The following is a 72,089-nucleotide window of genomic DNA, read 5'->3' on the forward strand; positions in this document are numbered from 1 at the left end:
GGACTGGAGAAGGGAAGGGATTGTTTTCCTTGCTCTGAGAACAAAAAAAGTCAGGGTTTTTTGGAGGCCCTCTAGCTGGTGTCCTGGACAATGAATATGCAACACTCTCTGCTCTGTGCCAATGGCATACTGATGAAAGGTCCGACCCTCTGGGAGGTGAATAACTCAAATTCATGATGATCACAGCTACAGGAACTATATTGCTTGGGGATTATTTGAAAACAGGAATAAACAAATTAAACATTCAAAGGAAAACAAATGGCTTGTCTGCAAACACTGGCTCTTTTTAAACTGACCCCATGCTTAAGGGAGCAGTTTATGATATGAAATATTTCTCCAGGAAAAGCATAACTTGCAGATCTCCAGTTATGACTTAAGAGGAAGGAAATAAAGTACTTTTTCAGGTGTTTTGCAACTTTGCCACAGGCAGAGCTTTACTAGGTCAAGAAGAACATTTATGGGATGTGAAAAGTAAGCAATCAGACACAGCAAAGACTACAGTGGATCCAAAGATGAACACTGAAATGAAAGACAGACAAGGACATTAAACAACTACTTTGAATTTCTGTTGAGTGTCCCATTTGAGAAAACCCTTTATTTCTAAGGAACCTGAAATTATTATCATACATCTCTGTGTAACAGATTGAGAAACAGAATTACAGTTGATATAACAGATAATAATAAAAGTTGCCTCTAAGCCTCAAAATCCAACTTGAGATACCAGGACTGAGCTGCTTTAGAGGTGCTGAGGCCCCACAAGTTGTACTGGAGCCAAAGGGAAGCTCGAGACCTCTGTATCTTGTTATCAGGCTGTAATGGTCCAAATTACCTTTCAAAAATGACAGCACCAGAGGCTCCAGGCCATTTCTGACAGTTTATCTCTCAGTGAATTGCTTGCATCACTTGCACTGCATGGAAAATTAAACAATCACCTGGAATCATTCAAACAGTGTCTATACATTGGCAGATAAACAAGAACCAATTTACTTACTTTTAATAAAGTTCCCAAAAGCCTAACAAAAACTTGCACAAGGGACTTCTGAAGAAGCTGCAGGGCACATTGTGAAGTTTTTCATGGATCAGAAAACAGGCAAGAGAGGCTAGAAAGCAAAGACCAGGACAATTTTCATTGTGGCAAATGTTTAACAGTGAGTATTCTCACTGCTCCATACCACCAGATTTTCTCAATACACTCAATAACCTGGAGAGCTAACAGATCTAAGAGTAGCAGTGCTTACTGTATGTAAGAAGTGTGAAAAATCTACTGAGGCAATGAGAAACTGCTTTACAGGAAAGAAAATGCTCTGTGCATCCAGCTGTGTGGACAAAGAACTTGCTTCATCTGATAATACTTCACTTGCTAATCCACTGAATTTTTCTACAATCACATGGTAAAATCATTGCATGCATGCCAGAATCACTGTATGAGTGCAGCACCAGTCTGCTCCCAAATAGTTGCCTCAGAGTTCTGATCCATCAGCCAACTGGCAGAGGTGTTCCAGCCCTGGAGACAGGAGGTGAATCCAGATCTCACCACCTAAGGGGCTCCCTTAAGAAGAAATACTGTACAAATGTTTTGATTTTTCCTGTCTCCATCTGACAGCTGGAGTGGATAAAAACCAGAGTATTAAAAAGTGTACCAAACCACAACCTGGGCTAGTTTGCAGCTTGGTGACTGTGATTTTTCCAAAATAAAAGGATTTGATGTTGTGGCTAAGTGGAATTTCTTCAGTACCTTTCTGTAACTACCATCAGTCACAAAACAATCCGATGCAGCCACAGCCTTTTCACAACTCTGTTTGGTATGAAGGGTTGTATAAAGGAAGGATTTTGTGGTGCATAAGCCTCCTTTTGTTCATCCTATAAAATGAACAATTTGATGCACCTTTCAACACCCTGTGCTGACACCTTCAGCATTTATGCTTAAGATGTTGGCTAAACTTCATGTGTAGTGGTGCTCTCACTTCAATGGTCTCAAATATCCCCCGAGTTATAAAATCCATTACTTTATTTAGATTACCTTGACATTGTCTTTGTCTTCATGAGGAGGTGCAGAATCGTCCCCATTTTAAAATGGGGCTCTCTTAAATAACTATGTTCTCAAAGTTTGCTTTGTGCATAGCTAGGGTTGAAACCATATCTCCAGTTAAGACTTGGATTTTGAAAATTGTGTAATATATAATAAGGGGGACATAAAAAGTGTTGTATAACTTTACTCTCTTTGGGTGAGACAACTGCACATGTGAATTGAGCTATGCTCCTGCAGATAAAGCACAGCATTGGATGAACAGGAGCCCTCAGCACTGGAAACATAATCTGACTGATTCTAAATACTGAGACAAAAGCTGTAAATAGGTCAGGGAACTTAAAACTAGTTAATTACACTTAGCATCCTGAACAGAAAATCTTCCTTGCAGAAACAAGTCTTCCTCTAAGTTTCACAACATTTCATCTCCCTTTTTGACTCTGATTTTGTTCTTACATTTCTCCAGAACCACATCTGTCAAACACCCTTCTTGGATGTTGTTTTCATTTTTTAAAATTCCCCCACTCTGAACATTTTCAAGAAAATTTTCAAACTGTGAGAAGAGTCAAAGCATACAAGTCTGTATGGTGGTAGATCTGTGAGCCTGAAGTCATTCAACATGCCAAGTCATAGACATCTTTTACCCAGCCACACAGACCTGAATTCATTAAAGGAATTTTCCAATAACTGACACTTTAGGCCCTACATATCCAAGATTTAGATGCTAAAAACATTCATTTTGCTCCTACCATATCTTATGGAACCAAATGTTTTTGCCAGCAAAAATGGTAAAACAGCAAAACTTATTGGCACTTGCAGAATTTGACAGCATCTAAGCTTCATGAGATTCACAAGTTGAGCTTTTGCCTGATGTGGAGATTGATCTAAGTGTTCCTGGAGACTGCCAAGTAAGCCAGCTTTTGATATTGTCACATGTTGATGTTTCAACACAGGCAGTGATTTGACACACACATTTCACCCTACTGCCCCTTGAATAGCACCAGACAGGAAACATGGCCTCAAACCCTAATTCTGCCTGAGAAAGAGTAGGGCTCATTTCTTTCACCTCCCAGGAAAGAACCTCAGTTGCAAACTTCAGGTGTTTGGGGAGGGTTGCCTATAATTTTTCAAAGACTACCTTAGATTATCAGCTGAGTTCTGCTTTGCTCACTGTCTGAATTATAATTGACATCTCATAACATGACTGATGAAATAACCTGTTCCAGATGGCTCAGGCCAGAAGCTCAAAAGCACAGTGCTACACATATTTTCCTTTCCTAGCCAAACATAACACAAGCTAGAATTAACAGTGAAAATTAACATAGTATGCAATTGTAAAGATATCAGTAGTGCTAATTAAAATGTACTGGGAATGTAGGATCCCTGAGATGTGATGAGCTGATCTGCAGCTCGCAGTACAACTTTTAGGAAGGAGAAAATGTAACAGTTCCTGTTGTGCTGCCATCTCTTGGGGCTCAGCTGCCTCAACACTTCCCACCTGCATGAGATATCCATGCAAAACAGAGCCAATACAGCACCCCTCCTTTCTCCTGTGCAGGGATGTCACCTGTCTGTCTGAGGCACATGTTCCTTTGGGCACAGCACGCTGCTAATATCATTGCTTCCAAAGAGCAGCGGGCTGAGCCCCCTGCAGTGTTGTACCAGGTGGTCTCACGGTGCCCAAGCACTGGAATAAACCCTTAAAATCCTTGGTTTACTCTAACTCTGCATCTTTGTCCTGGCTTCAGCAGGGGTTAAACCACACCACTCCAAAGCTGTACTCTCTTTACAGGTCTGTGGTCATGCTGATACCAGTTTCTAACAGCCAGCTTCTTTCAGGATAGAAATCACCAGTGGAAAGCCCAGGCATCACTGTACCCATTCTGAAATGCAGCTACTCTAAACATGGACTAATATCTGACTCCACTTTACTGCTTTGAAAACATTACTTGTCCCTTTGGATAAGGAGGAACATATATCAGGTACAGGTTTTGATAGCAGGTACATATCAAAACCCAAACAGTTTAAAACAGTCCAGTGAACTGCATCTACTGTAAGACAGAGCCATTTCAGGAATATTCCCTTTAATGAGATCAGGTTTGTTGTTCATGACCATCTGTTTAGCTGTAGTACTTTCTAGGACAGTCTAAGAAGATGCCTGAGGCAAAAAAGAGTAATATTCTTGGAAGAATTCTTCAATATTGTTCAGGGTTTTTTAACCCAATAAAAGTAAGGTAAGCAAGCAAACTAAATTATTACTGTACCTTTCCCAGGAAAAAAATCAGAGCCTTTCACAGCATTTTTGGTGTATGTGACAACTCTCAGCAGAGAGTAATAATTATTCATGGCAGTAGTCTGCAACAGCCTGCAACATTCTTCTTGAGTTTTCAATCCTTACATAACTGACATTTGTACTTGTAAAATAATTTCATGTAAAAAGTATATGGAACATCATCCTCTACCTAAAGACAAAAGATGCACTTGAGAACTCCCATCTCCCCCTTAGTTGCTCTGAGTATCCAAGAACAAGGTGCCCCAGCCCACTGTTCATATTTTACTTTTTCTGTTGAATCTCAGGATAGCTCTGGTAACTGCAGTTCACATTTTGCCTGAAACTAGACAGATATTTTAATTTGTTTTTGTTTATTTTATAAGATTGACATGTAGTACATAAACTGGGCTGTAGCCTTCTCTGCATTTTTGTCAAATGGTCTAGACAATGTGGTTGAAAACAATGCTCTTTAATCTTGTGACAAAATGCTTACCAGCTCCTTTTAACAGCAAGCATAAATTCTTTATGGCCCGTTTCAGCTAATAATGACCTTCCATAAATAAAGACCTAAAACTCTTAATACTTCTGGACCAAGACTAAAGTCTGTTTCACTGTTGCAGCAAGCCAACATTCAGTCTTCGCAAGTGCCTGGGATACATAAACCATTGGGCTCCAATTATGACCAGACAGTTACAAGTATGTACTAAAACCCTCCTTAGAAATATTCAGGACTGATTTATTTTATGCTAAAATGCCTCAGGACTGCTGAGTCTTTTGCAGTTTCCAAGCCCTTTACTAACACAAGCAGCACACTGGGCACATCTGGCAGGATCAGGGGCACCTTAGAGCAGCTGACTGGAGACAGTGCTTCACCTTTACAGGTTAACCTGGCAGCTTTTCCTGGCTGCTGGACATCAGTGCCCGTGAAACATCAGCTTCCTCTGGGCTTCCTCAGCTCCCAGGTACTTTATTCCACCACCTGGAACTTATATTTTAAGTGGGTTTTGTGTTCAGGGTTGGTTTTTTTAAAATCAGATTTAGTTGGGCATCCTTTCTCCTTTTCATTCTGCTTTGGCAATTCACTTTGTTTTGATCCAGAGCAAAAGATCAGCCACAGTAGCATTGAGCATATTCTGTGTTTTCCATTAAAACACTTCAGGTTCTGAATAAACCCAAACAAGTCTGTGGAAATGGCATCTCTCAACAGGGGTGTTTGAATGTTCACAAGTATGTGCACTATTTTTGTAAGGGCACCTGCCAGAACCCTGGTGATGGAGCCAGAGTAGAAAATATTTGACATCAACCCTTTCTTCCAGAGCTTCTCTTCTTCCAAGTGGTGGAAAACATTCCCTTTTTAAACCTGCTTCACTCTCATAGGTGAATGAATACAATATAAGACTCCTGGCTTCTTTTCCCAATAAGACACTTGGCACATTTTTGGGTCTTTTACTTATCTTAAGATCTTTGAGGTTATATGTTAGTCAAACACAGGAGTAACAGAAAGTTTCCCTATAAGGAGAGAAATAATTTTGACTGTTTTATACTTTCTCAACTGCTTTCCTAACCCCAGAATACATTTATAAACTTTTCTTTAAGAACTCCTATATTTAATTTACTTATTCCCACAGCAGGCATGACACCATTTCACAAATTACCTGTTTACTTTTGTGACCTAACCATGCCATTCATAAGAATTGGCTGGGAAACTGGGTGGTAAACATGATGTGTGTTGCCTGTTTTTTTTCAGACTTATTATTCACTGCTCTGCAGCAACAAGCGCTGCTGTAAGGCAACAATTTGACATGCTGAATGCAGAAATCCCACTGAACAGGGAGGTACTCACATTTTCATAGTTGTGCTGTATGTGCTACAGAGCTTACAAAGTCTTGAAACGGGATGCAGTTTCTAACACAGTCTTTTGTTTTTTGTTTTTGGTTTTTCTTTTTTTTAATCTGCTGGCTTTTGCCCTCAGTTGCACTGGTTGGCCCAGCAGAAGGAGATGAGCAGCACCAGGAGTTCCCCGTTCAGAAGCAGCCTGGCCATGCCCAGGGCTCCCATCCATTCAGGAATTGTGGGGTACCAGAACCTCAAGCAGCCATGTGAAGTCAGTGGAACTAGACCCATCTTCCAACAGAGGCACTTGCACTGCAAATGGAGTCCATCGCCAGAGCCTGATAAATCAATCAGTCCCCATTTTGTCTACAGTTCCATAACAAAACTCAAGAAGTGGAATTGTGCCAGATAAAGAAAATAAAAAAAACCAAAAACTCTGACAGGTTAAATGTGAAAAACAGAAAGTCAGGCCAAGAAGGTTTGAGAAACAAATCATAAGAAGCATAAAAGCTAATAATAAATTCTTTTTCAGACACACCAAGAGCAGGAAAACTGCCAAACAGTCTGCAAAGCCTGATGAACAAGGTATAAAAATAGTGCTTAGAAAAGATAAAATCACTGTAGAAAATGAAATGTTTCTTCTTTATCTGCAATTGCTAGAGAAACTTCAAGAGATTACCATAGTGGAATAAAAGGAAAAAAAAAAGGAAAAATGGAAAAAAAGAAAAATAAGTAAAAACAAATCCAGTTTGGGAGGATATGTCTGAATTAAAATGCCAGGAGGAGAGGTTGTAGAACAAATCAAGAAAATGAAGAAAAACCATTCATCAGAACTCACCTGACATTTAGAAATTAAGTATCTTTGACTGAACTAAATATGACCATTTGCAACAGCTGAATTGTTTATCTGAATTGCAATCTCACAAAAGTGCCTTGGTGCTAGAAGAAGTGAAAGTATCAAATACAATCCTGTATTTCATTGGTTTATGTATAATGGTAAATAAAATAGAGAACATTAAGCCCAAAATATCTGGAGATCAGTAGCACAGCACAGGAGACAGTGAAATTCAGGAAGAATTTCATCATGGAAAAGGTTATTAAGCATTGGAATGGCCTGCCCAGGGAGATGGTAGAGTCACCATCCCTGGAGGTGTTTAAGAAATGACTGGATGTGTCATTAGTGCTATGGTCTAGTTGATGTGGTGATGATCCATCAAAGGTTGGACTCGATGGTCTTAAGGGTCTTTTCCAACCTTAATGATTTGGTGATTTTTTAGGCATAGATTTTCTTGGAGAAAATCCTTAAGAACTACCTATCTCAGAAACAGCTCTGCTCCATATAGAGGTGTAGAGATTTATTTTTGCATTTACTCTAGCTCCATGCATTTGAAATGAGTTGGCTTTAGCCAACTCCATTTGAGTTTCCAGTGAAAATCTTTCCTTTTATGAACTAGATTGCCTAGCCCCATTTGGCCAGGGCAGTGAAGGCTTCAGGTTGCCAGCAAAGCATCAGGCTATTTAAGTATCTGTACAAGGCAGTTGGAACCACTGATTCAGTTCAGGGGAGAACATCAGAGTGCAGCAGGCTCCTGGAATCTCCAGCCCTGCCTACTTGGCAGGTTCTGGGAAGCACACTCTGTTCAGAGTCAGAAAGGACAGAGGTACCACCTGCATCCCTTCTTCCTGCAGTGGCACTCTGCAGGTCCTTCATCCAGAGCACTCTGCAGACAATGTGCTATTCAGTCTGCAGCTGGGTCCAGACAGATCTGGCAATCCTAGTTATGACTCATTCATTTTCTTTAGAATCCTGTACTCCTCAATTTTTTGTAGTTTTATAATAAGCCTTCTCTAAGTTAGCTGAAAACTGCTACATCTGTTACTGCTCCTATTGTCAAAAATAAGGCAGTGTTCTGTTTGCCTTCATTTTTATTGGCACCCACTACTTAAGAGTAGAGCGAAGTGCAGTCTAAATATTTTCCAAATCTATTTCCAGAAAAAGTTTCAGTTTTAATTACTATTTTTCAATGCTCCAGTCTACCATTCAAACCACTTTCCTTACTATAGTTTTACTCCTGCTACAATTTAGCATTGTATCCATGCTATGGCATGTAAACCAAAACACATAGGTGAACCAGAATCAACTCAGTAATTTGCTTGCAATTCTGAAAAATACCCTTTTTATTACAAGCAAAAGCATGACTTAAATACTGTAACATCTTATAAAAATAAGGAGAAGTACTGCAGGAGATAAGGAAACAAGTTTTACATAAAGGTTAATTTTACAATCTGTGGTTGGCTTTCTCCATGACTAGTTGAAACCTGAATCCTTTATTTCCCTTTCTCTATGCAGCTTCTGGACACCTGCCCCCAAACAGTGTCTGGAACCACTCTCATGATCTCAATTCTCCTTATCACTCTCTACAATTACCTGAAAGGAGGATGTAGCCAGCTGGGAGTTGGCATCTCTTCTTCCAGGCAACCAGATGTGAGGACAGCAGCCTCAAGCTGCCCCAGGGAAGGTTCAGGATGGACATCAGGAGGAATTTCTTCACAGAAAGGGCAGTCCAGCAATGACACTGTGCCATGGTCTAGCTGACAAGATGTGTTTGGTCAAAGCTTGGACTCAATGATCTCAGAAGTCTTTTTCAACCTAATGGATTCTGTGAAATAATGTTTGCAGCTTGCATCTCTCATACTTGTTCTCATTTAGGAACTAATATTCTTATCCCTGATTTTACTCAAACTGCTACTACCTCTAACTGTTGCTCTATTTACATCCAGTTGCCCCTTTGTGGCTTAGGCTAAATATATTTTTTTGGTCATACTACACTACCTGTTCAGGAAACTCATGGATTCAGGCTACCTAAGTAGCCTGAGTAATCCTGAGGGTAGCTTTATTTTGTTCTAAAAATCCAGCTGCCTCCAACAAACTTAATGTGGGCTTCTGTCTTTCTCTGCAGCCTTGAAAGGTCAAAATAATTTTCAAAACTTTAAAACAGCCTTAGCTCCCTACCCCCTAATTTACAAAAAGTTAGATTTGAAGTGTTATAACTCTTGGGCATTCTGTTCTCAGAGGGTTGTTTAACAGTGCTTCCATTCTAGGGAGTCAGGAGATGCCACTGGTCAGTTTTTACTACCTAAAAATCAACCATCTGACTTTGCTCACCTTGTAGGAGAGCCTCAGCAGAAAGCTGCCAAATGACAAAATATGCACCACTTGGAGGACATTAAACACTTCTTTTTCCTAACCCCTTGGACTATTCCAACAAAAATTAGATACTAAGTGGCGTTACTATAGTGCTGGCTGATAGCTACTATTTCATAAGTGACATGAAATAAATAATTCCTAGCTGCCTCAAATCTGTAAAACCTCCTTGGTCTGTACTCCCATATGTGATCATGCTGCAATTCAATCCACCTTGCATGACCATCTGGAAATTCACTGGGGGGAAATGCAGGCAGCATCTGATGTCAAAAATGAAAACCTTGGGGTAAACCACACGGTACTGCCAAGATTCCCTTTACCTTTGTGGTAATATTCAAATGTGGCTGATATTCAAACAGTATCCAGGCAGCTCTCTGAAGAGCTTTACACTAAGGGAGAGAGAACATTCCAGTTTGCTGGTACAAGGGTCAGCTCACTCATTTTGTTAACAAACACAAAACATGGGTATAAATTGTTTCCCTGATACCATTGGTCTGTGGCCCGTCAGTGCTTGTTGAAATGCCACATCACACGGCTTCTAAGCTCTCTTCTATCAATAACTGGCAAAAACTTCTAATAATAGTTGACTATAATTCAAATATAATATTTTTTCACTTTTCCCACAGATTGTAGATTGAAAGAGGGTAGTGTTTGATTATATACTAAAAATAAACTCTTCCATGTGCAGGTGCTGAGACATTGGAACAGGTTATTCAGAGAAACTGTGGATCCCCTCACTGAAGTGCTCAAGACCAGGCTGGATGGGGCTTTGAAAAACCTGGTCTAGTGAAAGGGGACAGGGGAGTTGGAACTGGATGATCTTGAAGGTCCCTCCCAAACCAGGCCATTTCATGATTCTATGAAAATACCAAAAACCCAGCAGTATATCAACACAATAAGACCTTAAGGAACTAAAAAATCTTCATGAGATATGTAATAATGTGAAATACTTACAAGGCAGGCATCTTCCATTCTGTCTCTTCTGCTTTAGCCATCAGTCACTCGAACATGTAGTCCAGAGTGACTGCCTTATTGGTAACTACTTATGCAAATGAGTCAAGAATGACAAAAAGAAACAATAATAAAATGCAGGGGACTGGCACTTGGTAAAAAACCCAGTTATTTCTACATTGGTCCTTACAATGTGTGAATTTATATTGCCGTGACTAGCTGGTGTAATGCAGGAAAGTTTAAAAACCCCCAAACCCCACACTGTGCATGCCTTTACAGTGGCAACTAGAAAGACCAAGCAGTTACTTCCTTCTCTGTGCATGGAATGCAGGATAAGCAAAGAACAGCAAAAAAATCAGTAAGTCTAAGGAGAAGAACAGAAAACCCTAGCCTTCATTTCCCCCCCTTACATCAAGCTTGCAAAATGAATCTGTTACTAGAATTCTGTAACCTTACAACTAAAGATAACTGACAGCTTGTTAGACCAAAACTAGGAGAATCTAACACCTTTCTCCTTGCAAAAGCCATAGAAAACAATTATGTTAAATGAAAGAATGAAAAATTTCAGCTGCTGCACCTTGTTCACAAATTCCAAAGATTTTTTAGCTCATGCTGCTGTGTGAAAAACCCACACAATCAACAGGACAGACTACATGAGTCACATATGTTCATGTGGGAAACTGGTAAGGCAACTATATATGGAACAGTTATCAAGAACAATGTAAACACAGAAGAAAAATTAGAGGAAAAAATATATCTACTAATCATTCAATGAAAACAAAGCTTGAATGTTTGTAATGGTCTGTGAAACATTCAAAGAAGGAAGAAAGAAACAAAGTAATGAAGTTGTTCTATACTTTTCTGCACAAAAGTACTGCCTGGAACACAGAGCCCAGTTGATTTCTTACACAGCATCAAATCTCACCAATGTACCTGTGGAATAAGCCCTAGAAAAGAAACCTCCAAGTCTTGTTCAACAGAGCTCACCTTCTAGGACTTGAGGACTGAAGCACTTTGTATCTCTGCTGTAGAAGATTTTTGTCTCCATCAAGGAGCTTAATGAGGAACTCTGAAGTTCTTCAGTACCTCTGCTTGGTATTAGATTTCCCTCTTCAAACTCATAGCTTAGTGTATAAACAGAACTGATTTACAGCATGCAGAAATAATTGGTCTTATTATGTTTTCTTTATTGCAATTTAGAAAGCTCCCTGAAAGAGAAATGTGTACAGATGAAGTTCTCTGCGGTTAAAGAAGAAAATAATGCATTAAAAAAGTTAAGAACTGCACAGTTAGTATCTTCAGAGAATTGTGAGCAGCATGACTCCATTTGTAATTTGCAACACGTAAGTCACATAATTTTTAAAAACTAACCATTTCCTTCTGCTTTGGCTCACCAAAAGGCAATTTTATTGTGAAGCAGCTATATATCATTAAACAGACATGACTACAAGACCAAGAGAGATTGCACAGAAGCCATCTGATTTCACTTTTCTTTATAATCACTATATAGAAAAAAAGTAGCTGTTCCAGTCCAGTTTAAATGAAGATGAACATTTGAAGTATCTAACTGCAATATTCTCAGCTGAGGTAATTTGACATTCTCATTACATTTACTCCATAACACAAAATTTACTTTGGTAAATATGTGGCTGCTGTCTTTTCAGAAATCAAACTGTGAAACTGTCCATAATTGGGTAAAAAATTTAAAATCAAAATCCAATATGGTAGGTCAATCCAGTTACAAATTTGCTAAGTTCTCCATTAAATGCTACTGTACTGGAGAAAAGGGATTCAAACAGCTCTTAAAGTACAGCAAATAAAAAACCTTTGCTAGGTTTCAAGGCAATAAACCAAATTCTCTATATGACCTCTATATAAATAAATGCAAAGAATTCTTGCATTATTTTGGTTGATTCTGTACAAGTTCACTAATTAGTTTTATTTAAATATAACTCTTACAACAATTTTATCCAGAACCTTAATGAAAATGAAGAAGTTCTAATATAGAACTTGCACAACAGTTATCTTAACACTGACTTAACAAGGAGAGGCATATAAAAAGACATAGAAATGACACATTTTAAACTGAAGATGTTTTATCTCAGATTCACTATGAGGATGACTCTTATTCTTTAGTATGCAACTTCATTCTTTACCTGTTAAACAAAGTGTACAAGTTATCACAGCAAAATTTACAGAATAATTGACTTTGGCCTTGGTTGTACAAAGACCTATTTACACATTTGAGATAAGCAAGCACCTTCCTCCCTTTTAATTCTATACATGTGTTCAAGCTTTAAGTCTATATTTGGATCTACAAAATCTTGCAAGATAAAAATTCTCTCATATATACACCTTGGACCATTAGAGCACAGTGTCTTTATAGATATGTGAATGTATCATCTGCTAAATTACCCATTCTTCACATGGATGTGAAGCCTCACTTCCACAGTTAACTTCTTGGTGCTGATGGGGTTGACTGCTGAAAACAGCTCTTAGTCTGGGGGGGACAAACCAAATCATTGTGCAAAGAGACTAATGTGCCTCAAATTGCCCCCAAATGCAATCAAACTTGTAAATAAGAAATACATGTCCAAAAGTACATTAAATAAACACCATTAATTGGTTGTTTAATTTATTTTTTTAGTCTGGTTCTTGAACATAGATGGCAGATCATTTTAATGGAAAAACAAATTTCAACACCAAAGAGTTAATACTGTCCATGCATATCTGAACTAACGAAGTATACCTAAGGTTTAAAAATCCTTTAATTTGTCTTGTGACAATCTAGCAACAAGATAGATTTTTTTCTCAGTTAAATATTTAACCCACACCCAAAATGAATGCCTGCTATACAGAAGGCAATTATTCATTCCACTATTAGAATTTCTGAAGCACTGATAAGTTTGTAAATACAAGAAAAGCAAGGTACAATTGCAATCAAATACATGACTTTTTACAGAAGGCCTCATTGTGGTAAATTATATACAACATAGTGTTCTCACTTTCCTTAAAGTGCTATCATCGTACTGATACAAGGTCATCTATTGTTTTAGGAGGTCTTTTAAAACAGCACCAGCACTGGCATCAGGGGACACTGGCAGTGGTGTAAAAGTAGGCAATGCATCAGAAATAGGTTTCATAAGCAGATGTCCAGAACTACTAGCTGGTGTTATGAGAGGCACTGCTGCAGATCGAGGTGCTAAAAATGGATTTGCATCTGGTCTTCTACCCATTCCTGAGACTGGAGAATCTGGAATACAGAAAAACCCAAACCAACAATGAAAACACTGTTTAAAAGCATTCCTAAATCTATCCAATTTTTCAGCATTTGTTCAGAGACACGTTCTAAAACTGTCTATTACTTCTGCAACATGTAAGTCCTTGAAAATCTCCTAGCCATGGACTGTAGACATCTTCAAAGACTCTTATTGTCTCTGGCTACTCTCATAGAACCATAGAATCCTTTAGGTTGGAGAAGACTCTTAAAATCAAGTCTAACTGTTAATCCAGCAATGCCAAGTCCACCACCAAAACTCTTTAACAGCTCAAGCTACCCAGGAAAATGTGTACATCTGACAGCAACATGAACACCCTTTGCATTTCACTTCACCTTTGCAGTGGCAGACATGAAGTATCTGTCACACTAACTCCAGCACTGTGCAGAGGTATAAGGGCACATGCACTACAATGCAGAGCACAGGAAGGTTTCGAACACATGGCACAGATTCCCCAGGGTCAGCCCCATGAAAACCCCCATAAATAAACAGCACTTTGTAACAATCAACTACTTTAGTTGAATTGAAAGAGGGTTTTTTAGCATCTCTTGCTATCTCTGTACATACATATAATATCTAGGGGTTTGGTGTTCTGGGATTTTTGTTTTAATTTTCTTTTGAGTTTACAGCTAAGTTTCAAACAAAGCAAGCTTCTGCAAACCAGCAGGCCTATATTAAGGTGAAGTCCTAAACATTTGTAAAAAGTTAGGTCCAAACTGGACTAGCTAAATTGAAGATTTGAATTTTAAATTATTTAAGACAAAAGTTCATTAATTTAACATGTATAATATAAGCTGAACTGTTCTCTGTCTTAGAAAAAGTCAACACTTCTGCACAGCTTACAGAGATTTCATACCAGGCCATGCACTTAACTGATTTTGTTTTGGTTCTCTCTGAGCAACCAGGTTCTACACACACCAGAGAGACGCTGCAAAGTTGTATTACTTGCATTCTTCACTCACTTCAACACAAGCTGATCAACAGGGATGCTGAAAATCAAGACTGGGTTCACTGCTACACTGTATGAAGTTGTCTACACAGCAACTGTTTGACTCTAACAGGTGCTGTTAAATCCTTCCTGTATCAAAGAGAATTTGGTTCCTCTAATCTTCTGTATTGAGAGTTCAGAAAGTGAGGTACAGATGCAATGGGAAGGAGAGACAGGAGAAGAAAAAAAAAAAAAGACAAAAGTAGGACATGGTTGGGGAGAAGAAATCAAGTTCTTAATTTACAAGTGATGAAGCACAGAAGCATTAAAATCCTCTTGAAAATTCTACCCTTAGTTATGTTCTGTGTAAAGATTAGAATGTTACCTTGCATTTGACTGTTGGGTGGAGTACTGCTAGTTTTACCAGTTCCTGCTGCTCCTAAAGGTTTCATGTGATGAACAGAGAGCTTGGGTGGGGGAAGGCTTGGGGAAGATTCAGTTTCAAGGAATTTCACGAACAGTTCTGAAAAAGACTATAAGAAGCTACTAGTTATTGTATTTCACTGATGCTCTGGTGAAAAGCACTAAGTCAAAAATACATATATACATAAAATAAAAAGCTGTCAAGTGTCCTGCAATCAATTTTTTACTTAGTACTTAGTACTAAGCAGTCCTCAGTGAGAGACAAATTTATTTTCAAAATACACTCTTTGTTGTTGTCTCACTAAGAGGCATTTATATAAAATTGATAAACTCTAAAGATAACAAACATACTTCTACCATGGTTCCATTATTGATTTAAGCCAGTTATTTCAAGAATTCTATGCTATTACTGACATTACAGTACTTCCTTAGTCTTTACTCAACCAATCTCTCTCCCTCAGAAACACATAAAACCCAATCTTTTCTCTTCAAGGCCCTGCATGCTTTATTTCATAAAGAATCTCAAATAAATGAAGCATAGAATGATTAAGATGTTGGTAGTATGACAAGATAAAATTTGGCTTAGTAAAGTCTGTCCTATTCACACAGAAGCATTAATTTTTCTCTTTTACTTCTACAGTTAATCAGACCACAGTCCTTTAGTGGCCTATGTGCCTGCACTATTTTAGGGAGAAAAAACCAATCCCTACAGTTCAAGATTATTTACAGAGATCCATTCTCAATATTTTTAGCTCAACAGATCAAAAAACCAGTCAATCCAAAAACTCCAATCCCTCAGTGCTTGGTCCTTGAGTATATTATTTACTGGCCTGCAAAATGGAAAGTTCCATAGATAAACTGCTCCTGTGGATCATACTATGAGATCTGTTATTTTAAACTATCTGAAAACTTAAAATATAAGTTTTATATGCTGTACATAAGAGGCACTAACTGCAGCAGCTGAAAAGGCTTCTCAATTTAAATTTAAAGGACATATGGGAACACAATCATCAAAATACAATGTCATCATATTCTATACTGTTGAGAATTGTGTAATTCCACACTCTCACATACATTTAACTTCCAGCATTCATAGTTTGCAAGATGAAGTCCATACTGTAAGAGAGTGATGCCAGGAACCAGTGGAACAGTAATTGTCTTCTGTATTAGAAGACAAGATTTATCACTGTGTAATTTTCAATGTCTAATTATTTCTTTAGTGCAGGAAAAAACCTTTTGCCAAAGCAGTTGCACAAAACAATTAAGGCAAGATACAGTAGCACCAGTAAATGTAGCTCAATATGCTGATGAGCCAAACATGGCATTAATATGCAACTTCCCCATTTTTCCACTCAAACCAAGAGAATGAATGACTAATTCTTACACTATTAAAAATGTTCTGATGAGTTGGTCTCAAAGGTGTACTAGGAACACTCTTTGACCCAGCTCCTCCACCAAGCCAGCCAGTCACCCATCTTGTAACTCCTCTTTGCTCTTCAGATAGTAACTAGAGAAGTATTTAAGGAAAACAAAGTTAGGAAACAACAAAAATAAAGCAGCACATAAAAGAAAGTGAATAAATACAAGCTGCAATTCCACATAACATGTCACTCTTAGAGATAAATACAAATTTTTATTGTTGTCAAAACCATATTCTCCACCTCCCAAAGAGATGGCAGTCTAAAAACTTGCCTCTTTATTTAAAAACATAAGCCTCACATTTTCCACAATAACTACTGGTACATATATAACAGGCTTACTTTTCTGTAACTGATATATTACAGCTACTCTACACAACAGCACAAAATGCTTTCCTTTCTGCATCAGCATTCCTCAGCAAAATGAAATCTACCCTATTAAAACAACATTATCAAAAGATGAAGGTCATCATATAAAAAACATTAAAAAGTCCCATATAAAAAAAGGTGAGACAAAAGAAGAAAAAATGCTTTCCCTACAAAATGTGCAGTGACATTTACCTCAGCAGCAAGTCATTCTACTTTCAGACAAGGATACAGGAAAAAAAAAAAAGAAAATAAAAAAAGGAAAAAGAGAAAAGAAAAAAGGAAAAGAAAAAAAAAAGTGCCTCGTTTTCTGCAAAGTATTACCTGATCAAGTTCCTCCTTTTTCAGTCCCAAAATACTTCCCATTAACCTTAACACTTCAAGACGTTTATTTTTTGGAGTATGAAAATGTCCAATGAAGAGATTTCTCATCAACAGTCTGCAGAATAAAAGAAGGTATTTATACAAGCTGCTATTGTGTAACAGCTGACACTATAATATTGGTGCATTTATTCCTCATACTCTTCCCTAATTTACAGTAATATAAATAAACACAACAAATACAAATAACTAAAGGGTACCTCTCCAATTTCCTCTAAGTTATTTCTTACACAGTGTGGATTTGGACAGTATTAGCAATATTGTATGCAGTGAGGTGAAACTGAATGGTAATATGAGCTATTGGGAGGTACACACTACAGTGAGGGAGAATGTTTGTTCTAAGATCTTGATTCAGCAGAGCATTTAAAAAGAAAGCTCTGTGTAGTCCCAAACCAAGACAAAATGAAGGGGCAGGGGAGCCCATCTGCCTATCCCTGTTCCTGTTCTGCTGGGTAGAAAAGAAAAAAAAAGCACCAAGGAAGAGATTTACATGACATCCAGGTGATGCAGACACATGAAAAGACTTGCTGTTCACACCCTGAACATTATAAAATATGCTCATTAAGAACTCTTATCTCCATTTGCAGAGCTGATGCTACAGAAGTGCACTTCTGCATAAGGAACAAATCAGTGAGCCTAAGCCACATATCTATTGGTTTTACTAATCAAAATGACTATTTACAACCACCAAGCAATTGAAAAATGTCAAAATAATAGAAGTGTAATTACAAGACAACATACAGAAGTACAATCTTCTACTATACCTGCAACTGCGAGTGCCACATCTGTACATTGAGAGGAATAAACCCAAAAACTTAGACCAAATCTTTCATTAAAGACTTACTTGTCCACTTTTCCTTCTGTGCTGTTCATAAGGTTCATTAATTTATTTTGCATATCTTCTAACATTTCTCTTCTGACCTCACCTATAAACATAATGTCACAACAAAAGAAACAAAAACTTTGAAACGCTGTTGCAAAATCGATCAGTAATATATACCTTCATAAATATTGCTACGGTGCTTTTAAATAAAAAACAAAACCAAAAAATCGATGTGATTTTTTAAAAGAAGGTGTCAACTTACATGTCATTGCTATTTGAAACCACAAGCTGAAATCTCAGGAATGATACTCAAAGTTAAAGTACAGGACCACACATTAAATAAATACATTGCAGAAGGTTGATGAACTGCTCTTTTCTATCTAAATAATACAGAACTAGAAAGAAACCCTTCAGCAAGGTCTGTAGTCCTGTGGTGGCAATCTTCTTCAGAATGACCAAATTCCATGGTGGCATCAGATCTTTTTGATCTCTGCCCATAACCTCCAATATTATCCAAGCCCAGGTATTCTGTGTACCCTGCCATTAAGTTGCTCCTTTGAAGCACCAAGGAGTTCTTCAGTTTCCTAGATGCATTATTTGCTAGCAGAGCAACATCAGGAGCTTGTTGAGGGTCTGTTCTGTTTGGACCCTTCCCACTCCTGTGACTGATGCAAGCCCTGGGAACAGCATGCTGGGACACACTAATGCACCATACAAACGGTGTCGTGCTTCAAAACTCAGTATACTTGCAAGAGAAGCAGACGTGCAAGATTACCCCTACTTTTGGGAACAAAAACATGAATGGAAGAGATGAAATGCCACAGCTACCATGAACCAAAAACAAGACTGAGAGAAAAATGGCAAACACTTCAGTCAGGCATCATGGCCTGCAAGCTGAATTATAAGTCAATGAATGTGAGGTGGCCTAAGACCAGAAAAACAGCAAAAGTGTCATTTCTCACCAGACTGGGGTTCTGCAACATACTACCTCTGAAGCCTAATAAAAGTACAATTGAGCCTTATTCAAACACAAAAACCTTACAAATATACTGTAAAATGGACTGTCTGTGTGAAGACCAACTCTAATTACAGATATAAGCAGATGAGATGAACTTTCTCTCCTCTCTCCCTATGAGGTGTAATGCTTACCTCCAAATCCTTTGGAAAAACTGCTGGTCAAATTAGTTTTTAACAGTTTTTGGGCTCATGTTAGTTAAAAATTCTTCATTAAAAAGGCACAAAATATACACTTTTGTTTCATCTATCTTATAGTTAATTTCTAAAAAGCCTCAACATCTTTGTAAGAAAAATGACTTCTATGAATTTTTGCAACCTTCAAATAATCTGTGGTGCATGGAAAGGGATTCCACTCATTTCCACAACTTTCAATCTTTAAAAAGTACACGGCACAACTATGTTGACAAAACATGGTTCTCAATTAACACTAATTAATTAACTCCATGAGAATTCACACAGATTTCATACATATACACATCAAAGAGCCAGTCTGTGAAATGGATGCAACCTACTATGCCCTGTTTTCCTGTACTCCACATCTTTATGCAAACATTTTACTTCACAAATATGAATTTTAAGGAGTACAGAATAGAACAACCTAATGTCATGCTGGGAAAGCTCTTATTCAAGAGTAAACTCTTCATTCAAAGCAAGTTAAAACTAAAGGAAAACCTGTTTTATACAACAATCTATCTTGCAACAACTACACCCATATGCATTAAATTCCATTCCAATAATGTGACTGCTCTTCACCACTTCTCTCTCAACACACCAGGGTGAAGCACAGGAGAATTAATCCATGGTTTCAAAGTTTACATTTACTTAAAATTATGCTATTTTGTAAATATGGTTAAAAAGGACACCAATACTTAAAGGAAAACACAGGCAACATGATTATAGAATGATACAGCTGCAGGAGCACACATAGGTGAGTTGTTATTTGCATGTCCACAGAACAGAAAGGAATAGAGAGTCATACTACCAATGCCACAAAAACAAACAAGCAGCATTTGAAAACAAATTTCAATTAAATTTTACACTGTTGCTATTTCTCTACAAAGCAAGACAATTTTGAGTTGCTTTCTCGATTTTTATTAATTTCATGTATTCCTTTATGATGGATCTTAAAACAAAAGTATTAATAATTAAAAAAATTAAAAGCATTAATAATTTAAATGAAAATTGATATCAAAGAGGATCAACTTTTCAGGACCACTACACAGTGATTATGCAAATTTATCTTAAACATATTTTTTAAATGGAACATTTCCCTCTAAAATAGAATCCTACAGCTGAAAAGGACTTGAACATGTACTTGGGGTGTATGAAAAGACTAAGTAACAAAAACGTCCTGAGCCAAAACTCAGCATGGACTGCTGTAAACCAGACATTTACAGAGTCCAATAATTTGTTAACCATTTATGGCAATCCAGAAAACCGCATCTGGTACATCTTATACTTTTCCATTAAAATCACTTCTTCTGCCAAAAAATCCATGAAGAAATCCTTCAAAAGATTTGGCTAACAAAACTGTGTCTGGGAATGTATTTGGCCAATTTGCAATAAGACATTTTATGTTTTCTTGTATAAATAGAGAATACGAAGTGTTATTTTTTCTTTCTATAAAAGTCATTATTTACCCTACAACAACATTAAAGTGCCGTTTCCTTTATGCAGCAATTCCATTTCAATTTTTTTATCAAGTACATTGCTTGCCAATACAACACTGCTTGATACTCAGTTTTCTCTGTGAGTTTAAATCCCGCCTGCTTTCTTAAGCAAGGTTTTAACAACAAAATAAACAGTAATGAAGAACTTCCCATTTAAGAGCAGTATTTGCCTATGCCAAAGTTAATTTCAAAGCAGGATTTGTGAACTTTTGCTGTGAATGTCTGTAGTGAGACATAGGTATACAGATCAGTCAATTCAAAAACAGATTGGTAGTTGTACATTATGTAGCAGTTTGAAATTTAATTGAGCTTATAAAATTCATACGTGAACTCAGGAAGCACATCTATGATGCCCACTTGGATGCCAAATTGCACTTGGAGAGAAGTAAATTTAAGTAAGTACACATTCAAATAGGTAGCAGAAAAGCAATAGACTGTTTTTTGTAGAGCTCTTGCTGGAATCTTGAAGATTTTCAAATGAGATCTCACACCACCTATCTGTCATAAGCAAGAATGCTTCAAGAAAACATCACTTATTACAAGAGTAAGACTTCTGATCGTTCAAAAAGGTATAGCAATAATTAGTTGCATATGTCCAAAGCACGAGTTACCACTGCAGCCAGCAGAGATGGCAGTCACATCTGTGCAAGAGCTGCTGCCTCTATGTCTTGTAGCCACTGCACACCTTTACCTCACTGTGCTCTGTATCTATGTCAAATATGGTAGCTACTTTGGAAAATCTGACAACATTTGGCATTTCACCAACTTTTAAAACAGACACAGAGCTAATTCAAGTGTCTTGGTATTTACAGGGAAAAACCCCCAAAATCCAAAAAAACTTCTACAGGGCTTTCTTTTGAGAAAGATGTCTAACAGAAGGTAAATATACTTTTTCATACTTGCTTTATAAACAAGGAAGTCATCAAAATGTAGCACAGAATTAGTCCGTCATAGGATATGAATTTTGGTAAGCTTCTAGGAATATTACATTATCTCCTCAGCTGTTGAAATATTTTAAGCAAAAATAAAAATGTAGTTACCTTCTTTCTTAAGTTCTTCAATCTGCTCCTCTTTGATGTCAAGCTGCTCAGTAAGCCTGGATGCTGCATCCAGAGCAGCATTTGCCTCTTCTAAACTCTCCTAAATAGAGGGTAGGAAAGGGAAAAAAATAAAGAGAAGCAGGGAGATCAATATCACATTACCGTAATACCACACACATCATGCACAACAGATGAAGAGACTGCAATTACTTGTTCTTTCAAATAACTGGATTGTAAACACCCTCAGAAAATAGAGTGTCAGCAGAAAAATGCTATTTTGCTTGCTCAGTGAAGAATTACAATTCAGTTTCACAATGCTCAATTTCATTATTCAGCCCACCTGCAGTGATACAACTTTTTCTTCTAGGTTTTCTGCTTTCTTCTTCCATTCTGCACTCTGTTTTTGGTGTCTCTCCAGCTCTGTTGAATACATAGCTTTTTCTTCTAAAGAATTAAAAATAAGAGACAAAACAAAACTATCTTAATTTACAACATGTAACTCTTCTTGGGATATGCAATTACAAAGCCTCAGCATTTTCATATCTGGTCTTCATGAGATAGAGGTGGAATTCAAATTCCATAAATGTGATATTGATCAACAGTTTGCACAGAATAGTTTTTTTCAAGTTTTTAATAGAGAACAGATTTTGAAATTCAGGCTATCAATAAAGGAAACGAGGTAATTAGTACTTCAAAAGCACCAAAATATGCTAACTATCCAGCTGCAAAATACTTGTTGCAATCTTTGCTACTTTTGGACAAACCTTACCCTGTTGGAACTGCTCTAGTACCATCTGCAGGTTGGCCAGAGACAGTGCATACTGCTTCACTTGGTCCTGGGAGATGGTCAGCTGCAGCATGGTTTCATCCCTCTGCTTGGACACTAGGTTTAACTGCTCTTGCAAAGATTCAACCTGCAGACTAGCCTGATGGCTTAATGAAAACAAGATAAATTACTTAAATAACAGAACTTACCACAGTGAAAATTAAATCCCACCAAAAAAATTCTTACCAAAATTTTTGAGCTCAATTTACAAAAATTATGGTATTTTCTCCCCAATTCCTCTTTAAAAACAAACAAACAAAACCAACTAAAAAGAGATTTAACAGAAGTCTGCCAACAAAATTTTGACAATCAAAGAAAAAACCACCAATTAACATCTTTTGGTTGAAATGTATTAGAAAAAATCCTATTTTTTGTTCATTATTACAACAGCATCTTTATAAAAAAAAATCTGTATCTTCCTAGTTGTCTGCTTCAATTACTATGAATGAATAGGTCTTTCTACCAGGTTTTACTTTTAACCCCAGTCTCCAAGAACTCAGTACATCTTCCTACTTACTAATGACTGAATGCTCCACTTTATTTCCCATTGTGCTAAAATATTCTAGCCTCCCAGATTCTGCTACTCATGAGAAATTCAGCGCATCTTGCTCTATATGTTTACACTATGAAGAAGGAACTTCTCAGCAGTGTATACTTTCCATGGTATCAGGGACAAAGTACTAATGTGTAAGTGTCTCTAAAACAATTCACAAGTCATGACAGTCACAGACAATGCACGCTTGTGTACTGGAGAATATAAAATAAGACTCTTTCAAACTTTAACACACAGCTAAATTGATGGGTTAAGGATTTTTGTCTAGTTCTAAGCACTGTTGATGATGTAAGGTTTCAATACTTGTGGCTGAAAGGAGAAAGACATTAAATTCTTGACTGTAGTCAAGTATATTTCAAATCACCCTCATGATTCTGAGTAACAAATGTTCCTATCTTTTTGTTTTTTCAAGTGCCTAGTATGCTACAGGATAGCAGCTCAGTATAACAGAGGCATGAGCATCAGTTTAGTTAACTGTGATATTTAAGACTACCTGGCATTCTCCACTGCAGTAGATGAGGATGCAAGTTTTTCTTCCAAAATCAAAACCTTTTTTCTTAGCTTGACCTCTCTGTCTTCTGCAGCTAAAGCCTCTCTGGTGTAGGAGTCTTCCATTTCCAAAAGGTGATTCCTCAACCTCTCCAGTTCCTGATTTAGGCGCTGCTCCTTCTCATGCAAATGCTGCACCTGTGTAGAACATACCTTAAGTTGCTTGGACTGCCACTTTATATAAAAAAAATTAAGTAAAAAATGTAACGCATATCCATTGAAGCACACTGCAAGTGTATTAATTTTAAATGCTTTTAACAAGTGACTGCTACTAAAATAATCCAAAAAATATTACAGATGCAATTTCTTATTCGTTTTTCGTTTATTTCTTGCAACTATAAATGATTTGGTGGTACCTCACTCTGCAGGGCACTGCTCTCCATTTGCTTCTGTTTGAGTGCTACCATCACTTGGTCTCTCTCCTGCTGAAAAGTAACAGCCTTTTCCTGCATTGATTTAACTTCATTTAACAGCTGATTCAATTCTCCTGTCTTGCCCTGTTGAAGACATAAACAAATATTTCAGACATGGCCAACAATTTTACCTGAGGCATAGTCTTTGCCAGGAAGAGTGTAAAGATACAACTAATCTAACAAGGAACAGGGCAGGACATCTATGGCCTTGCAACACAGAAAAATATCCAGGAAGCATATTACTTTGAATCCATCTACTTTGAAGAGATAGTCATAAGTATCAACGTACATACCTGTTCTTTGTCTTTCAACAGCTTCTCAAAAGCAAGAGCTTTTTCCTTCATTGAGTGAGACTCAAACTCTTTCTCTTTGAGCATCATCGAAAATTGCATGTTAGTCTCCTGAAGTGCACGGAATTCTGTTTCCTTTTCCCTGCACCTTGCAACTATTTTTTCATTTTCTTCTTTCAGTTTCCGAATGTCCATTTCTAAAATTAAATTTCTTTCTTTTAGATTAGTTACAGCTTGCTTCAAAAGCTCATTTTCATTTTCTTTGTTACTAAGATTTTCACTCACAGAAAGTAACTGATCACTTTTAGATTTAATTAATATATCTTTTTCTCTTAGTGACTTCTGTAACACATCATGTTTTTCTTTGATCTGTCTCATCTCTGATTCAGTTCCTTCTTGACTCTTTCTTTCAATCTCTGATGCTGTAGCAACAGAATCAGATAATCGCTGATTGTTTTCCTGAAGAATCCTGATAGTTGAATCTTTTTCTTCTAACTTTTTTTTCAGTTGTTCCAACTCATTTTGAAGGAGTTTAGATTCCTCACTAAGTGCTTCAGGAGGACTGCATTGAACACCTGAAAGCTGTGAAACGGTGGCAGCTGTTGCCACAGATGGTGCTACCAAATCCAGTTTGCTCAGGAGAAGATCCTTAGTGCTATAAAGCTGTCCTATGCTGTGTTGAACTTGTGCTAATTCCTGGCTAAAACTTTTCAGCTTTTTCTCATTCTGTTCATAACTCTGAATCAAGCCATTATAATCTACCTGCAGCCTTGAAGTACTATCACTTTCAACTGAAATTTGTGCTTGCAGCCTGTGCAACTCTTCCTGGAGGTGAGCTGACTCATGCTGCATGTTCTGGACCGTGGTTATTACCTGTTGTTTCCACTCCTCCATTTTCTTTACTTGCTGTTTCAGTTTATCACGTTCTTGCAGAAGTTCCTCAAACTGGTTACTGTTCACACCCCCTGCCCCATTATCAGCACCTGTACTGGATGTCTGCAAGACAGTCAATAAGGTTTGGCATTTTTGACTTAGGGCATCTATTTCAATGTCTTTTTCTCGGATGATACGGGATAGATTCTGAATAGTTTCTCTAGACATTTCTTGACTGCTGTTTTCAGATCTATTGGATAACCTTCGGTTCTCCTCCTGCAACCTCACCAGAGCTGCTTCTTTAGCAGCGACCATGTCCATGATATTACGATACTCTGTTTTTAACTGACTGTTCTCCCTTGTTTTTTCACTTAGAACTGCTAGTACTTGTTCTCTTTCCAGAACATAAGCTTGCAGCTGCTGCTGAAGGGAAAGAACATCCTGTCTGTAGGAAGCTGAGGAAACTCTAGCGTTAAGAGCTTGTATTTCTAAATCTTTCTCTTGAATGATCCGAGTAAGTTTACCAACTTCATCCTTAGACAACTGATCAATTTGCTGACTTAGAGAAACATTCTTTTCATTTAACAGCTTAATCTCCATCTCCCTTTCCTTGATACCTTTGACCAGTCTTTCAATTTCAGCTTTAGATAAGTCATGCTTTTCATTTCCATTTTCACCATTAAGAGTCTGAACCTTGGTTTCCTGAAAAAGATCAGAAGCATCAGTCTGAATAATCTGTCTCTCTTTGTGCAACTGAGTTTTAATTTGTTCAATTGTTTTCTGCAAATTTTTGATTTCCTCATCTTTTTCTAAAAAGAGTCTTTCGTGTGTGACATTCATTTGCTGACACTGCAATTTGGACTCATCTATTTCCTTTCGCTGCTCCTGCAGTGACTGCTGAAGCTTCACTGTTGCTTGATTCTGATCTTCTATTGTTTTTTTGTGAACTTTTATTTCTTCTTCAAGATTATTCTTTATCACTTTTAACTGTGTTACCTCACTTTCAAGTTCAATAATAATATCTAAAGTTTTAGGCTCAACCACAGGTGTAGATCTACTTTGCTGATCCTTAAGCCGTTCAATTTCTTCTTTCAAATGATTATTTTCTTCTTTCATGACTGCAAGACTTCTGTCTTTTTCCTCCAAGTTCTGTTTTAAGACATCCTGCTTTTTTGAAACTTTCATATATTCCTCAAGTTCCTGCTTTGCCTGTAAGGCTTGATTTTTGTATTTTTCAATGAATACCTCCTTCTCTTTTATGAGATCTGTCAACTGCTTTTGTCCTCCTAAGCTAGTAGTCAACATCTCCTTTGTTTCTTGATGGTCAAGTTCCATCTGCTCAATGGTCTTTTTAAGCTCAGCAAGCTTAAAGTCTTTCTCTTGGTGAAGCTTCACCAGGCGCTCATGCTCGAGCTGCAGGGCACTGGTGTCCATACTACGCGCCTTTGACAGATCCTCAATAGTTTTCTCGTAATTACGCGCTTGTTCCAAAAGCCTCTTCTCTGTCTCTTTTAATTCACTCTCTAACTGCCTTTTCTCCATTTTCAAAGCCTCCACAAGAGTGTCTTTTTCCAAATGAACTTTCTTTTTCTCAGAAATGGCATCACTTAACTCCTGTTTTAGTTCTTCAATGGCTGCCATCAGCTTTCCATTTTCTATTCTGAGATTAGACAGAGATTTCTGTAGATCTTCATTTATTCGTTTGTTTTCTGAAACATCATTCTGTAGTTCTGCAATTTCTACTTCTCTGTCTTTCAGAATCAGATCTTGACAAGTGTGGTTAGATTCCTCATTACTTTTTTCTGTTAACTTGCTCAAGGATACACAAAGTTCCTCCTCTCTTTCTTTTAGTCTCTGCTGCAACTCTTCAATCTCTTTTTTACTCTGTGAATTACACTCATGGGCTTTCCTTAATTGTTCCTGAAGATCTTTAATATTGTCTTGTAGCTGCTGCTTAGTTATATGCAAATCATTAAGTGCATATGAACAGTGGCTTAGTTTTTCTTTCTGACTATCTAACTCTTTAATAGCTTTCATCTTCTCAGTTTCTAATTCTGATACCTTCTTTCTTTCACAATCTATGTCAAGTTTCAGCTGTTTGATGATACTATCAGTTTCTGTGTGTTGCTTCGACAGCTGCTCTTTCAATGTAATCATATGCTAGAAATGAACACAAAACAGAATTCATTAGGGTAGCAAAAACAGCTGAACTATGCATTTCATTCACTTCTATCCTCTAAACAAAAAAAAATTAAGAGGAAAACAATGTTTCTTAGTTGCCAACATAAGTAGGATCAACTAGTCAATGCTAAATTAATTAAAACCAAGTCAAAAAAGAACAGATTACATTACACTCACAAAAAAAAGAAAAAAAAACCAACACCACCCCTAAAAGAACCATAACTGCCTAAATGAAGAAATAAAAAAAGACTTGTTTAAAAAAAACACAACTGTCAGAATTTGTCGAGACATTTGGAATTCAGCAAACATCCATTGCTAAAAAAAAGGGTGGCATTACATTTAAGTTATCTGTATATTCTATTTTCAACTTTTTGTTTCAACTTTGGATTCATTTCATAGGTGATTCATTGGTAAATCAATAAAATTGAAAACACATGGCTTGCAGCTTAAATTACAGGTCAAATATACTGGAACTCTGACAAAGAGGTATAATTATATATAATTGGTGACTTTTTTTATTTCACGAATGCTCATATTATAAAGAACTTGCAATAAAATAACTTAAATATTCAACATAATTAAAAATTATAAAGGAAAGAATTTCAAAAATCATTGTAATGCATACTATCATTAAGACAGATCAGAATATTATCAGGATAAATTTCATCAGAAATGTTGCAATGAAAAATCAGGGACTATTTAACTGGAATTTGTGAAGTAACATCTCTTATGGACAGCTGACATGCTGTTATTTCATCTTGGTCTACAACAAGTGGGTTTTACTTCCACTTCTGAATTTCACATTGAGATGGTAGATAGAGAGAAATACTGGCCCCAAGCATTTGTTTTTAGACCTCAAAAGATAACTTATATTTCCCTGCTATCTATGATCAAAGATCAACTTAAAAGACAAACATACATACAGAGAACTCAAAACATTTATTCAGCAGTTCAATAATTAGTTGTAGTATTTATTACCTGAGTAGCTTCTTGATTCTGCTTGTCTAGTTCTTCCAACTCTGCTATTAATGTTTCTCTTTCAGCAATACTTTCATCTAATTCATGTTCTTTCCTTTCCAAATCTTGTCTTAACTGATTTATTTCTGAATTCTGATCCTCTGTATTCGAAGAAAGAATATTCTCATGTTTATGTTGTGCACTTGTCAGTTCCTTCTCAAGTCCCTCAAAAAAAAAAGTAAATATCAGACTTTATCTTGCTGAAATTACATTACAACTCTAAGCCTGAACAAACACTACCCCAGTTAAAAATTTTTTGCTGGGAAGTGTTTCTCTCTACCATTCACACATACATATTTATTTCTTCATCATTTGGTTTAAGTGCCTAAACTTCTGCAAAAAAGCCATGGTATGGTAAGAAGTTACATCCATCTCTGAGGTATGAATTGACAGCTGGGATAAATTATTATAATTGCAAGAGCCACCCTAAACACAGCTAGGCTGCATGGTGAGACAGAAGTTTTAATCAAGGGCATCTAAACAACATCATTATGAACAATGCTACAGGAACTCTTGAATGCACGCAAAACACAGAAAAACTCAGTTGAAAAATGCTACTGGATACAAAGTAAAACAAACCAAATCTCTCAAGTCTAAGAGTTCATAAAGGACCAAGACAACACCACCAAGAACTAAAGGTGTGATATGTTCCACTGCTTCACTTCATCAGTAAGATGAAATGCATTATTATGAGTACTACACAGAAGAGAAATATTTCACAACTGGTAAGAGCCAAAACTGAAATATGCTTAAGCAGAAGTGAAAAATGACATATTTTACAGAATGTACTATTAGTACTTTGAAAATGTATGTTACAGGTTTATAGGCAATAATGAGATGGGCAGAACTTGAATGGTTTTCTTATAGAATACACTGTGGAGTTTCACAAGCAAAGATGTATTGTTTCTATAAATTCCACATATAATTACAGAACTAAACTACAATTACTTCCTTTTATATTACATTGTTATTTATGTAGAAATGCAAATGTTAAAAAAAAAAAAAGAAAAAAACAATTTAGAAATTGCTTTACCTGATTTAAACTGGAAAGTCTTGCTATTTCATTTTCTGCTTCTATAAAGGAAAATGAAATAAAATAGATAATTTACTACTTTTCAAACAACAATAAAACAAAAACATTCTCCCACCTTGCTGAAACAGAACTCTGCTGCTCAAAGTGGATAGTTTCACAGCATTTTGTGATGACAAGCATGAGTGCCATAAAACACTCAAACATGCCATCAGTCACCACCTCAAAGCAGATTATTACTTTCACAACTCATCCCACATTAGGGGGGTGGCACTAGAGTTCATCAGTTATGAAATATTACAACATTTTCAACCTACAGATATGTTTCTTAAACAGGTATATTAGTGTTTCCTTAAGGAGAAGATATTAGCAACTGAGTGTATTTATACACACACACACACACACACAAAATGTACTTTTTGAATTTAAACAAAACTTCTATTGAGGCTTACTTACTTTTAAAGACAAAAACCCCTACCAAAGAGTTGGCAGACATGATTACTTCCCTAATCAGAAGCCCCTATGACAACCACAGTAGTCCTAACAGGATTCTCTTTTCTGTTTCATCTTACTTCAATGGACAACGCTTTTCTAGAACAGCAAAACTTTAAAGGTACATATTCTCATATTCAGTTTTAAATTCATAAAATAAATTTTGAGTTTTAGAAGTGAAAAACTCTGAAAATAAACTAAAAATAAAAAATAATAGTAAAAAAATCATAGTCTTAGTACCTAACAATGCTTGCTGTAGGCTGGCAACATCTTGTGGTAGTGATGTCTTTGACTGGGGCTGCTTCTGTTCTTTCAGGAGAGCATCTTGCTCTGCCACAGACCTTTGAAGTGCATCAAAGTCAGATTTAAGCTTTTCATAATCTTGTGCTATTTGGATTTTTTCTAGCTTTGCAAATTCTTGCTCTTTCAGAAGATTTTTGTTTTCTGCTTTGGCAGAAGATAATTGGTGATTTAATTTTCTTATTTCATCCTCTAGGTCCTTTACAACCCGCAACTCTTCCACCTGTCCTCCATCTGGACTCTGAGCTTTTTTTTTCTGTTCAGTAATTTTAGGGTCATCCACGGCATCAGTGCTCACACCATCTAAAAGACAAAAGAGATTATTTGCAATATTAACCAAAACCATCACTCTAGATCTTTTGCTTCTCTTCTTTCACCTCTTTTCCTGACAGAGGGAGATAGACTAAAACAAAGACAGGTCATCATTAACAGAAAGTTTGGTTAAATAGGTTTAACATTTGGAGCTGTGCTATACACATTACTGGTAGGACAAGGAGCTTATTGAATACTTTCACATGCATGGCTCAAGACAATTTTAAATGTAAGTGTTTGCAAGACACATATATATTTAGTCTGCAATTTAGAGTATACTTGATCCCCTCTTGGTGAGGAGATGACAATCTAATTTATCAGGATTTGGAATCTCTCAATTTTCTAAGAATAATTTATCAAATCCCATCTAATTCAGAATGATGCAAAATCCATTTATAATTTAATTAATTACATTTCAAAGGTTTGCCAAATAGTTGTTACAGAGAAAAATTCCATCCAAATAATTTGCTAAATGACGCACAAAGGTTTTCAACTGAAGAAAAACATTTTTCAGAACTAACCTCTTTACAGATCCATCATACTCTCATACTATACTGACATTCATATTTCTGTACAATCTTCTATAATTTCCAGATATGTCAGACAGTACAAAAAGGCATCATCAGAAGAGTGCAGAAAAAAAGTTAAATGAAAGCACACTACTTGTGAATTCACTTTTGTGTCAGCTCAAACACCTGACCCTGCCCTAGTCCCTATTATGTTGTCAGACAGAATGACCAAAATAAAAATATAAAATATTCTAGTTCTTCAAAAGCCACTAACAGTATTTATTTTGCAGATAAGTGGTGATGTAAAAGATAAGGGACTTCTGCCTTCAACTTCCTTATATTAGTCCTGCTGGTGGTGTACGTATGTGAAGGGAAAAAACCTATTACATCTTAACAGGCATCTGATTTTAAGGAATAAATTCCCTATCAGTACTACCTTTAAAGATAGAGAAGCTATTCCAAGAAGGGAATAGATCTCTTGTTCCAAAAGCAGAGTATATACTCTCTAGAAGTCCAAGTTTTACCAGGTAAATATAGAGGTTTACAGGCAAAACTTAAGTATTTGTGCAGAGAAGCCTCTTGAGGAAACCCAAATGGCATGACTATATTTAAGTTGGATGAAATACTTACAGGGCAACAAAAAGTTATTTGTAGGAACTCCTGAGCTTCTGCATTATAGTCATGCCACACACTAAGGTGTGGTCCTTACAGCAATCATAGAATCACAGCACAGTTTGGGTTGGAAGGGCCTTTAGAACATCTCGTTTCAACACCTGAACATCATGGGCAGCAATGCCACCCCCTAGATCAGGTTGCTCAAGGTCCTCTCCAATCTGGCCACAAACATTTCCAGAAATGGGGCATCCACAACTTCTCTAGGCAACTTGTTCCAGTGTCTCACCACCCAATCTTTGAAGTTTTGTCAAGTAACCCAACTGGCACATAGTTCTCCAATTCTTCCAAAAGTTATTTTTTTGTCCTGTTACTTTGTTATCTTCGATTCAGTATGTCTTATCCTTACCTATAATCAGTTTAAGTTAAAAAAACAACCCAGAAAGTGCAAAATTCAGAGCACAACAATTGGTATGTATGCAAAATGACCCTTCAGATTGATACATTCCATAGATTAAATGCTATCATTCCAGTGCTCAAGCCAACCAGAGTGAATAAAAGATATGGGACACGTGTCTTAAACATGAAGCTGAACTGAAGTTCAAATTTAAATTTAAATTCTAAACATCATGTATTTGATATATATTGTACTGGCACATGCATATTCAGCATTTTAACCCAAATTCACCCCACATAAAATTAAACAGAAAGCATGTGGTAACAGAGACCTTGCTGTAACTGATTCTCAAGTTCCTCAATTCGCTCCTCATATTCGCGCAGCTCTTCTCGGTGCCGACGACTTAACTCTACTAACTTCTGTCTGTGGGCATCCTGCAGGACTGACAGCTCATGCTGATGTTCATCTATTTCTTGACTTAAATTCTGTTTCAGCTCCTAAAAATATCATTAGAGAAACAAAATGGCAAAATACAGCACAGTGTCTTCTTATGTAAGAAATAATACAATACAAAAGAAAGAAGTTTTCCCCAGTCTAATTCAGGGATTTATTGAAGGATTTCTCACAGAAGTCAGGTTATTTGATCTTTGTTGATTGGGATTTTTTAAACACGTGGAAAGAAATTCCTTTTAAAAATATGTTTACACAAATAGTATGCTCTCCACAAGAGCAAATACTAAACTAATGTAAATCAAATACAAGTCTTACATACAAACAGGATACACTAGAATGCATTTTTAGTAACTTTCTAGGATGACATGTAAAAGCTATAGTTTACACCTTCAACGAAAAAAGGCAACGTTTCTGAGAAGGGAGAAAATATTCTCTATATCTAAAATACAGTTTCATAACTGATCAACAGCTTCACAAGTGATCTGCCCTTGTAAATACTAATGTCATTGTTTCAAGCTAACATACTGTAATTATCAAATCATACAAACACCCTTTCTCAGAGTAACTGTTTTAAAATATTGTACTGCTGACTGAAGGGTTGCTATGCTACTACATGCCCCCATGCATTTTTAATGATGTTATAATAGTGTTAGTGAAAATATTTACAAGCCATGTGCAAAACCATACACCATACACCATTTACACAACCATGAAGTAAAGCACAAGTTTGTCATCTTACCTTAACAACATTTTGTAGTTTGCATATTTCACTTTGTTCAGCATCATTTGTGCCTTGCACTTTGGAAGACTAAAAAAACCCAAACCATATATCCATATGAAAAATATGATAAATACATGTATTTTTTTATCAAAGTGGTTCCTCTATTGATACTCAAAAGTAGAAAACAACAAAGCTAACATGCAGCAAAATAAAAATCCACTGTAATTCTGATTTAAAAAAAAAATACATTTTAATGGAAACATTTTAATTTTTCATGGATTTTTATTATTACATTACTACATATAATGGGTAAAAATTTTGAGTGGGGGTGTTATTGCTCATAGTAAGACAACAGGGTTGCTTAGTTTTGAGTATTTTCACATGGGAAAAGTATATCTCTGAAATCAGGCTATACCTGAAAAATGGTAAGTCACAGCAGCAGCAGCTTGAAAGATTATATTTATTTTTGTCTCAACAGACCATGAATTATAACTGACATATCAAGGACTGGGAGAAGAGAAAGTATAAAAGCATCCAATTATCCAACCACTACTTTGAACAGTACTGTGCTAGCAATAAAAATTATTAACATAGCCAAGAGGAAGGGAAGTATTTTTTGAAAGGCTGAACAACAATGAAACCCTGAAGACCCTTTATAGGTGAATGTTCATGAAATCCTTTACCGAACTTGACAAATCATGCATAAAAGCATAGCAAAAAAGCATTTGGAAGTTAGTCACTGAATGTGTTCTTAGTGATGTGACAGCAAAAAAGGTTTCAGCTTTACCATCACAACATGTTGCTTCTAGAAATTTTTTAGCGTGAACTTGCAAAAATCCACCAAGTGCAATGCAAACAATAATTTGGAGTGGAGAGAGAAGGGCAGGGTAGAAGAGAAACCACTCACCACTGCAATTTGTTTCCAGTGGTCAACCTCAGATTCCAGCCTGGAAACTTCATTGGACAATCTGTTTATTTCTTGCTGTGACCAGATTATATCTCCAAAATCCATGTCATCTCCTTCAAAACCTGAGGAATGTCTGACCTCTGGAACATAGGAGGCTGATGCAGTGGCTGCTGGCAAAACACCAGCTCCCAGCTGAGCAGTCTGAGCAGCTGTCTGTACTTTCTGCAGTTGTTCCTGTAGTGCATTCTGTCTGGCTTTTAGATGGCTGATTTCCACCTTGATATACAAGATAAAATGCATTGTTTGAATAAGAAGAATATCAAAATACACTCTACCCTTTGTGGCCTTATGAAATGTGAACTAAACAACACCCCCAGCACAAATAACTGATCACTTTCACTAAAAGAAAGAAAAAAAAAACTCCAAAAATTTTCATAATGGAGAAAAAAAAAAAAACATCCTTAGCTCAAGTGTTATGAAGTACCTCAAACAAAGACATGGGTTTTTTAGCAGCAAAGGTACACAAGCACTACAGCAATATCCAGGCTAACCAGTTATACAAAAAAATTAAATATAAAAGAGAGTATTCAGATATGAAAGTTTAGTAATATTTGATGATTTCTAGTTATTTTTATTACATGTGATTTCTTTTATGCTTAACAACTCAATGTAGTGAAAACTTACTTTCTTACAATAAAGAGAAATTAGCTTCATGTAATTTTCTTGTAACAACTCTGTTACTGTATTTAACAAGCAGAATTTCATACATGTCATAGATCTGCTTCCTCTAGTTCCCACATGAATTTGTGAACAAATGAGAAATGAAACTCCTTTTTGTGTAAATTTCAGCATACTGGTAACTTTCTTCATTTAGGCCTAGGAAATCTCATACAATAGGCTATAAAGCTGATGCTTCCATCACAAAGGGACATTTCATGAATTTTGAAAGCCAGCTCTGTTCTCTTTAATTGTATATGTTAAGATAAACAATGATGCCCAATAAATAATTGTTAAGATAAATAATGATACCTAAAGACAAAACAATTGTTTCAAATGGGAATTTGTTCCTGTTGCCTTCGTTTAAAGTAACTGAATCAGAAATAGAAAGCAGTAGAGTGTCTATTCTCACAATGATCCCAGAAACAACAGAAATTCTGACAGCTGCCCGACATTCCCAGAGTGTTTTCTCTTGTCTCAATTATCTCCTGGCAGCTTGGCTTACATTACAGGATTTGATTAAATATGTCTTAGTCTACATTAACAAACCAAGAAGCCATAGCTGTGACCAATATTTCCCCTGGAAGAGAACAGACACTAGAACAAAGGCATTAAACAGCACAACAGGTAAGTTTATTGGACATACTGAGAAATTTTACTCTGTCTTACCTCCTTTTGTTGAAGCTGATTGCGGTACTCGATAGACAACTGCTTTATTTGCAGCTCTGCTGCTTCATGCTTTTCTTCTAAGTCACTACAGACTTTTTTCAGTCTATCATTCTAGCAAAAATGAGAAATGAATGTTGGTAAATTTAGAACAGTCCTTAAAGAATCAGAAAAGCACAAAGCTACTGGACAGCAAAATAGTTAAATTGGTTCTCAGGCTACTTCATTCAAAACACACAGTAACACCAATGTGTGGGCCCCGAATCACGGTTATGTCCAAGCTTTCCATTTTTATATGGCATGGACTCCAGCTCACTTCCAGAAAAAAGGGCTGCCATGACCAGAGATAAATGCCAAGAATTAAAAGAAGTCAGGGCTGAGTCACATCTTAGCAAGATCCACAGGTAGAATTTAAGAACAGTCGCAAAGCACAAAGTGGAGTTAGTATCCAGTGTTTTCTCTCTGACCTCAGGCAAGAGCAGATGGCAAGAAACTAGAAAGAGGACAAGCAGGAACAGTTATGTCCCCAAAATAGTACCTTAACTTCACAATCCTCTTGAGGCCTGAAGGGACACATGAAAGTTGTTTATTTAGAGACATAAAGAAAGTCACAAGACCAACAAGTCCTATTCAAGAGCACAGAAAGTCACTTTCCATGAGGGTACATGAGATTTTGAAGTGGTTTTGGAGAGGCACGAGCAGCCTATGTGAGAATGACCAAACAGCAGGACACAAGAGAGAAAACAGGACCAGGGAAAATGCCCACATTTTTCACAGCCAAGCCTACTGCTGCAGTCCAAGTCCCCCTGACAGGGCAGGAACAGTCACAGTCAGCAAAAGATGAAAACTTGCAGCACATGCATAGCCCAATAAACATGTCTGTCCCTAAATAAAATGTGTGTTCCCCACTGTGACGGCAGTTTGGCACAAAACCAGAGTCACATTTTAACACCACTGTCACCCTTGTTCCTGGATTTACCCAGGATATTTCAGTGCAATATTTCAACTTCATGCCAAACAAATCATAATCACTGCATTTAATTACAACATAATGATCCAAAATTTCTTACTTCAAGCTTTTGTGCTGCATTAATACTTTCTATTTCTCTGAGTCTAGAGTTGGACACATGGAGTTCTGTTGCTGCATCTGAAAGAAAGTGAAAATTTTCATTTTAATCACAATTCTTTCAATCTGTTAAGACCAGTTATTAAGACAGATCTTACTTCAGACTACTTCTATGTTCATTCCTAGGTAAATATCAAAAGCTCCTTTTTATCAGAACACTGTAAGAATTATTTTTCAGACAGTCTTTCTGCATCTCATTTAGTTCATTCATATTTAGGCTTTAAATCAAATCAAACCCCTAACAGATTAGTATGGATTTAAGGTTTAATGTAAGGGAGATAAAAGTGTTTTACTTGACTATCTCGTGTCCCTAAATCTGTTTCTCATTTCAGACTTGTTCCTGACCTAAGAGCTGTGTTTCTCTGTAATGCCATGCAAAATTTCAAAACAAGTATTAATTCCATTAAATACACATAACAGTGACTGAACTTTCAGAAGAAAAATCAAACCACCCACACCCAACAAAATATCAACCCCATAAGACTCATTGTCTCTAAAAAGGGGATACATCTACCATCCCAGTTTATCCAACAGAAAAAGCATGTAATTCCAGATACATTTTAATGATCAACCTTCCTTAAATTGACTATGTTTACTCCTCCTATGTCCCACCTTTAATGGACAGAAACACCACATTTCCTTTTAGCAATGAGAAATCATCCTGAATTGACTAGCAACCTTGACAATAATTCAAATTTGAAATCAGTACAATTTCCAAGTAAATACTGAATTTCATAATTTCTCACATGCTGTTTAAAACTGAGAAAGCTCAAGCACTGCAGAGGAAACAATCTACACATGAAAACTGCAAAATGGAAGAAGTGCAAGTCCATAATCCACAAACAAGTGATGGGAATCAGAACACTGAATGTAAAAGATAATATTAAAACCTACCAAATTTTGACCAATTAGGAAATTAAACCCAGACTGTAAGGAACTACTTGAAAAGTATTGTTAAGGTCATATTATTTAATGGTTTTTATAGAAGAGTACTTGGATGGCACCAGATTTTTTACACCCTGGAGTCTAGTCACCCATATGAATGTACTACCCTGAAATTTTTAGGAGACTGAAGTTGCTCACAGCAGTATCCAGCAGGGAAGCACACCTGGAACTAACTACTAAACATCTGTACATCTCTTTTGCACAAGCTCATGCACCAATGTGAGTTCACAATTTATCCTTGAAAAAAGCAAAACAAACACTCTAGATGACTGCACAGCTCAGCAAAATAAAATATTTTTTCACAATGCTTCATAGATGACAGACTGTAAACTAAACAGAATTGCTTAATTCACATTTAAAATGACTATGCAGAAGTCTTAGCTGTTCTTTGTAATTTCCATTCTTAACACTGGTTTGAGAAAGCTAACTTTTAAAATAATTTATAGCTACACGATGATAATACTAGCGATATTAATCTATTGATACTTCTTACCACATTATACAACAGCTTTACTAAAGTTTTTTTCAAAAAAACCAAAAGTCATTACAAAAAACAATATGAAGAAAATATTATATTCCAGAACAGATTCACTATTGGTTTATAGTATATCTTACTCTGATGTCTCTGAGGGTTTGTTTGTTTGTTTGTTTGTTTTCTCAAAATTTCGGTTTTAAAGATAAATCGTTGTAGCCTCTAATCCTTATAAAGCAAGGTTCTCCTACTTGGCTATAGGGGAATTGTAGAACCCGACAGGTTTCTCTGGGCACAACTGAAATATAAACAAAACACTGCCAAACATTGAACCTTTGCCTCTGTGACACGTCACACTTAGATCACACCAGTGGCAAAACAACCTCTGTGCTACAACTCTGCAGTTTTATGGAACCGCTGTAAAAGCAGCTAATTAACTGAGAGTCTATCTAAACTAAGCAAACAGAAAGGAAACAGAGTGTTGTTTGAGTGCTGTCATTCCGGAGCAACGTAACACTTCACGCAATTTAGAAACCTCTCAATAATAAGCCTAGAAGGGGTTCACATCTGCTATTAGAGCCTGGGACTATATTTGCGTATTCTCCATATCCTGAGATCACAACAGCGGAATAAAAACAAAAACAAAGGCAGCAAAGGCAGCAGCATTCGCGAAAGGCACCAAGCCGCGAGTGGCTCCCTGCGGGCCGGTGCGCGCAGCGCAGGCCCCGCCGCGGTCGGTGCGGAGGGGACCGGCGGCCGGAGGAGGAGGAGAAAGAGCTCCCTCACGGAACCTGGCCCATCCCGAGCCCCCCTTACCGCCCACTTCCTCCGCGCCTTCCAGAAGGATGTCCTTGGTGAAGCTGGAGATCTGCCCGGTGAGCGAGGACAGGCTGTCGCCCACCTGCCCCAGGGACTGGCCCAGCCCCGAGCCCAGCCCGCCCAGCCACGACGCCATCGCGGCTCCGGGGGCTCCGGGCCTCGCTCGGCCCTGCCGGGCGGCCCCTGCAGCCGCTGCCCGCGGGCCAAGGGGCCGCCTCCGCCTCCCTGCTCCTCGCTACTGCGGGTGGCGGCTCCTGCTCCGAGCTCAGCACACCGGGCTCGGCAACTCGTGCGTCAAAGCCGCGCACATCCTGCCGCCTCCTCCGGCTCAGCAGCTTCTCCGGCTCAGCAGCTTCTCCCGGCTTGGCTTGTCTGGTCCCGTCCTGGCTCAGCGACTCCTCCCGGCGGCTCCGGCTGCTGCCACCTCAACGGCCGCCATGACACCCCTCCCAAACACCATCGAGCGCGGCGGCCCGGCCAGAGCGCCGCCTCGGAGGCGGATATGGCGTGGGTGGGAGCAGGGGATGCCGGGATGGCGGCGTGGAGCGCCGTGTGATTATCGGGAACTCGCCCGACCGGGTGGATCTGGGCCATGAGCAAAACAGCGTGCTGTGCACGAGATGAGGCACGGTTTGTGTTTGTTCCCACAACACACACGAGATCTTGAAGCCCCGGCTGCTTTGGATGTACGTGGAGTGCAATGGAATGGGAAGACTTAGGGGACCCGGTCGGTGTCTATGAGAATCTCAGGGACAGGGGCCGAGGGGCCGCGTCCGGGCTCTTCCCGCTGGTGCCCAGCAACAGGACGAGGTTTCTGCAGCGGGCAGAAGCTGATGCAGGAAGATCCACCTGAATATCAGGAAAGACTTGTTAACTGTGCAGTGACTGCTCACTGGAACAGGTTGCCCAGAGCGGCTGTGGAGGCTCCCTCCCTGGAGATACTCGGGATTTATCTGAATTCGGTGCCATTGCTCTAGGATGACCCTGCTTGAGCAGGGAGGTTGGAGTAGATCACCCACTGTGGGCCCTTCTAACCTGACCCATTCTGTGATTCTTGGTTGTATTTCCAGCCAGAACCCCAAAACTGCTCTAATTCAAAGTTCTTTCTGTTTTTTTATCAAGCGAAGTATTTAAACTTGGACTACAAAGAGTACTGCACTGTTACAGAAAAAGCAGTTTTGTATCCATCAGAATGATAGTTATAAAAATGCTAATATAAATACAGGGAAATGTATTTATACATTTACATATATATTTATACATATACATAATGCTGGACTTAAAATACAGGGCAGCTGGATCACTCACTGCCCGTTTCAAATTGATAACTACATAAAAAGAGGTGTAATTAAAGCACCACATCAACAGCAAAATGAAGCTGAGAAGAGCATTTCACAGGTGAAATCTTTTCTAGAAGTCTGAGAATGCAGCAGGCACAAAACACAGGCTCTGGAGTTACAAGCTGGCAAACATCACCAGACAGACATGGAATAACCTGCATTTTGCAGAGCTTGGTGAAGGGTTCAGGGCTGGCCTGCAATGCTCTATCACCTTTTACTGCCCTCTGCCACTCACAGAGGCTGCTAAGGCTGGGCATGGTAAATGCTCCAGGAGTTTAGAAGTTAAAACTTCTCTAATAAAGACTTGTCCCTCTTCATGGAACAGTTTTTCTATCAAGTTTATAACTGATTTCACCAGTATATTTATCTAATGGCATACTTGTCCCCCTTACGATTATCCACAGTGAAACCAATCACGCACCACTTCAAATCTGTTCCTGGCTTAAAAAAAAAGGCATCAGAATTGTAGGAAGTGCTAGTGCTGTGATATAGCATGAAATATAGGCGTGTACCTTTATCAGTTTTATAAATTTGCACTTTTGGGTTTAATGGAGATGAAAAGTTACAATACTCAAAATACCCCTTATCATTGGTTTAACAAAGCCCATATGGGTCCTCATTACAGTAAAGATGTGTCATTTAGTTTGGCTAAAGAGTTTTTATGGGAAAACAGCATTTTTTCAACTAAGATCACAGATGTCCTGCAGACATTTAAATATTTAGCGATGATAAAAATGTCTTTTATGGTGGTAAATTTTGAAATGCCAAGTAAGGGATGTAGTCAATAAAGTAGCACAGAAGACTTTTAGTACTGCTCGTTTTAATTACTAATCTTGCAAAACTAGAAACTATTTAGCATTGCAAGTAATTTTTTTTTAGCTGACTGACTTCATCCACTGTTAGTAAGGGAAATTATCCAGTATACTCTGTTTTGACTGAGCTACAAGAGCAATGCATTGTGTCACAAAAAGAATGAGTATTCTGGCAGCAAAGCAGGAAACTGTAGCTTTAAAAATTAGAAAGCATACAATTTTAAAAGATGTAACATAACTACAATTGGCACCAACTTCCTTCCTCAACAGGAGTGTCTTTACCCAACTTCTGGAGTACCAACAGATGCAAAGACTCAGAGTTGATGAAATGTCAGCCACAGAAAACTGTCCCACTGCTGTGTCTAAACACCTCTGGTGCAAAGCCCACTGATACCAGGGATAGGAGTTCAATGTTTGATGATTCTGTGTCCAATCCACACGTAAGGGAAAGCATATATGCAAATACTTGAGAGAAACATTAGAAGCTATAATCATATTTATTTTAAAAAGTGATATCAAATACAACCATATATATTCATGCCTATTTGGAGAGCATTTTCAAAATATCGAACAGTGCTGCCATTTTCCAGTCAAAACAATGACAAAGCATTTCAGCTTTCCCTTTTAAAATCTTTTCAGTATTCTGTGCTTTATATACACAAAATAGGCAAAATTATACAGGAATCCAGAGCCAGAGATGTGATATGAAAACAGTCTTGACAAAAAAATGTTACTGAAAATGATTTCTAAAATACACAACTATTAGGTTAAGAGATGAAAAATTATTCCCTTACAAAATCCTAACTCTACAGTGATTTGTACACAGGGGGTTTCATGTAGCAAAAAGTAACATTTTATCAAAGCTTACATGCTTTAAAGACAAAATCAAGGTTTTATCTTTTTTTTTTTTTCATTTTGCTTTTGCACAGTGGCATTTAAGTATTACATCCCTTTTTTCCCTCCTGAAGTTCCCTCCTGAAGTTCCCTCCTGAATTCACACAGTGGCTGCACTGAGGATGGGGGGAGATTAAAAGAAAATTGTAGTTATAATTATTTTTCTTAACAAAGAAAATAATATATAAGTACTTTGATTTGATGTAAGCAGTTGAAAAGTCACAGGTACTAACTGTCTGAAGAACTGTAACTGGGGAAGAAGGTGAGTATGGCAGGTTAAATACTCCAGCATTCCCTCCATCTCTGAAATGCAAATAAGGCAAAATGTGTGTATGAGGATTAAAACAATTTATTGCAGAAGAGCTCATGCTTTTAAGATGAAAACCTAGACACAAGACAAAGCTACCAATTCTAAAATGAAGAAGTAAGTATTTGGACCCAGGCAGTTTGAATGTATTAAGTATTGTTCTCACTTGACCAAGTGATTGTGTACATGGAATAGGTATGTATTTATTACATATTGGACATATTTTCTTTTTTTTTTTTAATGATTTGTAAATAATTATCAAGATTTTCCAGGACTTAAGTTTGTTCTATGCAAGACAGTAATGGCTTACCAAGCAAACAACATAATTTTCTACCTAAGCCCTTAAAAAAAGTTTCCACATCAGTTATTCTCTTCCTTGGATTCTTATTTCAATTCCTTTAAAAGTGAAGTGCTGGTAACGTGAACTGCAGAATACTACTTTGTAAGCCTGAATTCTAATTCTCTGATCCTATTCCCCTATACTGTATTTTTCTGTACAAGGCCACCATTTTTATGTTTTTATTATTGTTTGAACCAATTAATACTAGAAAATGTCACATTTTAGAACTGTAACATGTTAATTTTTAAGCCAGTCAGTTTCCTAATAAGACAAACTAGCCTGAAAATTTTATTTGTCTACTAGACACCTGCAGAAGCAATTTTAATCCCCCCCATTCTGTAAGTTTGTAACAGAAGCAGTAGTCCAACACTAAAACACATCATAGATTTACATTTGTATTGGTTATTTTGAAGTAGTCTGCAAAGTAATGAAGTATGACAAGTCAGAAAAGTACTTTAGCTGAAAACTACACTTAAATTTGCTTCAGTTCTTTGAAGGACACAGGAAGCCCAAATCTTAAAGTAAGCCAGCATCATATCATATCATATATTAGTTTCAGGTCTAGAAAAACGTAAGCATTTAAACAGCCCATATTTGTACTTGCTGTGCCTAACAAGAACTGCATGCAAGCATGACTGCATTACAGCTCTTGTTCCTCCTGCCTTCACTGTAACACCATGAAAGCAGTTTGTAGAATTATACTCAGAGAAGCAATTATGGAAGACATTTATTGTATTACTCCTGCCCCTTTTATTTTTACTGGCACAAAACCATAACTTATGTCACATGGACCTTTCACTGGAAAACAGTAAAGTCTGTTGAATGAATGAAGCCTGAAATTCCATCAAATATAATTCTATAATTAAAAAAAAAAACAACAACCCACCAACAAAAAACAATGTCTGCTCCCTTACAATGGACTTTGGCCTAAAGCTATAACATGGGAAAAAACCCAACCCTTCAGCTTGACAGGGTAGGTAACACCAGAAGTACACTCTAAATTAGTAAATTAAAAGCATAGTTAAGTCACACTGATAACTGTTTATCACCGAAAGAATGAACACCAAAAAATGACAGCAGTTTATTGACAGCTTCTTGGCAGGCCCAGACATTTTGAACTTGAGACCTGGGTTATAAAAAATGTACTGTCAGCAATTAATATGAGTTTTTCCTTGGGTACAGTTCAAACAGAGGCCCTGTCACTCCCTACAAGCCCTGAAAGGAGGTTGTAGCGTGGTGGGGGTCAGCCTCATCTCCCAGGTAACAAGTGACAAGATGAGAGGAAATGGCCTCAGTTTGTACCAGGGGAGGTTCAGTTTGGGTACCAGGAAGTGTTTCTTCCCTGAAAAGGTTGTCCACCATTGGAACAGGCTGCCCAGGCAAGTGGTTGAGCCCCCTCCCTGAAGCTTTAGAAGAGGTGCAGCTGTGGTGCCTGGGAACAGTACAGTTAGTGGTGGACTGGCTGGTTTAGGTCTTTTTCATTGACAAAATCACATGAATTAACAGACGTAGCTTAAATTGCTCTCTGGTAACTGCTTGTCTAATTGATATGCCTACATCATTCAACTTGACATTTCTCTAAAAATCAAACTGGTATTTGCTGACTGACAGCATTTCTGCATAGAAAGGAAAACAGTTGTCCCTGTGATCACTGACTCAGCTGTGCCTTTCAGGCACTGACATTTTATATTTCTTCCATATTAAAATACTGGGATGATGAAGTGACTTATGATGTCACATGAAAGTTCAAAGGCAAACCTCCATGTTTTAGTGATTATAAAATCATGTATTTGGCCTGGGTTACAGTCAGTGAGATTTAAGGGGCTGAGTTTTTGGTTTTTTTTTTTTAAATATAGGGCTGCTAGAGCTAGAAATAATATTTTTATTATGTTCTTATAAGAGAGAATAAAAGGTCCGAGTTCCAAATACTGGCATCAGCTTGCCAATCTACATCTATTTATAAAAATGAGTCTTATTTCAGAATTAATTTATAGCACAACCAAGAAAGGAAAATTAAGCTGTGGTTAATTGACAGATGAGAAAAAAAAAAAATCAGTGCTTTAGACACCTTTCTTGCTTTCAGTTTCATAGAAATTTCAAACTGAAAGCAAAAAAATCACACCCTGAAAAATACAGCATTTCAAAATGGCATATGCTTACATGGACATTTAAAGTAATTGTTTAGCTATATTAATTTGAGACATCACAAATAATTGTAATGTGGATGACAGGATTATTTTAAAAATACAAAAACCAGTTTTTAAAAAGTAGTGCTGTCTCATTCAAAATCCAAACTGTGCAACACATACCAGTGGTTCTGGTGACATTGGTGAAAATCCAGCACATAGATAAGAAAAACAGAATTTAGCTCAAATATGCATACTATATTAATATCCCAAGCTATCAGGAAACCATTGCTGTAAACAAATCTTTACTGAGAGGTAAGAGCCCTTTCATGTACAGTACTACTTGATGCTGAATGTGTATATCCATCTAGCTACCATTCATTTCCTACTAATTTTAATTAAGCGTTACTATTGTGCAAAGATGTAACTTGAGAATTTTTTGATAAAGAAATTTGGGGTTATCTTTGAAAGATTCTTAGAATGCCTGTGCTAACTGTTAATGCTTTAACTGGACTACAGCTTATATACTCTATCTACAACATATTTCCATATAATTTATATGTAAACAGAATTTGTATTTCAAGCACCATTTAGGAAAATGAAACATCTCTCTTTTGTTGCACTGAAGTTCAAGGTCAGGTTTGGTAACCCTGTTACACATTCATCCTGGATATCAAAGCAAATGTCTTACAACCAGTAGCATAAGCCATCTCACATACTTTGCTTCCCAATTTTTCTCAGGATCAGAAACAACGTAATAAAAAATTGTAAGGTGCATGAATAAAGGCCATTCCTGAAAAAACTGCAACATTCTGACAGACACTCATGGAAAGCATTTCAGAAAGAACATCCACACAGGCATAAATATTCATTCTTAAAAGAGCTACTTGAACAGGGGTCATTTCGGATTGCAGGAGTGCATCTTTGTGTGTGGCACTGACTTTATGGCACCTAAATCCCCTCCTATTTTCTCCTAGACTCAGTTACAGCTCTTTCATACTGAAAGGCCAGAATAAAGGGTTGAGCTTGAAGAGGAAAATTCTCTGGAAGAGGTAGAAAAGAAAACCTGCTAAACCAAATTGAGTATATGCTGCTTTTGAAGTAAAAAGAAAGTGGCTTTAATGAGAAAGAACATAAGAAAACAATAATTAAAACCCCAAGCCAAATAAGGCAAGTTATCTGCTAAAAGACAGTATGTTAAACACAGATCTAAAATTTACAATTGGAATTGAAGGTAAAACCAAGAATTGTTACAAAGTCAGAAATCACTGAAAGACTCAGGAATAACATTATAGTCAACAATACAATTTTGTCTTGAATTGAAAAGTACGAAATTTATGAGTTTTTGTTTCTCCTGCAGAATGGATCATTTCAAAAGTGGACAGCAGGATCAGAAAGTTGACATTAAGTTGTTCATAATAAACAATCACAAAATAAATTATTTAAGATAACTGGAATTTAATTACTCTCTCCATTTTAGAGTGATTTATTAAAAATAATTTATGAGCATAACTTATTACTTGTATCTGTTTTTCCATTAGTACTGAAGAAAATAATTTGATGCTGTTTTCAGCACCATTTGTATCTTCTATAGAATTCTTCAAAACGATTTAAACTTGCTTTTTTAATGCAAGCTTTAAAAGCTTTACTTTTTGAAGTTACAGCTGCTACCCTTGTCTAACTTTGTGTGAATGGTTCCAGTAATTTTAACACCGCTACTCTTGTGAGCAGATGTTTTGTAGGAGTGCTACAGTTCTCTAAATTAGTGCAATCTTTTTTGTATTTGCAGATCCTCTCTAAACTGACCTCCAGCAGCCCCCCTTTCATTCCTGCTTCCAGAACTCTGAAATGAACCCTGCTTGTGCAACATCCACACAGTAGAATTTTAATGGAGACTTAGCGTTTTGACAATAAGAGGGAAAAAATGAGGTTATTTCTCCTCTTCTAAATTCAAGTGGTTTCTGACAGACTCCAAAGACATATTCATGGCTGCTTGAAGCATGTCTTCTTCACTCATATCTCCTCCTAAAGACAATACATGCATACAAGCTGTAATAAATTCACAGTACTTAATTATAGTTAAATGCTTTTGTTGTTTTCGTCCACACCCACCTTTTCCTACCCCACTGACAAAACTGGTTTTGTTTTCAAAGTCACTGAACATTTTGCAAACAGTTTTTCACCATAAGTCAGTTTGTAACAATATACACCAGTTTTGGATCACCAATACCTGCCACTGGTAAGGTCTACACATGGTCTTCTCTAAACTGGTTCCAGTAATTTTGTCAGATACTATTGCAAGTTGTTCCACAACTTTAAAATTAATTTAGAAAACAAACAGTTGGGGTAATAGCAATGGTCTACATTTGAAATGGGATATTGACATTCAAATGGAAACAGGCTTTTCAGGAAACTGATTCTTTCCTTCACTGCCAATACAGTAATGGCTGTAATACACAATCTGAATGGCTGCTCAAGTGCAAAGCAGGCAGGGAAGGAAAATTAACAAACAACACAAAGATGAAGAAGACACATTTCAGTGTTGAATCAAAGGTTAAAAAACAATACCTGGGCCAGATTCTGGAGTGCTTGAACTAAGAGTTGCTTTGTCCTGTAGGTTTGAAGTCTGATTTTGCTGCTGTAGCTGTTGTTGCTGTCTGAAAGTGTCATATATTTGTAAGAGAATAAGATTAACATCAGTATGAGACATGAGTCAAGTCAGAAGTAGAAGCTGTTTAAGCTGCTTGGTACAATAACACCCCTGTGCCCAAAATCTCTTTCATCATTTCACCCTGTTAACCTTCAGATATAATCTTCCCAGTATTATATTCCAAGCCACAAGACTATTTTCCCAGGATTTGGTAGCTCTGCATTCTCATCCTACCATGTGCAGTCTAACTCCTCCCATCCACAGCATTTCTCCCTGGTCTTTATTTCCTCTATTACTGTAAGACAGAAATAAGGAAAAGCTACAATAGCTCAACTATCTATTAAGAAGATACACCAGAACAGTAACATAAAATATGTACAATGTTTTTATGTGATGCACATGAGAAGCATCATTACCCAAAGCAGAGTCTTAGAGAAATAATACTTTTTGTTGAGAAGGTAGTTGCAGAAACGTACAGGATTTCATTTAAAATACTCCTATAACGTTTTCTTTTCTTTCTTCACAAGACTTGCAGTAATAACAAGACTACTGCATTATTAACAAACACTCTTACTAAAGGTTTCTCTGTAGGAACCACCTGAGAATAGTAAAATACAGGTACTGTTAGGAAATCATATTAAGACAGAAAATTTGAGCTGGACCTCAGTAAGAAACACATCCACACCCCAAAAGCACTGAAAAATACATGTACTTCCACATGCAGTTTTCTATCAGCTACTTTACTTTTCAAAATATGCTTGTCTTCTCCTTCGCAGCTCTTCTGAGGAAAGGGACTCTGTCTGACTGCTGTGAGACGGCTGAGGCACATTCTGTGGTGATGAGCCTGAGAGCTCACTTCGACGGCTACCTGAAAGCAGAACATGCCAGATCCTACTAATTATAGTAAAATGAAGTTAGTAAATAAAACATAACTTAAAAAATGTCCTCAAACTTGAAAAGAAGAAAGACTTTTTTGAGATCTAAGCACCTAGAAGAAGTTTGCCTGATAATTTCTCTTCTCACCTTAGGACTGTTTCCCTTTCCTCCTGCTACTCTTTGCCAATTTTTTCTTCCTTCCTAATAATCAATGACAACATGCAAGTTACAACTTTTCAAAAAGCAGGAGGGAGATAGTTACATGCAATCCTGGATTGTCCTTCCATGCCTCAAACCAGTCTTTCCAGAGATGGTGACACATGCTGGAAAAATTGCCTGACAAACTGACTCCAGGAGCTGCTTAAAGCACTGTAAGAAATTGAGATGAGCACTGCACCTTGCATGCTGAGCTGGATGGCTCTGCGAAGATCAGCCTCTTCATCCTCCATATCAATTTCCTGCCTGCTTAGAGCCAGGGCTCTCTGAAAATTCTCTTCATCTTCGTCTAACATGCCTGTTCCATCAAAAGGATGGTTAACTTCTATTGCTTGGTCCACATCACCTCGGGATAGCCTGTGAAATTCATACATTCATAGCAAAATTCAGACAGAAATTATATTACATTTTATCATGAGGTTTAAATTAGTACATTCTACCAATTTAACTCTAGGTTTAACTTTGGGAAAAACATTTTTCTTGTGAAAGTCTGTTACATGAACAATTATTTTCCTGAAAAATGAAAAAGCACAAAAGGGCTGCAAGCAACTGCAGGGCAACCTTAACATATGTATTTGCCACACACTGACCTGTAAAGCAATGGACATTGACAAGAAGCTGTTAGATAGTAAATTGTCAAAAATGATAAGCCCACAAAAAGCCATGATACATGTTATTCCAACCTACTGCTATTTAAAAAGTTACACCAGCAGAAAAGAGTGCATACAGTCTCCTTCTCAGGAGCCTTGAAGGCCACACTAAAGCAACAGAACCCATGTAAACTGTACACACTTTCCATGTTACTGCTAATTATTCCATCAATTTACAACAGTAGTTTAACTTTACAAAGGGGAAAAAAGTAATGAATTCCTCTGAGAAGCCTAAAGCCTTATTATCAGTATGTAATTTGTTCACCATGAAAATTCAGTGAAATCATTGCAGAAGTGCATCAAGTACTAATTTTATATGCTTTAAAGGATGTTTTATATTAGCAGAATGCATCAAAAATGAGCAGCACCACAACATTACAGCAAAATTACTCCAAAAGGGAATGCTGTATGATTTATATGATGTGGAATTCAAATACCAGTTTCTCATTCTTTTCTACTTATGACAGAATGCACAAACCAGTCTTAATTATAAAAGAATTACTATTAACCATAGTTTATAAGATTTGCTACACCATTTTCCTCCCTAATTCAAAAATCTGCACTATGATATGCTTATGCACAAGTAAAGACTCAATGCCCACCAAGCCAGCTTTTGCCCACTTAAAAACACACCATTTGCTGCCCATCAAATTGCTTTTCATGTGTGCAACAGCAGTGCACATTGAACTAAAGGTACTTCTTGTTACTTCCAAATTACAAACCAATCACACTGAACATTATTAAAATAAAATCTTTATTTACCTTACCTCTGATCTCTTGACTGTGCTGCCTCTTCTCCAATCAGTTTTGGTCGCTGCATCTGCTGTACCCGAATCATCTGCAGCAGCTGATCAGCCTCACAGTCTGGCAGGTCACCTTTTACTACAAATATGGAATAACCTGAAAAAAATAAAATGTAAGTCTACAGCATTAAAGTTCAGATACAAGCACTCTAAAATGCACACTATATGGAATACAATCATGTGCAATTTAAGATGTAAGACTCCACCTTTTATTATAAGGACTTGGGTTATTTCACTATTTCAATCATAAAACTAAGGGTAGTTAACTGAATACGTAAGCTCTAAGAAATAATGATTATTACCTACTTTTAATTAATGAGACTTAACATCTGCAAGTTACTATTACCTTCCTGTTGTAATTGAGCCAAGAAAAGTGCAAGATATGTATCTGATATTAGTTCTGGACCCATCAAGAGAGAGTTCAAGTTAAACCACTGTAATTAAGAAAAAAAAAGGTTGAGAGAACAAATTAGCATAAAGATTCCTTGGTAATCCATTCCTGTACATTATGGTAATTTTTTATTATGGAATATACAAATAAATATAGTAAAATAAATTATCAAATTTAAGTGTTTTGAAGCATAATACCTTTACTGCTAAACATTATCCTTCAAATACTCTAACAGGACATCTGAAGTGTGGAAATTACTGCATGCTCTCTCACATTATTGAACACTGGTACCAGGGAAACACATTAAACCAGGTAATCTTTAACTACTGTATTTTGTTTTATTTCAGATATCATTCTAAAATTCTGCTTAATCCTAGTTTTAAACCAGGGACTAATGCAGTAAGAAACCCTTCATCAATTAATGCTATGTGTTAAGAAATAGACACAGAAAACAGACATTCTATTATTTCAATTAAATACTTTCATGGAACATTCCACCTTCAATAGCTAGTGATGCTGAAAAGTAGTGTTTACCCTTCTCTCAGATAATTTTTAAACTTAAATTAACAAAAAAAACCCCCTCAAATTTAGTGTTCTGAGAGTACAGCACTGTATTACAACAGGGAACACCTTCACATAAACATACACAACTCATTTCTAGTTACCCAAAGACCATAACTAGTAATTTATAATACTTCTAAAGAGAAACAGTATTACTTACTTACATAAAATTTACATCAAACTTCTAGAGAGAAAATATATTCAATGTGAAACAAAATACTCTACCTTTAAGCCTCCATATATAATTCCAATGTAGCTAAAGAACTGTTTTTAGACCTACTCATTCAATATTATACAGTTTTAACCAGAAAGCACCATTTGACTTAGTGGAAGGAGAATTTTATCTCCATTCTCACAGAAATGCCTTAATCTACCCAAACTTTCATATATGCATCCACACACCTGCAGCCAGGCCCATACAACAATATAAGTGACTATCTACCACCCTGTCATGCAATCTTCATTTGCCAAAAACACTCCTTGCCACTAGCAAAGGGTAAAAAGACAAACAGTGTAGAAGAGCAGGGGAATAAAAAGTTTTGTAAAAAACTTGATGGACAGACTATAGCAACTTTTAAAAGACATTATGGAGGAGAAAATTTTGTTAAACTAATTTTGCTTTAACTGTAACAGAAGAGAAACAACCTCTTTTGTCAAATTTTCTCATTACTCTCTAGATAACAGACACCTAGTACTGTCTTCATGTGGTTTCAAGCCACAGGTAAAAGAGGAAAAAAGCATTCCCTCTCGAGCTTAGCATGTCTTGGGTTAGAATGCCCTCATAAAATTCCACCCATCATGGCTGCATTGCATAATAAGCATAATTTAAAGACAACCTTTTTGATATCAAATAAACAAAAAATGCCTGTAAACATTAGTCATACTTTTAAACTAAAGCCAAACAGTACAGTTCAGTTTTCTCACTAACAAGTGATTTTTCTTTATTTTTTAAATCTGGATGACAACATAAGTAGACAGAACTTGCAAAAAGGAACCAAATGGGCAAACAGATTCCTGTCCCACTATTATAGACTCTTAAACGTGTTTTCCATGAATGTTTTCTCTGAAAAAAAACCCTGAAAAAACCAAACACCAAATCTGCTCATGATGTATAAAAGCTCATAAGCTTTTATATGTACTTTTGAGTATCCATTATTATCCATCAAAAACTTGAATATTTTCTTATATTTACTGCCCATTTAAATACAAAATTATTTTACAATGCCACTATCTTACTGTACTAAAATAAATTTGAATTCTGTAGAGATCCTAATCTTTGTTCAGGATTCCCTACTCCCACTGAACCCCCAGTATAAGTTTTCTTCAGTATTTCATGCAGACAAAAAAAAAGAAAATAGCTTAAGAAGTCACCTCAGACCCTAGCAGAGCTGTAGCTCCCCAATGGACATTCACTAGGGAACTGATCCTACAGTCTTTTCCCAGGCTAATATTTACAATGACCTGCCTGGCATTTTTGTGATAAAACAAACATTTACCTTTTTTTTTTAATATGGGATACTATTAAACCAAACTGCAGCAAAAGCTTGCAAAAGGGAAGCACAATCTACTTGCAACCACACCCATTTCTGAAGTTAATTTTAAAATAAAAAAAGACAGTGTCACCTGTTTTCCTAACTTTCGAACTGTAAACCAGTGTTCCTTATAATTACAAATAAATGATTTTTCATTTCTGTAAAAAGAAAAACAAAAGATATAAATAAAATTAAATACTCTAAAATCAGAGTACATAATAATGTTTAAGATATTTGCTATCACTAATTCGAACTTAAATACAATAAAGTTTTAGTAATATAACTATTGATGCTACATTACTCATACTGCTTTTTAGAATACTCATACTGCTTTTATAACATTCAGGAAGTTGTCAATATCACTGAAATCTCCATATATCTGTGATGCCACAGATACTAAAATACCATGAAGGAACAGAGGACAGATGTTCTCATGCACCCCCAAAAAGAAAAAAAAAAGGAAAAGGAATCAAAGCCAGGGGCAATACAAACATCAAAATGCAACAGAGCATAAAACAGCCATTTAAAAGAAAGATTTAAAATGTAAAATACAAAAAGTATTTGTACAGTAAAATAAAAACAAGGTGCTAAAACAGTCTTACATAGGATCAATCCCAAGCCTCTGGTACTCTGGGCTGTTGAAGAGGATTAGCTCTAAACCCCAGACTTTCAAGGCATTGCTTATAACCTGTCAAAAAAGAACACTTTTCATGAGTCAGACTAGTTCAAATCTAAATTCAAGCAATGCAAGCATCTTAGCTGTGCTAAACAATTGTACTGTTTTCATAAAAATTAATTTCAAACATTGCCAGGAAACCTAGGAATCACATTACTCAAAATGCAGCTGTCATGAATCCCCGTGCAAGCATAACACTCACATCCTATCTAAGGAGAATTAACAAAACTAGGATTTAATTCAGCTGTGTTAATGAGCATACTCCTCCAAACAAAGCTGCCATTCCACCTTCCACAGACACTTTGGTAGTTATCATCTCTCTACTTGCAATGCACTGCTCTGCCCTTACTTCCCCCTCCCCACAAAACAATCTCAATCTTTCTTCACAGTAACTGTTGGGAATTTTGTACCACTGGATTATCACAGGATCAGTCAGTTTATTGATCTGAGCACCAACTCTTTTACAATAACTCTTTAAAGCTACAAGAAATAAGGCTGTAAGAACTTTTAAGTTAACAATTTTAATTCCTTTCAGCAAGCCAACTATGCCTCAAATGACAAAGTAATGACAGGACAAAAAAGTAGAACAAGGAAGCATTTTTTTCAGCTACTGAAGCAGCCCAAAGACAGCAGGAAAGCCAAACTGTTAATGGTTTCTTGTTAAAAAGAAAAACAGCCCATTTGGCTGTAAGGAAGTGAAGCTCTTGAGGGAGTCTGGAGCATTGACAAGTACCACTGAAAGCTTGGGAGACAGCCAAAGATGCCTAGAGCTCTAATCTAGACAAAACCCCCAATTTGGTGTTCAAAACTTTTTTTGCTGTTGGTCTGGTTTAAGTATTTTTTATTAATTACTCTTCCCCTATGGCCTTAAAAAACCCCAAAACACCCAAGAAAAATCTTCAGATCACTGTGATAACCCTGTAACCATTGCCAAGGGCTTTCCAATCTATAATTTGAGAAAGCAATCTGAATTATGCTTTTTCACCTGGGAGCCAAGGTCTACACCTGAAGTGCCCACAAGAAACAGCTTAGAACTCAAGCTTATTGCCAGCAGGCGCCATTTCACAGTTTCTGAATCCATGTTTCTCCCATGGATTTGAGGCCCATGAACTGAAGAACTGCAAGTCACTGTTCTTAAAGGAAAACACTCTGAACATTTGGAACTCCAGCACTTAATCCCATTAAGGCCATAAAATGGTAACTGGACGGAAAAGCTCAATGCCGTTTAAATTACATAAAAGAACATATATTGCATAAACAGAAAATGGTGTCAGAAGAGAGCTGTGCTTACTTGAATTGAGAAGAATCCACTATCATCCATATTTACAGAAGGCTGCTGCTCGATGTGAAGTTGGAAGGAGAAAAGGGAAAAATGGTATAAGCATAAAAGGTCAAAAATAATTGAGCTGTGAAGATAAATGTAACTGCAGATTCTTAAAGCAATGATTTATATCCTCGTCTGTAAGACTGATTACAATGCCCCAAATAGGCATTTTAATTTAAAACTCAAACCTTTAGAGATGTTCAGTGCTTAAAGGGCAGATAGACATGGGAATTTCTGCTCCTATCTGACACTGGCTTACAAAAACAAAAGGCAAATTACTGATCCTCCTCATCACGCCTGATCTTCCTACTTGTAAGATGAAGGTAATGTAGCTTTTTATAGAATTATTGTAAAGCTGTACTAGTAACATTTGAAAATGACATATCTAAGATGCATGAATGAAAAGGCCTATAAATTTAAAAAGCTTCAGCAATAGAAAATTAACCTTGTCTAGCTATGCAAGAATAGGTCTGTGCCAGACAATATTTCATTTCCGGCAATATCAAGCAACCTAAAAAGAATATAATTTTACCTGTAAAAATGTTCTGTATTCTTCACTAGATACTCCTCCCTCTGCCATTCTCATCCTTTCTTCCTCATCCAATTGCTGTGCAATAGAGGATAACTCAACAGGACTAAAGTATTCACCTTGCAGCAAATTATTCAGACAATGCTGAGCACACAACGAGCCTTCTTGCTAATAATGGAAGAGAAAAAAAACAATAGAAAAAGAAAAAAAAAATCACCCCAGGTTGATGCAAACTCTGTAAAAAGACTCACCTGTTTCACTCTGGCAAACTTCTGCCCTCCCCACTCCTGCAGAACACCACACATTCTTTTAATGTATTACACTGCAAGCTATAGAATACAATCCTCCCATCAACTTGATGGGAGAAAAGCCAACATCCATACTACCTTATTTCTTTAAGGGAAATAAATTTCATGTAAAAATTGTTTTTGAAAACACCATTAATATTGCTAATGACCCAACAAATCACACAGAGACTCTACAACCATCAGAACAATGGATTCTATCTTCTTTCCAAACATCAATACATGAAAATCAAACAGTTTAGATCCCTACTTCCTAGAACAAACATTTGCTATAACAGACACTCAATATTTTTTAACTATTGTTCTCTTCCAGGGGTGGCTATTGACAATCTGCTCTCCACGTTATTGCTGAGAAAGTGATTAGGTGCTGGACTAACAATAAAGCTCCTTTTCCACTTGAAATTTACATATAGGAAGTAGATAAATTAAGGTCATACCACTAGTCTGAAAATCTTGAAAAGAATGATGGGGAAACAAAATATTAAATTCAGCATATTAAACAATGAATTCTTTTATTGATAGACCAATTGATATTGATTCAAATAAAAAACCATTTCAGATATTTTGTTACATATCCAGCACATTACAGGTAACAGAACTATAGTGTAAGATTTTTAAAACATCAGCACAAATTTTAAAAGAGATAATTAACAATGTCAGCGATGGTTTTGTAGTAAAAATTTAAAAAATCTCTGATCTGAATGAATGCATGATAGGCTCCATCATTTTCACATATGAGATAAAATACAGCCTCGTTAAAAAAACCACAACGTAAACCAATCAAAGCAGCTTCCCATGAAAAGCAACCTTTTTCCACAAATAACAGGAACTCCATGTGCAAGACAAGTAACATCAGTTTTAAAATGCTGCTTTTCTCTGTTTTAATCAGTCTTCATTTTATTTACATTAAGAACTCTCCTGCACATGCTCTTCGTTAAAAACAAAACAGACAAGGCCTCCCTCAAACCACACCCACAGAAACTAAGAATACAAAAATATGCCTTTGAAGAATATTGTTTAAAATTCCATAAAAGCATCATACAAATCATATGCAGAACTCCCCTATGATCTCCCTTACAGCTGAAACCTCGAAAGTTCCCTTTACTCCAGAACCTTCCTATGGCTTCACCACTCTGTTGAGCAATGAGTTACCAAAGCTGTCCAGCCGGGCTTCCTCCTCCAGCTCATTCCCTCCCTGCAGCAAGGAACTCAGGAGCAAACAGCAGCTTCTGTCCCTCTGGGAGCACATCCCTACTGCTGGACAAAACTGTGACAGAAGAACCTGCTCAACAATCACAGGCTTCCCCACCAGAATAATATGAAATAATATGGTTTCGAAACAGAGAGATAGTAAAATACCACTGAAACTTAGTTGTATTACATGCTTACATAGTAATTTCTCTAAAAGGAAACATTTTAGCAATAAAAAGTTAATTCGTACTGTGATAAGCTAGGCCATGTAAGAAAAGAGTACATTTTGTTAAACTGGTTTCAAAGCCACACTGAAGGTCACTGAAGCAGAGGCCAGCACGGCTGAAATCCAACACTCACCCTCTGAACAGCAGCTACTTAACATCACAACACTTACCAAATTTTGAAACCCAAACCTACTCCCCAGGTTTTATGGATTTCAGAACAGCAATTTTTTAAAGGAAGGTACACAGCTATTTTACTTGACTTCTTAAGGAAACCAATCCCACATAACAAAACAAAGTAACAGAACTAGCAGTAAGATTAACACAACAAAGTTGAAGAGACACTGGCAAAGTGCAAGGACAAATCCAATTACAATTTGAACAGCATTAGAACAGAAATAGGTCATATTTGCGAAGCTGGATAAATCACAGCATTTCACAGCAGCATTTGTTCTCCAAAACAGGAGGCACACAGAAGCACACTACATAAACTGCGATTTCTCCAGCGGCTCTCCCCCTCCCTGCTCATTACACAGGCACAGCCAAGCCAGGCTGGGTGACGAGACGGCTCTGAGAGCACAGGGGCAGCCCTGCCCGCCCCTGCTTATCCTCGCACTCATTTCTCTGCCATGCGAGCTGCAGCCCACACCGCCCCACACCTGGGGCTGTTTCTGCACTCCCCAGAACGCAGACCCCGTGCTAAAGAGGACGTCCGAGCTCTCCTTTCCCTGTAGGGCTGGCAGCGTCCAGCCGGGACGGGCCACAGGCACAGGCACCGTGGAGCGAAGGCCTCGGCTCTCCCCGGGGGCAGAGGACAAGCCACCGCCGAAGGTTCGAGATGCCAAGGAGGGCCAGCGGGGCCCGGCCCGACACCGGCCGAGCGCACCCCGGGGGCTCCGGGGGCTGCCCCGCGCTCAGCGCAGGGACGGGAGGCCCGGGCACCGCCCCAGCAGCTCCTCAGAGAGAGCTCGCGCGCCTCCCCCGTCTCGGCGGCCCGGACGGCCACAACCGACGGCGCTACAGCCAAGGCGGGCGGACAGCGGGACCCGCCCGGTCTCCCCGCACTCTCTCCCTCGCTCCCTCACTCACCCGCTCGTGGAAGATCGACTCCATGTTTACTGTGGCGGCCGCAGCCCCCACCGCACGTGACCCGCCCGGCCAATCGCAGCGCCCACCGCCCCCCGGCCGCGCAGGGCAGGCCTCGCTGGCTGCGCCCGGCCCGGCCCGGCCGCCGCGCTGGCGCCCCCTGCCGGGGAGGAGGCCGGCGGGCTGAGCCGCCGCTGCTGTCCGCCAGCGCCCCCGCGCGGCAGCGACACGCGCCGCCGGCCCGCTCCTCCGCCGGAGAGCCCCGCACAGGCCCCGGTGCCGCTTCGCTCATCCCGGCCACGGCCCCGGTACCGCTTCTCCCCGCACCGGCCCGGTACTGCTCATCCCGGCACCGGCCCCGCGCCGCTCCTCCCGGCACCGGCCCCGGTACCGCTTCTCCCCCACCGAGCGGAGCGGCGCCCGGCATCGCTCCTCCTGCTCACCAGCCCCTTACACCCTCCTGGTCCGCTCACAAAGCTGCAGTAACTGCTTACCGCTACTCCAAACAAGCCTACAGAAGAAACCCAGAAAGAAATTTAACCAGGTTCGGTAGCTGTCAAGCACGTTCTGGGATTATAGAAGTGTTCCCTTAAAGGCTAGCTCATGAAATAGCTACAAACACATGAATTCCACACCACATACAACAATAACAACTGTGGCCATGATATTTTCTGAAAAATCCCTTTGCCAGGATTTTTCTCCTGAGAAGCCTCAGAGGAAAAGAAAAACAATAATTATCTGCTGCTGTGGAATGCAAGAGGTGCATCTTTAATTGGTCTCATGTGGTTGTTTTTAATTAATGGCCAATCACAGTCCAGCTGTCTTGGACTCTCTGGTCAGCCACAAGATTTTATTATTCATTCCTTTCTATTCCTTTCAAGCCTTCTGATGAAATCCTTTCTTCTTTTAGTAAGCTTCAGTATATAATTTTTAATATAATATATATCACCAAACAATAAATCAGCCTTCTGAAACATGGAGTCAAGATTCTCATCTCTTCCCTTGTCCTGGGACCCCTGTGAACACCACCATACTCAACATAAATGATTTTTGCATAGTTTATTCTATAGTTCTTCCTCTCCTTTCCAGAGTGGGGAAGAAAATTTTTTCAACGCTTATGGACTAATGGAATTCCTGAACACATATTAATTATGTAATTAAATCAACTTCAAAAAGTAACACCAGAAATTAAACTAGCACTGATAAATTGCAGATGTCCTTTACTGTAGTATCCTCTCAGGGTGAAAACCATATTCCTGTTCTTTCAATATGTGAGGGAAGATGATGAATCAAACAAAAACGTCTTCCTTTTCATCATCAGCTTTTATCTCCATGTCACCTCTTCACCAGGCTTCAACTCCCTGTGTAGAAAAAAAAAAACAAGACAGAAGAGACTAAAATTAGTATCTTTCTTTTTAGAATAATTATTAATAAATGTAAGTGCTTATTTGTGTTAGTTTATATTCAACAATACCTTCATTTTGAGATTTATGTAAAAATTTAACTTTCCTTGCAATTGCTGTCAGTTAAACATCTTTCCATACTGATAAACTTCCTCCTTTCTTTCAAAAGCTTCAATGCATTGAGTCCTCTGATTTCCATTCATTTAATTGGAAGCACAGATCACCTGACTTCGAAGGAGTTAGGAGACTTTTAGCTGGATCCAAAATGAAAAGTACTACTTCTTTGAAATATAATTATTTATTACTTTAGGGGAAAGAGAGGTGTGAAAGAAGAAGGGATTTTTACAAGACGCTGACACAGCAGCCCAACTTCACTAACAAATACATTAAGAAAAGTGCTAATATACCAGGGGGGTAGATTATGTCAAAAGCTTGCTTTCTTACTCAAAATTAATTTAGGTGAGGCCAGAGTTGGAAAAAAAAATCCACTGGCACACAAACTGATAGCACTACTACTATCATTTTATGCAATATGACTTTTCTCCCCTCTTCTGTTGTTACCTGAGAATCTAATACAGAATTAAACTGACACAGATGAATCAGTGTTTGAAGTTTTCTGATGGAAATGCTCCCTGAGGAGTCACAGCCAGAAAACCCAAACTGATCAGTGCATAAAATCACATAATATAGGGAAGATATAGCAGCATGTATGTTAATTTTCAAGAACTTTGTGATTATTTTGAAGTAACACACTATTATAAAAGTATTTGGTTGAAAAGTGCTGTGATAATTTTAAATTTAAGAGAGAAGATTAAAACTCAAGCACTGTGTTTCTTGCTGAAGTTATAAAGTCAAAGTCATGGTTTCCATATCTCATGACCAAGAACTTTACAGTCATTAACAGCACTTAATGATCCTTTCTTTCATGAAGGTAGCTCCTAAAGAATCCATTTTCAGAAGGTATTACTGACCTAAAACACTTCATGAATGCTTGATATTTTTAGGCCTTTCTTCCCTTTTTTTGGTTACATTCATAACTAAAAAAGAACTGAGAAGCACGTTGAAAAATAAGTATATATGTATATAAGAAGCATCATAAAGCAGACCTTTTATATAAGCAGCTCTTGTTTCTGAAGGCAGACAATCTTTCATCATTCCATCTGTCCAAATAGCATCCAATCACAAATCCTAAGGGAACAAGGATGTGAACCCAGTGTTCACGCACAGCTTGGGCGAAATTCACCATGACTGCTGGAAAGAAAAGTGCAACAGGTAAGAGGTGCTAATAAATCTGCACTTGGGAACTGTTGCATGCTTGGCACCTTTACTCTCACTTATTAGGATTCCACAATGACATAATACACATGAGGGCTATCAAAAACTTCCTAGGAGACACATACTGTTCTCAAACCCACATCTGGGTTTCTTAGAAATAAAGATAACTGCTGAGCCTGGGAAAAAGGATTTCATCCTAAAACAGGAGAGAAATAGAACATCTCTTTAGTTTACTCAGTAAAGCAACTCTATAGAAGTTTGCTGCTCTGTAGAACATTAGAAACACTTTCATCATCTAAATTCCTGTAGAAGGACACTTTATTATCTGTATCAAGCCTCAAAGACAAGTTGTATATTTAGTGGGGAGCTGCCAGATAAGAAAGGACGTTTCTGAAATAAGGAAGAACGTTTCTAAAATCACAGAATGACAGAATTATTACAGCTGGAATGGATCTCTGGAGATCATCCAGTCAAACCTCTCTGCCAAGGCAGGATCACCTGCAGGAGATGACACAGGAACACATCCAGGGGGTTTCTGAATGTGAGAGGAGAAGGAGACTCCATGACCTCTCTGGGCAGCTGTTCCAGCACTCTGTCACCCTCAAATTATAGAAGTTCATCCTCGTCTTGAGGCAGAACTTCTTGTGTTTTAGTTTATGGCCATTGCTCCTTGCCGCGTTGCTGGGCACCAATGAAAAGAGTCTGGGACCCGCCTCTGAGATATCTACAGACATTAATAAAATCCCCTCGCAGTGCTCTCTCCTCCAGACTAACGAGGCCCAGCAAACCTTTCCGATCCAACCAAACCCTTCCGGACCAGGGAATTACACGCGATCCCAGCGCAGTCTGTCACCCACAGGAGCGGGCCCGGAGCTCCGGCCGGGCCCTGAGGGCGAGCACCGCCGCCGTTCCGCCGCGGCCGCTGTGGGGCGGCCCCTCACGCATCCCCGGCGGGACCCCCCGGCCGCTGACTCGGGACACGGCCCCATCGCGACACGGCCCCATCGCGACACGGCCCCATCGCGACACGGCCCCATCGCGACACGGCCCCAACGCGACACGGCGCCAACGCGACACGGCCCCAACGCGACACGGCCCCATCGCGACACGGCCCCATCGCGACACGGCCGAGCCGCCCCGGCCTCCCCGGGACCCCGACCGCCCCTCCAGGGGCAACAGCGCCATGAAGCCCTACGGCTGAGAAGCGCTCCCACCCGCCGTGTCCCGGCCGAAGGGGTAGGACACGGAGCGAGGCGCTGCCAGGGAGCTCCGACAGCGCTCCCACCCCCAGCGCCGCTCCCACCCCCAGCGCCGCTCCCACCCCCAGCGCCGCTCCCGCCCCGCCACGACCCCGCCATTACCGCTGCTCAGCACCGGGAGCCGCAGCGGCCGCGCCAAGGGCACCGGGAACGGCGGGACGGGCGAGACCACGGGCTGCGCAGGGGCGGGGGAGGAGCGCGCTCCCCCCGGCGGGCTGGCGGTGGTGCCGCCCGCTGCCCTTTCCGCCGGCTGCCCCGCCTCCCCGCCGCCCGCAAGATGGCGGCGAGCGCGGCGCGGGCTGGGGGTGGTTGAGGGCGGCAGGTATCGGCTCTTTCACACCATCCTCCTCTGCCCCTCGTTCTCCTCGGCTCGGACTGGAGTGGCCGCAGGGCTCGCCCCCGCCACCCCGTCCCCGCCCGGCGAGAGACCAGGTTCTAGCGCAGGCCCGGGCGCCGGGGCCCGGCGGGACGCTGGAGCCCCGGAGCCCCCGGCCCGGCCCGCGCTGGGTCCCTGCTCGGGCAGGCCCGGGCTCTAAGGGGTCGCGGCCCTGGATGTGCCATCTCTGGGTGCCCCCATCCTGCTCCTTAGAGCTGCTAACTGCGCTGCTCCTAGGGATCCTCTTGTAAATTATTCTTAATGTATGTTGTAGAAAATTAACCCCTCCTCTTTCTAATAAGACCTGCAAGAGTAGAATGTTAGTATCTGAGACTTAATTGGTATCGAGCAGCTGCATTGAACAGTATTAACACTGTTAGCCTGCATAGTTTCAGGAATATGTGAAGCTAGATCTAAGTAAATGGAATTTTTCTTTCGGTCAGTCAACAAAACATTTTGTCCCCCATTCAGATGAGTTCTTTTGGAGATTAAACAGTTGGAGAGGAAAATGACATCGATTATCAAGTTGACTACCCTCTCGGGGGTGCAGGAGGAATCTGCCCTCTGCTATCTTTTGCAAGTAGATGAGTTTCGTTTTCTTTTGGACTGTGGCTGGGATGAAAACTTTTCTATGGATATAATTGACTCTCTGAGGAAGTAAGTAGTTCAGTTCATACAGGTATTTTTAAAATAGGGCTTGGTCTGTCTTGAAAGTTTTCAAAATTCTATGCAGTGGTATAATATATGGTGTTGCTAAATGAAAAATTGTTCTTTTTTTTGGTTTTGTTTAGTGTATATTTTACATGAAGGGGATACACAAAACCATACAGAACTCCTTTCAATGGCTTTTGTTGGCCCTCTTTTTACAGGCATGTACACCAGGTTGATGCTGTTCTCCTTTCCCACCCTGACCCTCTACACCTTGGTGCACTTCCATATGCAGTTGGAAAAATGGGATTGAATTGTGCCATTTATGCAACTATTCCTGTATATAAAATGGGACAGATGTTTATGTATGATCTCTACCAGGTATGTTCAAGTTGATGCTTTCATACACAACATCTTTGATGGCGGAGTGTTTGAATTCTCTGTACCTCTTTGTTTGTTTTAGTCCCGCCACAACACTGAAGATTTCACACTCTTTACATTGGATGATGTAGATGCAGCCTTTGATAAGATACAACAGCTGAAGTTTTCTCAGATCGTGAACTTAAAAGGTAAAGTTGTCACCAAAACCTCAAGAAATTACTTTTAGTGAGAGGCAACAGAGCAGTTACAAGTTAAAGTAACTTTTGTAAAGGGACTGAGTTCTGAAATGCTGTGTGTTTTGCAGTGCTGAGTTCATAAGCTTCATGTCAGTCTGTATCAATTGCAATTGTATCTAGACATGGACAGAACTTTCACTTAATGAGTAGGTGGTCATGCCAAACAGTGTCTAGATATTTGTTTCTCTTTTGTGTTTTTGTAACTTCTCTTGGAACTTACTGATGTCTATTAAATGTATTTACCTCTTGCAGCAGATACTCAGAGCTCTCCATAAGCAGTAGCACAAGGGAAAGCTTTGCAGAGCAGAGATGAAGTTTCAGCATGTGCAGGATTTAATGGGGAGATCTTGAGTGACTCACATCATACTCAGTGTAGTGTATTGCTGGGACCTGTGACAATCAGCAGCTTTCCACTCATGTTGAATGTAAAGATCAGAATAAAATAAAACTCTCTTCTTGAACAGAGACATGTACAGGCTGACCACCAGCAGTTTGTCTCTGAAGTGCAGTATTTTACAGGTTCATGAATAGTGCTGCCAAAAGACTTCTTATTTGGAAAACAGAAAGAGGATGTTGGCCTTGAAAGACTGTTGGTCCCTTGCTGCAACTATGTCTGCCCTGGCAATTCTTACATCTAAAGAGCAATTTTATCACACAACTTTTTCAAACCAACCAACTTCTTTTATATTTAATGGAGGTGATTTGAAGAGACTCGATGGAGGCTTTTAAGAAGATAATATATGTTTAATTATTAATTATTACTGTGCATTTAATGCAGCAGAGTCAGTGAGTGATAGTTGTGGGTAGTCTCATTTTAATCTGATGTATATACAGGGAGCAACAGTGCATTTGAAAAATGCATCAGGTGCTGAAAAGTTCTGTCATCCCTGACTGCAGCACATGAACACCTTTTCTGCTGTGTTTAACTTGTGTGTTTGTCATTCTGGAAAGCTTCCAGATTGTGTAATTTAAATAAGTTTTCCTAAGTACCTCAAAAGTGAATGCTGTAGTAAACATTACGTGTTGCCCCAGAAAGGATCCTGGCTTTCATCATTGTGATATGTTTTTTATATAATTTACTGGTTTTTATGTCCATAGTTACAGCAGCTCTGAGTGTCAGTGGGAGGTGGAGGGAAGAAGTGATCTTTGCTTTAGTTTCTTTATTCTGGAGGAAAGATACAAGTGAATTGCAAAATATTTTGACATTACTGCATAGATGGGAAGGACAGATATTACTGCTTTTTCATACTTCATTTGACTTTTTCTCTCAGTAGTAATTTGGGTATTCAGTTGTTTAAAGTTACTATGTCTTGCTCAGAGTAATGGATTTTACTATGTGCAATCTACCTAAAATACTGAAAACCTTTGTAATGGATTTTACTATGTGCAATCTACCTAAAATACTGAAAACCTTTGTAGGTAAAGGACATGGTTTGTCAATCACACCATTGCCAGCTGGTCACATGATAGGAGGCACAATTTGGAAGATTGTCAAGGATGGGGAGGAAGAAATTGTTTATGCCGTTGATTTCAACCACAAGAGGGAGATGTAAGTTCAACATGGAAATGTACAGTTCTTAGCTGTTAGCTGTGCATCATTTAGTGGGTGATAAAGAGGTGTGGAAGCAGAAGTGCATTTCCAGTTCTAATAAGATCACTAATTTCATTTGCATCCAGATTAATCAGTTTGAAGCAAGCATTAGCTCTGGGTTTCTTTATTCCATTTGCTTTATTTATTTGTAAATGTGAAGCAGGAAGCATTCAGCAGCTGAGTTTTGTTTCTGTATATGCAAATATCTGGAATCTAGCTGCCTTTTTTTTCCTTATTAAATAGAAATGCAAAAAAGTGAGGTTTTTCTTTTTTTCCGCAGCCATCTGAATGGATGTTCCTTGGAAATGTTGAGCAGGCCTTCATTGCTTATTACAGATTCATTTAATGCTACTTATGTACAACCCAGGAGGAAGCAAAGGGATGAACAGCTGCTGAGTATGTATTGTTTGGGCTTCAAAAATATCAGTAATGTGATTTATTAGCCACTATAAATTATTTTTCTATGAGAAATTCATTAGCATTTAAACTTAAAAATGCTTATTAAAATGTAACAAGTTTTGAATTACTCTTTTCTGATGATACTCATCTTGTGAGTTAAATGTTTTCCTAACAACAATGAACTGTATTTGGAAACATTGTATTTTACCCAGTATCCTTAAATCTCTTCAAAGATTTTTAAATTACCTTCCTTAGCACTTTCTTTTTTTAAACTCAGTTTTCTGTTGATTTTTAATTTAAAAAAAACCCAAAACCAACCAAACAAAATAAAAAAATACCAAGGCAGAGAGATCTTCAGAGCTACTGAGAAAACTCCAGCTCCCTTTAATTTTGGTGGAAGTGTGGATTTGGATCTCTTTTGAAGTTTCATTTGTTTCTGTGTTCAGTATACTTTTGGATATGATTGCTAGTGTGACATAACAAAAAATAAATTCCAGCCACAGCATAAACCTTCTAACTTTGGTTCAAAGTATAAGTAGGTTTTTGTTTTGTTTTTAATTCTTCCTAGCTAATGTTTTGGAGACATTACGAGGTGATGGAAATGTGTTAATAGCTGTGGATACAGCAGGCAGAGTTCTGGAACTTGCTCAGCTTCTTGATCAGATCTGGAGAACAAAAGATGCAGGATTGGGAGTCTACTCTCTTGCACTTTTGAATAATGTCAGCTACAATGTAGTGGAGTTCTCTAAATCACAGGTTTGTTTTGATTTTAAAATCCAATAATGAAGAGCAAAGGAACATTTATGCAAAAGCTTTTCTTTTTAATGGTAAAAATTGGCAAAATACTGGGTGGATGTCCTTATTCTGTAGTGCATGTTTGTGTCTCAGCTCTTTTGATCAAGTAAAAAGGGTCCAGTTGTGACAGTGGGCATGTTTCTTGATACTAATGTCTGTCTTTTTTATAAGACTTGTTAGCATAGTTTGTAGTTGTTAAAAAAGAGAATTTAAAGTACTTGTTTCAGTGTTGGTTATGCTCAACATTATTTCTACACCTGCTGAGAAAAACTGAAGTAATCCTGGGCCTATTGCATCCTGTACTTCATATGAAACTTGTGCTGTTGAACAATCTGTAATTGTATAGATAAGTTTCTCTAATATGTATTTTAGGTGGAATGGATGAGTGACAAGTTGATGAGGTGCTTTGAAGACAAGAGAAACAACCCTTTCCAGTTCCGCCATCTCTCCTTATGTCACAGTCTGTCTGATCTGGCTCGAGTGCCTAGCCCTAAAGTTGTTCTTGCCAGTCAGCCTGACTTGGAGTGTGGGTTTTCTAGAGATCTTTTCATTCAGTGGTGCCAGGATTCCAAAAACTCTATCATTTTAACTTATCGCACTACACCTGGAACATTGGCACGATTCCTGATTGATAACCCTTCTGAAAAAGTTATAGATATTGAGGTAAGAGTTGTCTCTGTAGCTCCAGGTTCTTACTGTGGGCAAAACTGAACGTGGTTTCCCTTTTGATCTTCTGGAAATGCTTCTAGTGGTGGAGAAAAACCTGAAATCAGTATGTTGCATATTTATCAGATTGTGGGTAAATTTGCATAAAAATAGTTCTCCTACTGAGAACTGCAAATTCTTTTCATGGCATGGCAAAATTAATAGAGCTGAGCGTGAAATTCCTTTTAAATATTTATTCTTAGACAACTCATTCCTTTGTGTTTCTACAATAATACAAGCACAGAAAAAAGTCTGCTTGCAGCTGACATGTAGATCACTACATGTGATGGGTTAGTCTTGCTGGAAAATTCTCCTGGTTTGGATGAGAGGAGAATCAAGTCAAATTAGTATAATATATCCCAACAGGATTAGAAGGATAAGCAAATGCTGGAAATTAGGAGATAATTAATTGCTATTCATGCTTTCAGATTGTTTTCAATAATCTGTGCACCTGTGTCTACTTCTTTCTGGTGCACATTGTTAATTTATGGAAGTCCCTTGTGATTGCAGTGATAATTTCAGCACTGATGATGCAGCTTTTTTTTTGGTTTTAGATTGGATTGAAATAATTGAATTATAGTGTTAGATTATTACTAGAATACAGTTTATTCAAAGTGAACTGTACTCAGAAGACAAGAAACAAAAGCTACCATTGTTTGGCCAGCTAGTATGACTTTGCTAGCTTCTTCTGGTTTGATGTTAATAATAGAAAAACAAAAAAACCACTGCTCATCTAAGAGTATTTGCCTTCACTTATTTTTGGAAAGCTTAATTGATTTTATTATTTTTAGAAATGCTTTCATTTAAAGTAAACTGTACAAGTTGACACTATCATGATGTCAAGGTACCACATTTTTGCCATAAAAATATGACATACAATTTATACTTGCCTTTGGTGCCCAAGGACAAATACTCTTGTCAGCAGCATATAGGAGAAGTATTAAAGTTGTGCCAGCTACTCACAATAACATTAATTTTAATTCCATCTGCAGTTGAGAAAACGTGTCAAGTTGGAAGGAAAAGAACTAGAGGAATACCTGGAAAAGGAAAAACTAAAGAAAGAGGCAGCTAAGAAGTTAGAGCAGTCTAAAGAGTAAGTATGTTGCTCATACTGCTGTTATGATCAGAGTTGGGATTTCTGTGTGATTATTCTGCTCCTTCAACTCTTTTCAGGCCTAAATAAGAATTAGAGTTTCAGTGGCCTTGTCTGAGGGCCCTGAGCAATCAGGAGGGGTAGTCTTTAATCTGTTGTCCTGATAGACCCAGTTTCATCTGCCATTTAACTGTGAGCTCTTTCTCAGATACTGCCCTTGGCCTTGGTTACTGTTATGTCAACTGTTATTTTCTAGTCAGTGTGTTTATATAATACGAAACCTGAAGAAAAAAAAAAAAAAAAAGAAGTGCTAGGTGTTTTTGGAATGTCATTTCAGGGCAGATATTGATTCCAGTGATGAGAGTGATGCTGAAGAGGATATTGACCAGCCAACTTTACATAAAACCAAACATGATTTGATGATGAAAGGTGAAGGTAGCCGGAAAGGAAGCTTCTTCAAACAGGCAAAAAAATCTTACCCAATGTTTCCAGCTCCTGAAGAAAGAATTAAATGGGATGAATATGGTGAAATTATCAAGTATGTGGTGGTAATGTATACTAACATAGTAGCTATGAAATAATCAAAACCTAGAAGGAATTAAATTCACCATTCTGTCTCTTTTGCAGCATTGCTATATGCTCTTCAAACTGCTTAGTCTTAGAGAAAGCTTATGATAAGGATTGAAGCTGCAGAGTGCTGATCTTTGACCTGTGTTCACACCTCTCAGGATGTATTTTCTCTCCAGGCTTTTTTTAAAATATTTTGAGATAGAAGATTTTAAATTATTTTAACCTGACTTTCTTCTGCTTTAAATTTCGCTTAATGTTAAATTTGCGAGGTGAGAAAACACTATTCATCCTAACAAAATTCAGTGATATTTGTCAGCTTTGCATAAGGAATACTTGCTAGAATTCCCCAATTTGCTAGTATTTTCAAAGTTATTCAAGTTCTTTTTTAAGATAGGAAGGTCATATTTTCCAAATTAGCTCTGTTCAAGTACAGAAATATTTGGCAGGTGTAGTTGTTGCTGGCAATAGCAGTTACAAAAAAATCTTAGTAGTAATAATCAGCACTGTTTGTTGTTATATTTGATAGTGCTTTGGTTTTACTCTAAAAAGCAAAATACCTTTCATTCTTTAGACCTGAGGATTTTCTAGTTCCAGAGCTTCAAGCAACAGAAGAAGAAAAAAGCAAATTAGAGTCTGGCTTGACAAATGGAGAGGAGCCTATGGACCAGGATTTATCAGATGTTCCTACCAAGTGTATTTCTGCAACAGAATCCATGGAAATTAAGTGAGTGACTTTGTTTTTCTCAGTTCTACTGGAACAGTGGCATGGGTATCATGCAAATTGGGCAAAAGCCTAGCTTGGATTTAAGCAAGTGGGAAAGGACTTGATTTTTGGTTTTTTTTTTTTTTCCCCCAGGCTAACTTATATTTTACTAGTTTTTCTGGGAGCATAGAACAGTCTTATGGTTCCCCACTCTTAAAAAGTTTGGTTTGTTTCCTGTCTTATGGAGACAACTGGGAGAAATAGAAGAAATGATACAATAGTATGTTAACATAGATGCTTAAGTATGTTTTGTTAAAAGGATAACATATTCAAGTATGCTTATTTCATGGATAACTTATTTTTTTGATAACTATGTAAGTGAACTTTGTGAATGTGTAGTGCTAAATACACACATGCCAATATTTGATGATCCATAATATACCTTGTGCTGACAGCTTTGTTGATGTACAGTAATTTAAAAATATCTTAATGAAGTATTTTGGAACACTCAAAGGTTTAATCTTTTAAACTAAAACATACTATTCTCGGGTTTTTAATTCAAACTAGAGCCAGAGTTACATACATTGACTATGAAGGGCGTTCAGATGGGGACTCAATTAAAAAAATTATTAACCAGATGAAACCAAGACAACTGGTGATTGTCCATGGCCCACCTGAGGCCAGTCAGGACCTTGCAGAATGTTGCAGAGCATTTGGTGGAAAAGATATTAAAGTTTACATGCCCAAACTTCATGAAACTGTAGATGCTACAAGTGAAACACACATTTACCAGGTAAGACACTGGAATTTTTTAGTTGTGTAACTACTGTGGACTGTAGTAGAGCTGTATGAGCAGAATGTAATTTGCCCTCTGTTCTTGGGAGAGGAGAAGTGATACCACCTGTGAGTTCAATTAGTTTTGTGTAATCAAGGCATTAGTTGTGTTTTTCTGTGTTTAGATAAGCATTCTGCTGAGGCTTACTATTCATAAGCATTAGAAAGCTTGAATGGAATATCAGTGGGTTTTTTACCTGAAGTGCAAAAGGCAATTTTGCATGTTTGTGTCCATGGGGCATCAGTTTGCTTTATTGAAGTATTTACAAGTTTATAATGCCTATATTTAGAATACCCTTGTATACTAACTGCAATTCAGGATTCTCTTTGGAATCTCAAATGGAGCCTTAAAGAGCTAGAATAAAAAAATGCTTCATACTTAAATAGTACCTAAGAGTGAACATGTAAAATTAGGAGCAAGTTAATGATAAAAACAAATTAGATAACCATACCCCCAAAAACTTAATGTGCTGATTCTTGGAAAGTAAGGTTATGATCATGTATTGCTGTGTGTTAGCCATGAAAATTAAATGCAATATATTAAGTTCTAAATAAGAAAGCTGGAATAGCTTGTGTGAATTATGTGAAAATTGTGTATGCTCCCAATTTAATTTTTGAAGTTGTTTAGAGGGAATTGTCTCACAAACACTTTTTGCAGTAGTCCTTTATTCCTTTGTTCTTTTAAAGTTAATAGAAAAACATTAGTAGAATTGTTGAAAGAGGTACTTCTGTTTCTTTCTAGAGAAAAATCTGTTATCCTATAGAAAGTAGAAAATTCCAGTTATTAAAAACCATCTAGTTATGGCAGCCTTAAAACAGCATGTTTTGTGCATGGGGTTTGTTGGTTGTTGGGATGTTTTTGTTTGTTTTTTAAGGCTATGAGAGTTGCTAGTGTGTAAGAAATGACCCAGGAGCAGTGCAGTGGCAATGTTGAATTTGAAAATAATAGATGTGAGTGAAGTGTCAGTGTCACAGTGTCATTTGAGTGGGCTGTGCTGCACAAGGGTGGGTAGCTGGTGGTTCTTTCACATGGCTGCAGCCTTGATTGCACTGTGGGAATCCTGGACCTCCTAATGTGGATAACAATCTCTGAGGGTAGAGCTTTATTTAAAGGATTAAAGTCCCACAGTCCACCAGAGGAATCAGGGTAAGGGCACTTAAAATCCTCATATTTACAACATTTTTTCTTACAATAAAATAGAAATTATAATTTTCTTGAGGGTTGAAATTTTGAACTATTTGTCAGTAACCCAAATGTATCTATAGAAACTTCCTCTGAATTTGCCTAGACCAACTGAGGAACAACTTGGCTGCAAAAAAAGTTTCTGGTTTTTAAAAGGAAATTATTGCTCTTGCTGTAAATTTAAGTCAAGTTTGCAGTTCAATAGGTTCTTTTTTAATTTGAGCCAAGATGAGAAAGGTGTTGATCTCTGCTGCTTTTTAAGTTGTGATATGAGTGTTACATATATTAAATTTTAAAGTATCTTGTCTTAGTGATACCAGTTCCATCCTTTTTCTCCCTAAGAGTGCATGAATCAAACCAACTGGAAAGATGGTGAAGAGAAACTTGCTGGAATTTAAAACTTGAAGTAAGACCTCTGTATTTTCCATGAAACTAACAGTACTTTTATTTTTGTGCAACCCAGGTCAGGTTGAAAGATTCTCTTGTCAGCTCTCTTCAGTTCTGTAAAGCCAAGGATGCTGAGCTGGCTTGGATAGATGGTGTTCTGGACATGAGGGTTTCAAAGGTGGATACTGGAGTTATTTTGGAAGAGGGAGAGTTGAGGGAAGATGAAGACTTAGAGATGCAAGTGGATGTGCCTTCTTCAGACTCAAGTGTGATTGCGCAACAGAAGGCCATGAAAAGCCTCTTTGGTGACGATGACAAGGAGATGTGCGAGGAGAGTGAGATCATTCCTACTTTGGAACCTCTGCCACCTCATGAGGTACAGAAACGATGCTGCTCTGGATTTCTTTTGTTAAGACTTCTGTATTAATTATTCTTTTTCTAGTGCTTAGAGATTGATACTGTGATCTTACTGAAATGAAAGCCTAACTGAAACTGGATTTTCATGTTTAGGTTTCTCTTTGTTAAACCTAGTGCTGTTTTTGTTCAGCTTTTGTGCTTTTCAGTGAGGATGATCTTTTGCATCCATTAACAGTGCCATATATTTATG

The 72,089-nt window shown here is 38.0% G+C and overlaps 3 protein-coding genes across 3 annotated transcripts in view; 1 reads left to right on the forward strand and 2 right to left on the reverse strand.

The window, feature by feature from the left end:
- Positions 1–11,456: 11,456 nt before the first annotated feature.
- On the reverse strand, positions 11,457–38,977 carry TRIP11 (thyroid hormone receptor interactor 11). Its single transcript, XM_058027313.1, has 20 exons — positions 38,809–38,977; positions 36,520–36,596; positions 35,453–35,563; positions 34,067–34,342; positions 33,178–33,246; positions 32,317–32,482; positions 30,096–30,458; positions 29,367–29,407; positions 28,295–28,498; positions 24,266–27,295; positions 23,916–24,056; positions 23,504–23,697; positions 22,401–22,564; positions 21,972–22,075; positions 21,632–21,731; positions 17,926–18,007; positions 17,025–17,139; positions 16,301–16,423; positions 14,879–15,026; positions 11,457–13,540 (listed from the first exon to the last, which is right to left on the reverse strand). Exons 1-20 carry the CDS (start codon positions 38,945–38,947, stop codon positions 13,332–13,334), a joined length of 5,856 nt encoding a protein of 1,951 aa, XP_057883296.1. The 5' UTR covers positions 38,948–38,977; the 3' UTR covers positions 11,457–13,331.
- Positions 38,978–45,786: 6,809 nt separating this feature from the next.
- ATXN3 (ataxin 3) lies at positions 45,787–57,700 on the reverse strand. The gene is made up of 11 exons (XM_058026006.1): positions 57,648–57,700; positions 54,842–55,006; positions 54,277–54,321; positions 52,912–52,997; positions 52,401–52,467; positions 50,172–50,259; positions 49,790–49,922; positions 48,554–48,729; positions 48,025–48,148; positions 47,199–47,287; positions 45,787–46,655 (listed from the first exon to the last, which is right to left on the reverse strand). Exons 1-11 carry the CDS (start codon positions 57,669–57,671, stop codon positions 46,561–46,563), a joined length of 1,092 nt encoding a protein of 363 aa, XP_057881989.1. The 5' UTR covers positions 57,672–57,700; the 3' UTR covers positions 45,787–46,560.
- Positions 57,701–61,834: 4,134 nt separating this feature from the next.
- Positions 61,835–72,089, forward strand: part of CPSF2 (cleavage and polyadenylation specific factor 2) — a 12,764-nt gene continuing 2,509 nt past the window's right edge. Inside the window, exons 1-13 of the mRNA XM_058026646.1 lie at positions 61,835–61,903; positions 62,429–62,614; positions 62,827–62,986; positions 63,069–63,174; positions 64,642–64,771; positions 65,094–65,209; positions 65,781–65,968; positions 66,380–66,670; positions 67,705–67,805; positions 68,143–68,343; positions 68,947–69,099; positions 69,646–69,871; positions 71,559–71,858. Coding sequence (XP_057882629.1) covers positions 62,466–62,614; positions 62,827–62,986; positions 63,069–63,174; positions 64,642–64,771; positions 65,094–65,209; positions 65,781–65,968; positions 66,380–66,670; positions 67,705–67,805; positions 68,143–68,343; positions 68,947–69,099; positions 69,646–69,871; positions 71,559–71,858 — 2,121 coding nt within the window. The 5' untranslated portion in view covers positions 61,835–61,903; positions 62,429–62,465. The remainder of the gene's footprint in view (positions 61,904–62,428; positions 62,615–62,826; positions 62,987–63,068; positions 63,175–64,641; positions 64,772–65,093; positions 65,210–65,780; positions 65,969–66,379; positions 66,671–67,704; positions 67,806–68,142; positions 68,344–68,946; positions 69,100–69,645; positions 69,872–71,558; positions 71,859–72,089) is intronic.

The sequence above is a fragment of the Melospiza georgiana genome, chromosome 6 (genome assembly GCF_028018845.1).
Source record: "Melospiza georgiana isolate bMelGeo1 chromosome 6, bMelGeo1.pri, whole genome shotgun sequence".
Lineage (NCBI taxonomy): Eukaryota > Metazoa > Chordata > Aves > Passeriformes > Passerellidae > Melospiza > Melospiza georgiana.

Bases quoted from the DNA above. Each gene is read 5' to 3' on its own strand.
- ATXN3 (XM_058026006.1), bottom strand. From the start codon at position 57,671: ATGGAGTCGATCTTCCACGAGCGG. The intron at 54,322-54,841 runs GTAAAATTATAT...CACATCGAGCAG, and splicing joins AATACAGAACATTTTTACAG to CAGCCTTCTGTAAATATGGA. The intron at 52,998-54,276 runs GTAAGCACAGCT...CTTTTTTGACAG, and splicing joins GTGGATTCTTCTCAATTCAA to GTTATAAGCAATGCCTTGAA.
- TRIP11 (XM_058027313.1), bottom strand. From the start codon at position 38,947: ATGGCGTCGTGGCTGGGCGGGCTGGGCTCGGGGCTGGGCCAGTCCCTG. The intron at 33,247-34,066 runs GTGAGTGGTTTC...GGGTTTTTTTAG, and splicing joins ACTGGAAACAAATTGCAGTG to TCTTCCAAAGTGCAAGGCAC. The intron at 22,565-23,503 runs GTAGTCTTAAAT...GTTTTCATTAAG, and splicing joins ACTGCAGTGGAGAATGCCAG to CCATCAGGCTAGTCTGCAGG.